The 72,089-nt window shown below is 44.8% G+C and overlaps 2 protein-coding genes across 3 annotated transcripts; both read right to left on the bottom strand.

Annotated features, from left to right (window-relative positions):
- Positions 1–14,907: 14,907 nt before the first annotated feature.
- On the bottom strand, positions 14,908–39,051 carry LOC132389030 (NACHT, LRR and PYD domains-containing protein 3-like). Of its 2 annotated transcripts, XM_059961442.1 has the most exons (11): positions 38,885–39,051; positions 36,055–36,223; positions 29,159–29,251; positions 27,425–27,579; positions 25,925–26,086; positions 25,761–25,826; positions 18,329–20,059; positions 16,403–16,489; positions 16,071–16,241; positions 15,750–15,917; positions 14,908–15,585 (listed from the first exon to the last, which is right to left on the bottom strand). In XM_059961442.1, exons 7-11 carry the CDS (start codon positions 19,996–19,998, stop codon positions 15,498–15,500), a joined length of 2,184 nt encoding a protein of 727 aa, XP_059817425.1. In that variant the 5' UTR covers positions 19,999–20,059; positions 25,761–25,826; positions 25,925–26,086; positions 27,425–27,579; positions 29,159–29,251; positions 36,055–36,223; positions 38,885–39,051; the 3' UTR covers positions 14,908–15,497. The 2 variants fall into 2 exon arrangements, with proteins under 2 accessions (XP_059817425.1, XP_059817426.1); XM_059961443.1 differs by lacking the exons at positions 25,761–25,826; positions 25,925–26,086; positions 27,425–27,579; ... (1 more) ...; positions 36,055–36,223; positions 38,885–39,051 and having other exon boundaries at positions 18,329–24,191.
- On the bottom strand, positions 27,549–65,991 carry LOC132389028 (gastrula zinc finger protein XlCGF57.1-like). The gene is made up of 7 exons (XM_059961440.1): positions 65,807–65,991; positions 64,283–64,450; positions 55,705–55,819; positions 53,123–54,485; positions 38,885–39,007; positions 29,159–29,251; positions 27,549–27,579 (listed from the first exon to the last, which is right to left on the bottom strand). The coding sequence occupies exons 4-7, from the start codon at positions 54,076–54,078 to the stop codon at positions 27,549–27,551; spliced, it is 1,203 nt and encodes a 400-aa protein (XP_059817423.1). The 5' UTR covers positions 54,079–54,485; positions 55,705–55,819; positions 64,283–64,450; positions 65,807–65,991.
- Between the last annotated feature and the right edge of the window lie 6,098 nt (positions 65,992–72,089).

Below are 72,089 nucleotides of genomic sequence, written 5' to 3'. Positions count from 1 at the left end.
GACAGGCCATTTGGGCCATCTGGTTTGTGCTGAACTAATTAAACTGCCCTTTCCCACACCCCTACCATCCAGGTACCTACACGAACCGCTTAAATGTTGAAAACATGCTCGCATGCACCACTTGTGCTGGCTGCTCATCCCACACCCGGATGACTGTCGGTGTGAAGAAGTTTCCCCTCATGTTTCCCTTAACATTTCACCTTTCACCCTTAACCCATGGCCTCTGGTTTTAGTCCCACCCATCTCAGTGGTAAAAGCCAGCTAAGGGGAGTAGGGGCCGACCGTGGATGACAAGAAATGTCAAGGACAGTATAAAAATGAAAGAGAAGATGTATAACATAGCAAAGATAGGAGAGGTGAGAGGATTGGGATACTTTTAAAGTGCAACAGAAGATAACTAAAATGGCAAGAAGGGGAGAAAATACTAAATTCTAAATTCTCCTTCTAAATTCCTTTGTATACATGCCTGGCTTTCCCGGCTCCTGTTTGATTCTTACTGAGAGAGAGAGAGAGAGAGAGAGAGAGAGGGGCGGAACTATTTGACTGTGCAGCGTGTTTACACTTGCTCGCAGCTTGTGTTTACATAGCTCACAGTTTGTTTTATTTAAGCAAGGACAGTCACAGTCAGCCAGAGAGAAAGAAAGAAGATGGAAGCTTTGAAACAAATGGCCTAGTGGCCAAGGGTCATTGATTGCACTCTCCTGTGCCCACAAGGTGGGTTGATTATTGATCCAGCGTATACCGAATGCGTGATTGTCATTTGGTTTGATCCAATGGAGTGGATCTGTTGGTTTGGGAGTATCCTGTGAGGACCACTTGTGCTAACCCTTGCCTTGGTGTGGTAATTCACTTGAAGAGGTACCCCTGTGACAAATCACTGTTGGTGTTAATTCGTATAATCCATCTGGGGATTTTGTTGGAGTATCCCGTGGCTACCACTTTTGTTAACCCTTAGCTGGATTCGAGTGTGTTATGTGGTAAACACTTGTGAGAAGGGATATTCTGTGGTAATCACTGTCGGTAATACTTTGTGTGTTGGATCTGGATTGGGAGTACCTTGCGGAATCTACCTGTGTGTTAACCCTTGCTTGGGTGGTAGTTCCTTCTGAAGACAGTACTCCTGTGATAAGCTTCTTTTGGAGATAATTCGTATGTGGATTTAGAACAACGACGGAAAGACCTACAGCGACTGTTATCCTGTTTTGCCACTGTGGAATTTGTGGAATTCAACGTAATTGCCTTCTCTTGACATTCACCTTGGATTAAAAATATCTCTCCCTCGTCATTGATTCCGTGGATGAACTGAACTTTCATACTTTACCATCTCAAGACTTTAAGCTTGGTATTCCCTGAGCTCAGTGGTTTGGGAATTATATTTACACATATGTGTACTCATAACACTTCTAGCTTTTGATTATTTTGCTTATTTTTTTATATTATAAGTAGATACGAATAAAGACAGTGGTTTTAACATCAAAACCACACTCCAGGTGTGGTCTATTGTTGCTGGTTCATTTAAACCGTTACGAAAATGTAACAGATGTCTTCGTGTTTATGTCTTTCTGGGGGGCCCCATGTTAACACCTTTCTGTCTCTCTGTCACACCTATGCCAAACAGGTAGAACCAGGTGCCTGCTGGGTTTGTGTCGAAATTCCACAGCATGGTAAAACTATGATTCCAATGTCAGTAATCCTGCTCAACCAGAGTGAGGAACTCTCAGCCTGGGCTTCCTTAAATAACAGCTGGGGAAGAGAGTGAGAAACTGTGGTCCAGTCAGAGATGACTGTGGCTGTCGGTGTTTTGAGGTATGGTATCTCAGGCCCCCACCAAACTGAGCTTCCTGTACTGGGAAAAATGCATCCTGGCCAGAACCGCAGTTGCCCAGAAGCCGAGAGGAATAACTGAGACTGAGCGATTTTGGATGATCGCTTTTCTCTCCTATGGAGTAGCCAGGAATTCATGAGAGAGAATCAATTTGGCTACAAGCACTTGAGGAGCTGGCCACAATATTGCAGGGGCCCTGACAGAATCATAGGCCCAAGTAACAGAAATATCCACTGAAATGATTGCAATCCGGCAAACAGTTGTACAGAATCGTACGGCTGTAGAGTCTATCCCAGCTGAGAAAGAGGGAACCTGTGCTATTATTGACACAGAATGCTGCACCTGTATCCCTGATGAGTCTACTAACGTTACATCCCTCCCCATGCACAATGCCGAGGAGATTGACAGCATCAAGAAAGTAGGGCAGGATTTTCACGGTTTCACCGAAGGGCCGAAATGGTGAACTTCGAAGGCCTGTTTGGTAATATGTGGGGCATGATATTGCATTATGGCCTAATAGTTGTACATATCATTGTTATAATTACTGTTGTACACTGTTTTTGCCCACTGAGAAGTCAATGCTGCACTTGGTTGCTTTCTCTGTAAAACATTACTGCTTTGTTGATCATGTAATGATCTAAAGGAGGGAATGATAAAGTATGTAAAAGGTTAACACTTCGTTAAACTATAACAGCCTGTTTTTCTGAAAGAAACTGCTGATGATCAACAGATAAACTAAGCCATGCTGCGCCATATTTCTTCTTGAGGGTGGCTGGCTAGGGTTTCAGGATGATTATCTCCTTGTGTGTTTATGCACAGAGATAGGATAGTGTCAGTCTGTTCTGTGTGTGTAAGCCATTATGACTATTTTGTAATTTGTCTTCAGGGGCTGTCATGTAGTAAATATCTTTGGCTCCAGCCTGTCTTGTGTGGGGAGTATCTCAACGGATATATCTGTGGTGTAAGGGGAATTATTGAATTGTTAGTCAGTTAGTGGATTGGGCGGGAACAGTCATCGACTGTACTTGGAATAAAGTATCCCCGGGTACTTGGAATAAAGAGTTTGTACCGTACGGTCTCTGAGAGACTTTATCCTGATTCGACTTCCGCAGAATAGGAGTGGTTTTAAAGGGCTGTACTGCTGGAATCTCATTACCAGACCTGGAGTGATTGCAACTGGGTCTGACAGAGGCATAGCTGGTTCTTCTCCGCACATTCAGTCCCACTCCAACTAAATCCTACCTTCCCTTGTACAAGTGTGTAATGTCTAAAGGACCAGTGTTTGAGTAAATGAGACTCACCAAACTTTCTCCTACCTGAATCAATGAGAACTCCGAGTCAGTTGATTCAGAGTTGTTCTCTCCAGTTTATGCTTTCAGTCCTCGGGCTGGTTCACTTGTTGCTGTTCCCTCGTCTTCAGGCGTGGTTGGCTTCCAGTTAGGTTTTTTTCTTCCAATTAACCTCTCACCACAGGTCTAACTTTAACCAGAGAGACAATAAAGCACATTAACAATAAAAACGAGAACCAAACATTTCTGCTTAATGTTACTAAGAACGAAACTCACTGAAAATTAAAAGTTGAAGTCGATATAATGATCGCAGTAAACAATCTTTTATTGTCCCTCACACATCAGAAAACGATATGGGATAAGGAGGAGCCATCATTCAGTCAGGAACAGAATTAGGTGATTTGATCCATCTGGTCTGCCCCACCATTTAACCATGGCTGATTTACATTCCAACACCATATTCCTGCCTTCCTCCTGTAATCCTGAGCTACTCGCCAATCATGAATATATTAATTTCTGTCATAAATATACCCAAATGGCATCCTCAACCAACCTCTGCGGCAAAACAAATCCACAGATCAGACAAAGTTTGGCCAAAAAATCTTTCTCATACCAGTTTTATAGGGAAACATCTTTATCCTGAGACTGTTCTGTCAGATGATAGACTCACTGTCTAATGGAAACATCCTCTCCATGTCCACTGTATCCAGGCTTTTCAGCATTCGGTAGGTTTACTTAAGCATACATCCCTCCACCACCCCACCATCCCTCTGAATTCCATTGAGCACAGGTCCAGAAACACCAAATGCTCCTCAAACATAAAGCTGATCATTCCGGAGATTATTCTTGTGAACTTCATTAGCAACAACTGTACTGAACACATTTCCAGGAATAACAGACAAATTGATAACTGGATAATGACCAGGGAATAGTTGTGCTTTATTTACTGTTCTACTATCACAGACGACTAATTTTCATTTCCAGGTTAAATCAGTTACATTTCAGGAAATATAGGCCAGGAAATGTAATTGTAACCCCCTGGGTCGACTTAGGCTCGCTCTGCTCGTTCTCGTCTAGGGGTAGCAGCCTTCGGCCCCACCAAACTGGGTAATCAGCTTGTGTGAATGCTGTTTGATGTCCCCGCTTCACGAAAGAACAAACAGGACACCATATGCGATTAAATGATTACAATTTATAAAGATTACTATAACTGATTAATAACCATGCAGTATATATGAAGGAAAAGAAAATAACGAAAAGGCGCCAAAATTAACAAAGTCCAAACCACTTTGTGCACAACCTTTGGAGCTCAATTACTGAAGTCGTCTTGCCACCATTCGCTCCCCTCCGAACTCCTCGACTCGCAGCTCAGGACCATCCGAAGTGGTCAACCAAGCACATCTAGCTTCATCTCCTCTCCTCGGGGTACCCCCTGGCCTTGGACCCCTGCTTGGGGTCCGTTCCTCGCCCCGTTTACAGCATCGCGTCCTCTCTATCTCGCCCCCTCGCGCCGACTACCTAAAAGCCCGTCAACAATAGCTTACAGACTCAGAAGAAAGAGCAGCATTAATCCCAATTAGTTTACAAAGGAATACAATTCTCGTTATCAGTAAATTTTAACCCAAACAAGCTTCCAGCAATCTCTCGCAATAAAGAAGCATTCCTACTTTTAACAAAACAAAGAAACCATTTTGATTAACATACGCAGTAACAAAGAAAAAGAAAAAAAAACCTTTACACTCTCCCCCCAGCAAATAAAAGTCATGTACTCATAACTATTAAATAACTCGCCCACTCTTCCTGCCAACACAAACCCTAGCCCAGGCACAAACAGTGACATTGCTTCCCAAACAGTAAACCTCACGCGCTGTTCCTCAGGCGCTACATAGGCCAACTTCTCTGGGAGTTTCCTAACCCTCTAAGACCTCCGTGTCCACTTATCTAAACCCTTCAGGCTCGGTCACAACTGGGGATATCTCGGGCCCGCTACCAACTCCTCTCTCAACCTCTCACTCATGCCCCCCACTGCACACTGCTAACCCTCCCCGCTACACCTGACTCAGTGGGAGAGGGACCAAAGGTCTCTTACTGAATCGAAGGAAAGTCAGCAAAAGGCAGCATGTACCACACATCCAGCACATAGAATCCTTATTCTTCCTCATTTCTGCGATCGGTAGCTGCTGTTTGATCTTCTCCAAACGGAAACACGTGGCCTGCACTGCTCCTGCAGCCTCTTCAGCCTCCTGCAATCGAGATATCAGTTTCTTCTCTGGCCCCTGCAACTCTCTCCACAGGCTCAGCAGTTCTGACTCACGCATCCCGACCATCTCAATCTGGAACGCAGTTATTCCAACAGCTTCTTCCACCCCGACCTGAAAAGCAGCAATTAAAGGTTGGTCAGCCTCCAGTTCAGTATTCACTGCACTTCTCTCAATTTAATTGATACCGCAGTCTATAAGTTCTTCCTGTTCAAGGATAATCCCTTTATATTCGTATTTTATTGGGCTTTGAAGAGTCAGGGCGATAGTTTTCAAAACGTAGCTTTGAATTGAGCAGAAAATATGTTGAATGTTTTCAATTGTCTGCCACTCGTGAACAAGGGACATTTTGACTAAAACCTGCTTTTAATTGAATTGCATTGACACCGCGTTCTCTGAGAGGCAGATCGTTAGAAACAGCCCGTACACATTGAAAACAAAACCTGACGTTAGAGATATAGCGAGGTTTTCGGAACTGGGATCGAAAGACTATGCATGCCGACAAAGATCAGTCAATACTAAAAAGATTGCCAACGTAGGCGTGTGACGCATTTTGACACACTGCTTTTGCAGTTTTCTTCTGTTCTGCCTGCCTCTCCCTTCCATTCATAATGAAAGCGGGGAGCTGATATACAGGAGCGCACAGAATATGTGAATGACATGAAATGGATTGAAAAATTGTCAGCAGAATTTCTGAAATGTAAGACAAACTTAGCTAATAAATGTTGTGTGAGGGAGAACCCCCTGTTGACAAAATGCACGCATGCTGAGCTCGTTGACTTCATTAACATTGCCTCCAACTTTCACCCAGCCCTCAAATTTACCTGGTCCATTTCCGACACCTCCCGTCCCTTTCATGATCTTTCTGTCTCCATCTCTGGAGACGGCCTATCTACTGATATCTACTATAAGCCTACAGACTCTCACAGCTATCTGGACTATTCCTCTTCCCACCCTGTCTCTTGCAAAAATGCTATCCCTTCTCACAATTCCTCTGTCTCCGCCGCATCTGCTCTCAGGATGAGGCTTTTCATTCCAGGACGATGTCTTCCTTTTTTAAATAAAGGGGCTTCCCTTCGTCCAACATCAACTCTGCTCTCAAACGCATCTCTCCCATTTCCGGCACATCTGCCCTCACCCCATCCACCCGCCATCCCACTCGGGATTGGGTTCCCCCGGTCCTTACCTACCACCCCACAAGCCTCCAGTTCCAACATATAGTTCTCCGTGACTTCCGCCACCTCCAACGGGAAGCCACTACCAAGCACATTCTTCCCTCCCCCCCCACCATTTCCGCTTTTCGCAGGGATCGCTCCCTGCGTGACTCCCTGGTCCACTCGTCGACCCCCCCCCCCTCCATCCCTTCCCACCAATCTCCCTCCTGGCACTTATCCTTGTAAACGGAACAACTGCTACACCTCCCCTTACTCATCCTCCCTCGCCTCCATTTAGGGCCCCAGACAGTCCTTCCAGGTGAGGCGGCCCTTCACTTGTGAGTCGGCTGGTGTGGTCTACTGCGTCCGGTGCTCCCGGTGTGGCCTTTTATATATTGGTGAGACCCGACGCAGACTCGAAGACCGTTTCGTGGAACACCTACGGTCTGTCCGCCAGAGAAGGCAGGATTTCCCAGTGACCACACATTTTAATTCCACGTCCCATTCCCATTCTGATATGCCTGTCCATGGCCTTCTCTACTGTTAAAATGAAGCCACACTCAGATTGGAGGAAAAACAGTCTTATATTCCGTCTGGGTACCCTCCAACCTGATGGCATTAACATTGATTTCTCTAACTTCCGTTAATGCACCTTCTCCCCTTCTTACCCCATCCCAAATTTATTTATTTATTCCAGCCCCTTTTTCTTCTCGCTCTCTGCCCCTCTCACAATCACTCCCTGCTTGTTCTCCATCTCCCTCTGGTGCTCCGCTGCCCCTTTCTTTCTCCCTAGGCCTCGACTCATGATCCTTTCCCTTCTCCAGCTCGGCATCCCTTTTCCCACTCACCTTTCCAGTTCTTAGCTTCACCCCTCCCCCCCCGTCTTCTAGCATTTCGGATTTCCCCCTGCCCCTCCTACTTTCAAATCTTACTATTGCTTCTTTCAGATTGCCCTTACGAAGGGTCTCGGCCTGAAACGTCGACTGTACTTCTTCCTGTCGATGCTGCGCGGCCTGCTGCGTTCTACCTGCTTATTGTGTGTGTTGCTTGAATTTGCAGCATCAGCAGATCTCCTCGTGTTTACAGTACTCCAAGTGGGGTCTGAACAGGGTCCTATATGGCTGCAATGTTACCTGTCGGCTGCTAAATTCAATACCACGACTGATTAAGGCTAATACACCTTACACCTTCTTAACCACTGAGTCAAACTGTGCAGCTTTGAGCGTCCTATGGACTCGGACTCGGACCCCAAGATCCCTGTGATCTTCCACACTGCCAGAAGTATTACCATTAATACTATATTCTGCCATCATATTTGACCGACCAAAGTGAACCACTTCACATTTATCTGGATTTAATTCCATCTGCTACTTCTCAGCCCAGTTTTGCATCTTATCAATGTCCTGCTATAACCTCTGGCATCCCTCCACACTGTCCACAACAACAACCTTAGTGATATCAGTAAACTTACTAACCCATCCCTCCACTTCCTCATCCAGGTCATTTATAAAAACCACGATGAGTAAGGGTCCCAGAACAGATCCCTGAGGCACACCACTGATGAACGACTTCCATGCAAAATATGACCCGTCTACAACCACACTTTGCCTTTTATGGGCAAGCCAGTTCTTGATCCACAAAGCAATATCCCCCTGGATCCCATGTCTCCTTACTTTCTAGATAAGTCTTGCATGGGGTACCTTATAAAATGCTTTGCTGAAATCCATATACACTACTTCTACTGCTCTTCTTTCATCAATATGTTTAGTCATATCCTCATAAAAATTCAATCAGGCTTCTAAGGCCCGACCTGCTTTTGACAAAGCCGTGCTGACTATTCCCGATCATATTATACCTCTCCAAATGCTCAAAAATCCTGTCTCTCAAGATCATCTCCATCAATTTACCAACCACGGAGGTAAGACTCACTGGTCTATAATTTCCAGGTCTATCTTTACTCCCTGTCTTTAATAAAGGAACAACATTCGCAACTCTCCAATCCTCAGGAACCTCTCCCGTCCCCATTGATGATACAAAGATCATCTCCAGAGGCTCAGCAATCTCCTCTCTCGCCTCTTACAGCATCCTGGGGTACTTTCCATCCGGGCCCGGCGACTTATCCAAGTTGATGTTTTCCAAAAGCTCCAGCAAATCCTCTTTCTTAATATCTACATGCTCGAGCTGTTCAGTCTGCTGCAGCTCGTCAGAATGATCACGAAGAGCCTTTTCCATATTGAATACTGAAGTAAAGTATTCATTTAGAACCTCTGCTATCTCCTCCGGTTCCATAAGCACTTCCCCACTGTCACATTTGATAGGTCCTATTCTTTCACGTCTTATCCTCGTGCTCTTCACATACTTGTAGAATGCCTTGGGGTTTTCCTTAATCCTGCCCGCCAAGGCCTTCTCATGACCCCTTCTGGCTCTCCTAATTTCCTTCTTAAGCTGCGTACTGTTAGCCTTATAATCTTCTAGAGCTCTAACATTATCTAACTCTCTGAACCTTTCATGAGCTCTTCTTTTCATCTTGACAAGGTTTATTACATTCTTTGTGCTCCACGGTTCCATAACTTCCCTGTCTCATTGTAACGTTCCTATGCAGAACTTCCCACAAATATTCCCTGAACATTTGCCACATTTCTTCCGTACTTTTCCTTGAGAACATCTGTTTCCAATTTTCCTGCCTGATAGCCTCATAATTCCCCTTAGTCCAATTGAACGCTTTTCTGACTTGTCTGTTCCAATCTCTCTCCAAAGCTATGGTAAAAGAGATAGAATTATGATCACTATCTTCAAAATTCTCTCCCACTGAGAGATCTGACAGTTGACCAGGTTTATTTCCCAAGACCAAATCAAGTACAGCCTCTCCTCTTGTAGGCTTATCTACGTATTTTGTCAAGAAACCTTCCTGAACACACTTAACAAATTCCACCCCATTAAACCCCTCACTCTAAGGAGATGCCAATCAATATTTGGGAAATTAAAATCCGACACCTCAACAACCCTGTTATCAAAACTCCTTTCCAGAATCTGTCTTCCTATCTGCTCCTTGATGTCCCTGTTAACGTTGGGTGGTCTATATAAAAACACCCAGTAGTTATTGATCCCCTTCCTGTTCCTAACTTCCACCCACAGTGACGCCGTAGACAACCCACCCCATGACGTCCTATAATTTCCTGGGCTATCACTACTCCCTTTCTTGAATAATTGAATAACATTCGCAACCCTCCAATCCTCCGAAACCTCTCACATCCTCATTGATGATGCAAAGATCATTGCCAGAGGCTCTGCAATCTCCTCCCTCGCTTCCAACAGTAGCCTGGGGTACATCCCATCATGTTCCGGAGACTTATCCAACTTGATGCTTTCCAAAAGATCCAGCACATGCTCTTTATTAATATCTACATTCTCAAGCTTTTCAGTCCACTACAAGTCATCCCTACAATCGCCAAGATCTTTTTCCGCCACGAATACTGAAGTGAATGATTCATTAAATACTTCCTCTATTTCCTCCGGTTCCATACGCACTTTTCGATTGTCACACTTGTTTGGTCCTATTCTCTCACGTCTTATCCTCTTGCTCTTCACATACTTGCAGAATGCTTTCGAGTTTTCCTTAATCCTGTCCGCCAAGGCCTTCTCATGGCCCCTTCTAGCTCTCCTGATTTCATTCTTAAGCTCCTTCCTGCCAGTCTTATAATCTTCCAGATTCATATCATTACCTCGTTTTTTGAATCTTTCGTAAGCTCTTCTTTTCTTCTTGACTAGATTTACAGCAGCCTTTGTGCACCACGGATCTTGTACCCTCCCATCCTTTCCATGTCTCATTGGAACGTACCTACTCAGAACCCCACGCAAATATCCCCTGAACATTTTCTACATTTCTTCGGTATGTTTCCCTGAGGACATCTGTTTCCAATTTATGCTTCCAAGTTCCAGCCTGATAGCCTCATAGTTCCCCTTACTCCAATTAAAGGTTTCCCTAAATTGCCTGTTCCTATCCGTCTCGAATGCGATGGTAAAAGAGATAGAATTGTGGTCACTATCTCCAAAATTCTCTCCCACTGAGAGATCTGACAGTTGACCAGGTTTATTTCCCAATAGCAGATCAAGTACAGCCTCCCCTCTTGTCGGCTTATCTACATATTGTGTCAAGAAACCTTCCTGAGCACACCTAATAAACTCTACCCCATCTATATCCTTTGCTGCAGGGAGATACCAATTAATATTTGTGAAATTAAAATCTCCCAACACGACAATTCTGTTATTATTACACCTTTCCAGGATGTGTTTCCCTATCTACTCCTCTATATACCTGTTACTATTGAGCGGCCTGTCAGGACACCCAGTAAAGTAATTGACCCCATCCTGTTCCTAATCGCCACCCACAGAGACTCCGTAGACAATCCCTTCATGACTTCTACCTTTCCTGCAGCCGTGACACTATCTCTGATGAACAGTACCACACCCCCACCTCTTTTGCCTCCCTCCCTGTCCTTCCTGAAGCATGTAAAAACTTGAAATAACTATTCCTGTCCCTGAGCCATCCAAGTCTCTGTAATGGCCACCACATCATATCTCCAAGTACTGATCCACGCTGTGAGCTCATCCGCTTTGTACATAACGATCCTTGCGTTAAAATATACATCTCAAACCTTCGGTCCCTTCTCTATCACCTACCTATCCTCCCTCACATTCTGTCTCCTATCTTTCTCTATTTGAAAGCCAGACGCCTCTTCCCCAGTTGGGCACCTGAGAACATTTTTATCACATACAAACCTTTGATTTCTGTCTACACAAGCAGTTATCGCAAGAAACTTTATCCTCCTCCACCTCACCATCTGTTCTAACACTCTGGTTCCCCTCCCCCTGCAAATCTAGTTTAAAAACCGCCAGAGCAGCACTAGCTAACCTACCCGTTCAGGTAGGTTATTCCCCTTCCAGTTCAGGTGTAAACCGTCCCGTCGGAACAGGTCCCACCTTCCCTGGAAGGAAGCCCAATTGGCCAGAATCATTAAGCCCTCCCTCCTGCTCCATCTCCTTAGCCACGTATTTAGCTGCATTATCTTCCTATTTCTAGCCTCACTAGCACGTGGCACGGGGAGCAATCCTGAGATTGCAACCCTGGAGGTCCTGTCCTTCAAATTTGTACCTAACTCCCTAAACTCTCTTTGTAGGACCTCCTCCTTCTTCCTATCCACGTCATTGGTCCCTACATGGACAATATCCGGCTGCTCACCCTCCCTCTTGAAAATACTGAGAATTCGATCCGAGATACCGTGGACCCTGACACCAGGGAGGCAACAGACCATCCGAGATTCTCGATCTCTCCCACAGAACCTCTTATCTGTCCCCCTAACTATCGTATCCCCTATCACTACTGCTCTCCTCTTTTCCCTCCTTCCTTTCTGAGCTGAGTGTCTAGTCTCGGTGCCAGAAACGCGGCCACTACAACTTGTCCCTGGTAGGTCGGCACCACCAACAGTATCCTAAAACGGTACACTTATTGTTGATGAGAACGGCCACAGGTGAGATCTGCTCTTCCTGTCTATTCCCCTTCCCTGTCCTGAGTCATCCAGCTACCTGCCTCCTGACTTTTAGAGGTGACTAGCTCTCTGAAACTCTTGTCTATTACTGTCTCTGCCTGGCAAATGATCAGAAGTTCATCCAGGTCCAGCTCCAGTTCCCTAACGTGGTTTGTCAGGAGCTGCAGCTGGATGCACCTTTTACATGTGTAGTCATCAGGGACAATTGAGCTCGCCCTGACTTCCTAAATACTGCAAACGGAGCTCTCGACTGCCCTAACTGCTGCCTCCATTACCTTCTTCTAAGCTAATTAGATTAATTAAAGGACTTTACCCAGCCTTACCTCACTGGGAGCAAGCTCGTCCTCAGTCTCTGTTCAGTCATTCCCTCTGTCACAGTGATATATACAATAGACAATAGACAATAGGTGCAGAAGTAGACCATTCGGCCCCTCGAGTCTGCACCGCCATTCTGAGATCATGGCTGATCATTCACTATTATTCACTATCGCTGTATATACATACAGCGACCAGTATCTCTCCGACTCACTCTCTGAGGAGTATATAAATAAACTGGCCAGTGTCTCTCAGTCCTGCTCTCCCAGGGACATATTTTACACTCAACACGTACAAACAAGCTGGATGAACTCAGCAGGTTGGGCAGCATCCGTTGAAATGAACAGTCAACGTTTCGGGCCGAGACCATTCATCAAGACTGAAGAACAAGGGGGCAGGGGCCCTATAAAGAATGCCGGGGAGGGTGGAAGGTGCCAGGTGAAAAGCCAATCAGAGGAAAGATCAAGAGGTGGGGGAGGGGAAGCAGGAAGGTGATAGGCAGAAGAGGTGAAGAAGGAATGTAAGGGGAAAGCACTGGGTAGTAGAAGAAGGCAGAATCATGAGAGAGGTGATAGGCAGCTAGAAGAGGAGGCAGAGTGAAAGTGGGATGGGGAAGGGAGAAGGAGGGCTCTCTGTCTACTCTCTCAGGTTCATATTCACACACTGGCCTGTGTCTCTCACTTTCACTCTCTCAGAGCTATATCTATAAACTGGCCTGTTTCTCTCAGCCCCAATCTCTCAGGGGTACTCAATAGTTTGGCGTATTTTACCCATGAACCACTGTGCCGAATCCATTACTTCTTGTAGGATTTTCGTTTCAATTCCTTTGCTGTTTCCGTAGCAAGCCGTGACGCAGCCAGTCAACACAGTCTCTACTACACACCAGATTTCTGAAAAAGTAGCTAAAGAGATCGCAGAGGCATTATTGGTGTCCTTGGTGAACTGCTTGAATCTGAAATGGTTCCTGTGGATTGGAAATTGCACATGTCACGCCACTTCTTGAGAAAGGAGGGAGGCAACAATAGGAAATTGTAGGCCAATTAGTCTTACTTCATGGTTAGGAAACTGTTGGAGGATGAGATGTCCGGATACATGAAAAATTAGGGCAAAGTCTGCATAGGTTCCTTAATGGGAAACCTGTTGCAAATTTTTGAGAATATAACAATCAGCATCAACAAAGGAGAGTCAGTGGATATGGTTTACTTGTTTTTCCAGAGGGTGTTTGACAAGGTGCTGCACATGAGGCTACTTAATGAGATAAGGGCTAGTTGATTTTCAAGGAAGATGCTACCATGGAGAGTTTACAAAACTCTGGATAGTCTGTAATGAACTCTGGTGGCCCCATCAGCGGAAAGACATTGAGGCTTTGCGGAGGATACAGCCGGCGCTAACCAGGATGCCTCCTGGATTAGAAAGCATGCACTATACTGAGAGTTTTGACAAACTGGGGTTGTCGTTTCAGGAGCGGGAGAGGCTAAGAGTAGATCTGCTGAATTTTATACAATTTATGAGAGACATAGATATACCAGACAGACAGTATTTTCCCTGAGGTTGAAATGTCAAATCACAGAGGACTCATTTTAAAGGTGAGATGGGGGTAATTCCAAAGGATATATGAGGTGCAGGGTTTACATTTTTTACAGACTGCTGGTGTGTGGGCTATATTGCGTGGGGTGGTGATAGAGGCAGATTCATTGGAAACCTTTAAGAAATGTTAAGATAGGCAAGGTTAGGGTGTTGGAAAAGGTTTCGGGGTTTATTTTATTTATACAAAAAGAGGCATATGTCTGGAAGCACTGCGGAGCGTGGTGATTGAGGCAGATACATTCAAGACATTTAAGGGACTATCAGATAGGCAAAGGGATGGCAGAAAAAAACAGGGTTTTAGGCTGTGTTTTGGTTCAGACGTGGACAGAGTTTGGGAGCGCGGGGCGGACGGGAAGAAAGGTCGGTAGCGAGAGCGAGGAAAGAGTGGGGGCGGGAACAATGAAAGTGTGGGGGGCAGGAGCGAGAAAAGCGCGGGATCAGCGTGGGTGCTGTGGGGGTTACGGGATCCAGGGTAACAAACTTTCCTCTCCCTCAGCTGTGCCTCTGCGAGAAGCTCTGGTTCGCTGTGTGTGATGGGGTTCCCGAACAAACTCAAATCAAGTCCAACACAAATCAAGTTACAGCAGCTTATTGATTTCATCATAATAATAGTCATCCATTAGTCTCATGAGACCATGGATTTGCGCCTTGGAAGGTTTCATTTCCAGGGTTTTTTGATGGGAGACCAGCAGTTGCCCAGGCTGCAAGCTGTCCCCTCTCCACGCCACCGATGTTGTCCAAGGGACGAGCACTAGGCCCCGGTGCCACAGAGCAATGTGTTTAGTGCGTTGCTCAAGGACACCAACTCGCTGCCTCAGCTCAGGCTCGAAACAGTGACCTTCAGGTTGCTAGTCCGATGCCTTGTCCACTAGGCCACGCGCCAACACACATGACAAATGTAAATGTAAATTAAACAACGTGTAACCTGCTAACTTGCGGAAATAAATAAGCTATTCCTGATTCACTCAGAGTCACACACAATTAACTGAGAGTCACACACCAGTAACAACGAGTAAACAGATTGAATCATCAGTCCCGTTTCTCACTATCACTCCGCTTCAGGAAACCGATGGTTATAAAATCACATTTCAGGACAGTGTCCGAGATCGCTGCAGTTCCAGGGTCGCTACCAAGGTACTTACTCATTTAACATCGTAATTTCGGACAGACTCCTAAATGTATTTTCCTCAGCATAGTGAGCAATAGTGTTCTCTCTCAGGATAATCCCACCCCAGACACCGGTGTCCCAGACTGAGCCCCGCCTCTTCTATCTGTGTATTTCCCCAAGGTCTCACTTAAATGAACTCTCAGACCGGGACATCCAGCAGAAATAGCGCCGCTGGTCACAAAGGGAAATTACATGCCTGCGGAAACACCTCCGACATCACAGAGTGCTTGGTTGGAAACGTGACCCGTTAGAACCATTGGGAATTAAACCCGGAGTGTTGTCATTAAAGGGGATGGTGAGGAATCGACCAAAATGTCCCCATCCCTTGAGCGGGGATGTTCACTCATTCAGATGTTCACAGGTTCACTGTCAGTCCGGGTCTGACTTCCTGCAGAGATCTCAGTTCCATTTCCCTAGTCTCACTGAAGTGATTTCTCCACAGCCTGAAACAGAGGGAAGAATACAGAGGAAATAAACAAATGATACAACAGTGAGTGTAACAGGGGATTGGGGTTAATATTTCAACAACGCTGACAAACAAATATCACCGGTGAACCCGCGGATCCACTGATATTTTATCACACTGAGCATTGACAAGAATACTCACTCAATATAGGCCAGACTTTGGACGGACAGTATCAGGCGACGGAGAGCAGGGACAGATCGGTCCGTTAGCGAGTTTAATCTCAGGTCCAGCTCCGTCAGTGATTGGTTTGTACTGAGAGCCGAGACAAGATCCTCGGCACCAGAATCCGTGAGACCAACTTTCCACAGCCTGGAGATGAGAGAGAGTGAGGGTGAAGGACACAGAGAGACAGGAGACAATACAAATCCCTAGTGTTTATCTGTAACAAAATTATTGATCATATCAATGTAAAAGGTCAGACACGCAGTGACTGTAAACAAACTCTCACAGTCTGGTACTTACCACAGTTTCTGTATTTTACACTCCGGGTTCCTCAGAGCCGCAGACACCAGTTTCACTCCTGAATCTTCCAGTTTATTAACACTCAGGTTCAGCTCTGTAAGTGTACGGTTTGCACTGAGAGTGGAGGCGAGATCCTCGGCACCAGAACCTGTGAGGCCAACATCGTTCAGCCTGGGGTTGAGAGAGAGAGAGAGAGTGAGAGTGAAGGACACACAGACAGGAGACATCAGAAATTCCAAGTGTTTATCAGTAACACAATTACTTATCAGCTTGATGTTCAATTTCTGACACCCAGTAACTGTAAACACAATCTCCAACAGTCTGGTACTTACCGCAGTTTCTGTATTTTACACTCTGGGTTCCTCAGAGCCGCAGACACCAGTTTCACTCCTGAATCTCCCAGGTCATTACTCCCAAGTCTAAACACAAAGAGAAAACTAATGAACAAATAGATTGAAACCATGGGTATGAGGGAATATCTGTCATTCGGATATTTCTGGAAAAATGAAATGCTTCAGTATATCACTGATTGGGATTCCCACCACTGTCAAATTTCACTACTGAATGTCAGTAATTTACTGTCAATGTGACTGTAATTTCCCATATTCTGTCTCGTTCCCCAACAGTTAGAATAGTGTTCCTGATGTGAGAATGTAGGAAGGGGCAGGGTTGAAGGGTGAGAGATCGTCCCACTGAAAGGAAGAATTGTGGGTGGGAAAATCTCCATGGGAGATGCGCGCAGAGACCCGCAACACAGGAAAAGTGATGGGAAAAATGATCCCCACAGGAGGAAGGGGAACAAGGAACAGGGATCCCCACAGGGCGATGGGGAATGAGGAAAAGTGATTCTGAGAGGAAGAAGGGAGATGGGGAAGAGAGATCCCACAGGATGAAGGGTGTGGGGAAGAGTGATTCCACATAGCAGGAATGGAAATGGGGTAGAAGGACTCCAGAGGAGAAAGCGGAATGCGGAAGAGAGATTCCTTTTGGAGAGATGGGGATGGGCAAGAGAGAACCTCACAGGAGGAAGGGAATGAGCAAGGGAGAACCCGACAGGGGATGGGGAAGTGATCCCGACAGGAGGAATGGAATGAGCAAGGGAGAACCCGACAGAGGAAGGGGGATGGGGAAGTGATCCCCACAGGATGAATGGAATGAGCAAGGGAGAAGCCGACAGAGGAAAGGGGGTGGGGAAGTGATCCCGACAGGAAGAAGGAGTTAGGGAATAAAGATCCCACTGGAGGAACGAGATGGGGAAGACAGATCCAAAAGAACGAATGGCGAGAGGGAATTGAGATCCCACCGGAGGAAGGGGATTCGAGAAGAGTTCCCACAAGGGTAATGGGGGTGGAGATTAGAGATATCACAAGGGGAGGAGGACGGGGAAGAGAGCTGACAACAGGAAAGGGGTGGGGAAGAGAGATCTCATAGGGGGAAGGAGGACTGGGAAGAGAGAACCCACAGCAGGAATGGGGATGTGGAAGAGAGATTCCACAGGCTGTGGGAAGAGAAGCCCCCATGGGGGAAATGGAGTGGGGAAGAGAGACCCGACAGAAGGATGGGGAGAAATGAACGCACAGTAGGAATGAGACTTCCGCAGAGAGGTCCAACAGTGGGAATGGAAGTGTGCACAGAGATCCCACAGGAGTATAGTGTTGAGAAAAGATGCTCCTACAAGAGGAGCTGATGCAGACATAGATCCATGGGAGAGGTTGGTCTAAACTGAGGTCCACAATCGGGAGAAAAGATGCCCACATAGTGCCTGGGTACTGGCGATTGAGAAAAGTCACACAGGTGGAGAGATGGAGATAGTCTGTCACAGGGAAGGGCAGAGGAGGACAAACTCACAGCCGCATTTCTAAAGCTCTCACTGGGAAAGACAGCTTACACTCTCATGTCAATGGGAAAATGATGGGAAGTTCCTACACACCCGCTTACAGTTTGTGTTGGTCTAGTTGTCATTAACATTGAGAAGGAATAATGTCAATGGACGTGTCACAGGGAGCGAGAAACATGGCCAATCCTGTGATTTACTACAACTAAACGAATGGCTGTTGTTCATGATCTGATGGGAGTCTCCAAATCCCATCAGAAAGAACCACAGAACCCTCGTCCCTGTGGAATTACTGACCGGTCCCCTGGTCATTTGTCACAATTTTTCGCAATCTGATTTACTCCGATTTTACCCAATTTCCTTCGCATTGAAACAACACAATGGAACAGTTTCACATTTCAGAGTGAGAGAGAAATCTGGTTACCTCAACTCCTGGCACTTGTGTAGCCCGGATCCCAGCCGCTGTATTCCTTCAAACTGAATACGGCAGTTCCAAAAACAGAGGTGTTTTATTGTATCACAGAATCCGATGACATGAGACAGGATCCCGCAGTCAATCGGGGACAGTGGCATTTCACTGAATGAAAGTTTTTCCACAGATCCCAGTGTGCCTCGAGCCAGTCCAGTATTCTGAGACTCAAACAGGTAGTGCAATGTGTTCAGGAGGTTCCTTGTATCATCTTCACCAGCAGAGATATTTATCTGGCGTATAACCTCCTCCTTCACCCAGTCAATCACCCGGCAGGTTGTTTGATGAGGAAATGGACCCAGAAACTCCTCCAGGCCCCGAGCTGTCTTTGGGTTGGAGAGTCCAGCAACAAAACGGAGAAATACTTCAAATCGCCCATCTGTGGTATTGTGGGCTCCAGTGAGGAATTTCAAGATATCCCCGGGATGTGGATTCAGGAATTGTGCGACTGCAGCTACAAACTCTTGGATGGTGAGGTGTGGGAATGTGTACACCACATTCCGGGCAGAATCCTCTCTCTCCAAAAGCTCCATCAGGAACCCGGACAGGAATTGGGAAGGCTGCAGATTGTAGTTGATCAAATCCCCATCTGTAAGCACAATCTTCTTCTCGGACACTCCTCTGAAGGCCATCTGACCAACCCTGAGTAACATATCACGGGGGTTCTCAATCTCACGGCTGTGGTTTTTCAGGATGTTGTAAATATAGTAGGAGTACAGTTGGGTGATGGTCTTGGGCACTCGCTGCGGGTCCCTGACATTTGGTGTGAAGAAGGGGCCCAGTGCCAGAGCAAGGATCGAGCAGTAGGAGGGGTTGTAGCTCATGCTGTACAGGATCTCGTTCTCCTTCACATGTCTGAAAACAGCTGCTGCCACCGTCTGATCTTCAAAATACCTGAAGAAATATTTCTTCCGTTCCTCACCAGAAAATCCCAGGATTTCAGCCCTGACACTGATCTCAGTCTTTTTCAATAAATGTAACGCAGTGGGGCGGGTGGTCACCAGCACTGAACACCCTGGGAGCAGCTTGCCCTGGATTAAACTGTACACAATATCAGACACCTTGCACTTGAATTCAGGATCTGTGTATGTGGACCAAGTTTCTGTATCTCTCCGACTGTCAGCAAAATCAATTGCGTCATTGAATTCATCCAAACCATCGAATATAAACAGCAATCCCTCTGGGTTCTTCCAGACCTCTCTCAGGATATTTGCAAAGTAAGGATACTGATCCAGAATGAGTTCTGTCAGGTTTATTCTGTGGTTAATGAAGTTTAAACCCCGGAATTTGAAACTGAAGACAAACTGGAATTGTTGATATATTTTCCCCGTGACCCAGTCATAAACAATCTTTTGTACCATTGTGGTTTTCCCGATCCCTGGGTCTCCAGCAACTGCTGCCGAATTCCCAGATTCAGAGTTACTCCGGGAAAAGCTGCTCTGGAACAGCTGATCAGTCCGGATTTTTTCCAGCTTACCACGGAGATGTTTTTCTCTCCACTCCTCGTGGTCTCTGCCTCTTTCCAGCAGCTCATGTTCCACCAGTCTCCGATCTCGAACAGTAGAAATGACCGTGAGCTCAGTGTATTGATCAACCAGCTGGAAAACCTTCACCTTCTCCCTCATCAGGATCGTGTTCACTCTCAAGTTTGTGCCCGCAGAGTCTCCTTGTGTTTCTGTTGAACATCTTCCATGTGAACAGACAGTGGACAAACTATTAGATGCCTCAACTCAGAACTCAGTATTTAAGCAGACAGGAGTTAGCCCAAAGCTGTTGCATTAATTGGATTCACCAATGGATGTTCATACAGTACAGTAAATTTAATTAACAGACCCCTGACTGGACAGAGAGGCCTGGTCTAAATAAACACCAGATCATCACATTTCCACATTAATTGTGTTGTGAAGTTGATTATTTCCCTCGTAGTTTACTTACCCCGACTGTCCCGTACTGGACAACCTCTCACTACAGCCAGAGATATCACTGTTCCTCTGGAAGAAACTTTTAATCCCCAGTGCTGATATGGTGCGTGAGGAGATGGAGATAAGGGTAATGGGCATTCTGTCAAAGGAGAATCACAGATCCCCCTCCCACCATTACTTTATCCAGCGTACAAAGTGTATTTGTTGATCAGCACGTGCACTGTGGGTGGGTGATTGGGGGAGAAAATGTCAAGATTGAGACAGTCAACATTTTGACACAAAACACAGACAATTCACCTCTTCCATCATTACAGACGCTGCTCAGCTCACTGTTCTTTCAGAAAATGGTTTGAGACGGCAGATCTTCAGTCTCGTGTCTCTGAAAGAGTATGTGTTGCAAATACTCAACAGATTCAAGTTTCAAGATACGGAATTGTAAAGGAGAAGGAAATAATTGTTATTCCGAATCTGATGCAGAACAAAAACTCAGATAAAGAACGCAATGAAAAACACAATAAATATAAAAGCGCTCGATACAGGAGTCACTCTGAAATCAGGTGGTTTCTACAGACAATTTTCAAACCGTGCTGGTGGTGGGGTGGGTGTTGTTGGTTGTGGAGGTTTAGCTTAGTCATTGGAGGTGTTGATCAGTCTTACTGCTTGAGGAAAATAACCGATTTTAAGTCTGGTGGTCCTGCTGTGGATGCTACGTAGCTTCCTCCCTCATGAGAGAGGGGCAAACAGCCCACAGGCAGGATAGGTGGGATCCTTCCTGAAGTTCCTGTCCCTTTTCCGGAGCCTTTCTGTATATACGCCCTGATGGAAGGTAGGCTGGGGATGCCGGTGATGCGTTGGGCAATTTTGACTACCCGTTGTAGACCCTTCCAGTCCGCCACTGTTATGCAGCATGTTGACCTGACCTCTGCAGCACAGCTGTACAAGGACGGGAGTGTGGATGTGAGTGCAGGTCAGACAACGTCTGTGGAAAGGGGAGAAAGGGGAGATGCTACTGGTCTGTGATTTTAATACAAGTTTGAAACTTATGCCGATTACAGGCCGGGTGCTGAAGAAGAGAGCAGAGAGCGAGGAATTTCGGTAGCAGGCGGTTCAGGATTTCAGCTGTCACAGGACCTGCATAGATCACAGAACAGCACAGGAATAAGCCCTTCGGCCCACAACGTTGGTGCCAGCATGATGCCACATTAAACCGTGATGTTTAAACATTCTCCTGATTTAGTTAATAGTCTGCACTATTATTCTTTTTTCCAAAATGTATTGTCATACATTTTCCAACACAGCTTTCCATGGGCCACATTTTGCCCATTCTTCCAATTTCTTTAAGTCTTGCTGCAATCGCATTGCTTCCTCAGCACTAACTACCCCTTCACCTATCTTAGTATCATCAACAAATTTTGCCACAAAGCCATCAATTCCATTATCTAAATCATTGACAAACAATGTGAAAAGTACCTCCAAATACCTCGAAACCTGAACATTAATAATTGAATTGAATTGACTTTATTTCTTACATCCTTCACATACATGAGGAGTAAAAACCTTTACATTACGTCTCCATCTGAATGTGCAATGTGCAATCATAGTAATTTAAAATAATGCACTGTTTACCAATCACTTAGGTTAGGCTAACTGGCCTACAATTTCACAAACAAGAGGAAATCTGCAGATGCTGGAAATCCAAGCAACGCACACAAAATGCCGGAGGAATTCAGCAGGCCAGGCAGCATCTTTGGAACAGTTGACGTTTCGAGCCGAGACCCTTCAGCAAGACCAGAGAAGAAAAGCTGAGGAGTAGATTTGAAAGGTGGGGGAGGGTGGAGGAGAGAGACAAATACCAGGCGATAGGTGAAGCTTGGAGGGGAAGGGATGAAACAAAGAGCTAGGAAGTTGATTCTTGACAGACAGACGGCCCTGGAAGAAAGAAAAAGGGTGGGGGGGGGGGGTGTGCACCAGAGGCAGGCGATGACCGGCAAGGAGATAACGTGAGACGTACGAGGGCATGGGGAACGGTGAAGGGGGAGAGGGACCTTTACTGGAAGTTTGAGAAATCAATATTGATGCCATCAGGTTGGAGGCTACTCAAACGGAACATAAGGTGTTGTTCCTCCAACCTGAGTGTGCCCTTATCCCGACATTGGAGGAAGCCTTGGACTGATGTACCGGAATGGGAATGGAAAGTGGAAATAAAATGGGTGGCCACAGGGAGATCCCGCTTGTTCTGGCGGACAGAGCGTAAATGCTCAGTGAAACGGTCTCTCAATCTACGTCGGGTCTAACCGAAATACAAATGGCCACACTAAGATCATCTACGCTTCCCTCTGGTGCTCTCTCCAGCCCCTTTCTCCTTTCTTACATGGCCTTCTTTCACTAACCAACTTCCTAGCTCTGATCACCACTCCCCCTGTAAGTTTCTCATATCGCCTGGATGGGAGATGCCAGAGAGTATTGGTGGATAACTGTTTGTCAGGTTGGAGGCCGGTGACTCGTGGTGTGCCTCAGGGATCTGTACTGGGTCCAATGTTGTTTGTCATATACATTAATGATCTGGATGATGGGGTGGTAAATTGGATTAGAAAGTATGCAGATGATACTAAGATAGGTGGCGTTGTGGATATGAAGTAGTTTTCAAAGCTTGCGACAAAATTTAGGCCAGTTAGAAGAGTGGGCTGAGCGATGGCAGATGGAGTTTAATGTCGATAAGTCTGAGGTGCTACATTTTGGTAGGACTAATCAAAATAGGACATACATGGTAAATAGTAGGGCGTTGAGGAATGCAGTAGAACAGAGTGATCTAGGTATAATGGTGCATAGTTGAATTGCCTTCCACATGAGAAAAGTATTGATAACTTCAGTATCACATTTTGATAGTATTGAGTCAGATATAGTTGTATCTATGAAAATCAATCGTGACTGATTTGGAAAACAAATGTAACTTAGTACCTTAGATTCTGTGTTCAGACTTCTCCAGCCAAGTTATGAGTTCATAATGTTCTGTATTATGGTTACATAGGGCTTAGAGAAATAGAGGGCTATGGGTAACCATAAATAATTTCTAAAGTAAGGACAGTTCGGATCAGCATTGTGGGCCGAAGGGCCTGTACACTGCTGTAAGTTTTCTATGTATCTATGACTCTGTCAGGCGTGTGGGGCGTCTCCAATCAATGTATTCGGCTGTGATAGGGAGCGTAGGAAAACATTGATTGTGGACATATTTACTTTAGAGAATGTGACAATGGTAGAAATGATATTCTTCAAAAATCAGGAAGTGTATCTGTGTCATAATCAGAAATGGGTGTGGGAATTTCACTGTCATGCCTGTTCCCTCGGAAAGCAACATGAGGAATAGTAACCACATAGCCATATAACAATTATAGTACGGACGCAAGTCGTCTCGGCCCTTCTGGTCTGTGCCGAATGCTTCCTGTCATCTAGTCCCACAGAACTGCATTCAGTCCAAAACCCTCCATTACTTTCCTGTTCATATACCTATCCAATTTTCTTATTTTTAAATGATAATATCGATCCTGCCTCTACCACTTTTACTGGATGCTCATTTCACACAGTTACTACTCTCTGAGTAAAGAAGTTACCCCTCGTGTTACCCCTAAACTTTTGCCTCCTAACTCTCAACTCATGTCCTCTTGTTTGAATCTCCCCAACTCTCAATGGAAAAAGCCTATCCACGTCAACTCTATCCATCCCCCTCATAATTTTAAATACCGCTGTCAAGTACCCCTCAACTTTATATGCTCCAAAGAATAAACACCTAACTCTGTAACTTAGGTTCTGAAACTCAGGTAACATTCTAGTAAATCTCCTCTATACTCTCTCTATTTTGTTGACATCTTTCCTATAATTCTGTGACCAGAACTGTACACAATACTCCAAATTTGGCCTTACCAATACAATTTTAACATTACATCCCAACTCCAATACTCAATGCTCTGATTTATAAAGGCCAGCATACCAAAAATTTTCTTCACCACCCTATCCACATTAGATTCCTCTTTCAGGGAACTATGCACAATTATACCAAGATCAGTCTGTTCTCCTGCATTCCTCAACGCCCTTCTATTTACCATGTATGCCCTATTTTGATTATTCCTACCAAAATGTAGCGCCTCGCACTTATCAGCATTAAACTCCAACTGCCATCGCTCAGCCCACTCGTCTAACTGGCCTAAATTTTGTCGCAAGCTTTGAAAACCTACTTCATTATCCACAACGCCACCTAACTTAGTATCATCTGCATACTTTCTAATCCAATTTACCACCCCATCATCAAGATCATTAATGTAAATGACAAACAACATTGAACCCAGTACAGATCCCTGAGGCACTCGACGAGTCACAGGCCTCCAACCTGACAAACAGTTATCCACCAATACTCTTCGGCATCTCCCATCCAGCCTCTGTATAATCAATTTTACTACTTCAACATTAATACCAAACGACTGAAACATCCTAACCTTCCACGTGGAACCTTGTCAAAAAGGTCTTACTGAAGTAGAAATAGACAACATCCACTGCTTTACCCTCGTCAACTTTCCTGGTAACCTCTTCGAAACATTTAATAATATTTGTCTAACATGACCTTCCACGCACAGATCCATGTTGACTGTTCCGAATCAGACCCTGTCTATCCAGATTATTATATATACCACCTCTAAGAATACTTTCCATTAATTTACCCACCACTGACTTCAAACTTACAGGCCAATAATTGCTAGGTTTACTCTTAGAAAACTTTTTAAAAATGGAATCACATGAGCAAGATGCCAATCCTCGGGCACCATCCCCAATTCTAATGACATTTGAAATATTTCTGTCAGAGCCCCTACTATTTCTACACTAACTTTACTCAAGGTCCTAGGGAATACCCTGTCAGGATCCAGAGACTTATCCACTTATATATTCTTTAAAAGTGCCTTCAATCATCATAGCTTCCATAAATACCTTAATTGTATTCCTTACCTTACACTCTTCAATAGCCTTCTCCTTAGTGAATACTGAAGAAAATAACTTGTTCAAAATCTCCCTCATCTCTTTTGGCTCCACACATAGTTGTCCACTCTGATTCTCTAAGGGACCAATTTTATCCCTCACTATCTTTTTGCTGTTAATATAAATGTAGAAACTATTTGGATTTATTTTCACCTTATTTGCCACAGCAACCTCATATCTTCTTTTAGCTTTTCTAATTTCTTTCTTAAGATTCATTTCACATTCTTTATATTCCTCGAGCAGCTCATTTACTCCATGCTGCCTATACTTTTGGATACTTACATGGTTGTAAGGAGAATGGAGGGATATGGACATGGTGTAGGAAGGAGAGATTATAGTTTGGGTTTGTTTGATTTACTTCTTGGCTGTTTTGGCACAATATTATTTGCCTAATGGCCTGTTCCTGTGTTATACTCTTCAATGTTCAATGCACAGTCACTTACCTTTCAGCTCACTGAGAATCTTTAGTAAATGTTGAGCGGGAATTGGTCGATGGGAAGAATCACAACCTGTTTGAATTTAAACAAATTGAGGAAATCATTTTTGTCAAATTGTTACATGTACCGTATTCAATCGAAATTTGAATTAATCGCTGATACTATCTCACCATGTTCCTGTATTTCTTTCAGTATTTTCTCCAACTTTGGGACACCAATCCGCATTTTCACAAAGGTTTCCCACATCACCCTCCGGGCGCGGGAGCCTTTCTCCATCACCAGGCTCAGGAGGAGTCCGCCCGCTCTCCCTTATCAGCGAGATCAGAGATTTTCTGTGAAGAGTAACGGTGAACATATTGGGGACTGACAGATTCACACAGAGAATGAGAAGTAAATGATTTGCTCTTTAACGTGATCACACTGAGCAATCACCCGGACGGGTGCTGATCCTGTCGGGACATGGACTGTACATTCTATGTGCAGAGCACACGGACGGACATTCACCGGGAACCTGGTCCACCAGTCAATGAGATCCCTGTTGGTCTGTGACCCCTTCATTGTTGCTTCAAATCCATAAATAATTCCTCACCGGATTTGACGGTGTAAAACAGAAATAATAAAATAACGATCACAGATGAAGAAAGAAGTCAGGCGGGATTTTATAATACAGTAAGCATTCACAGGGAATTTGCAGAAAAGATGATGTGATTCATCTCCTCAGTCCGCCAGTGTCCAACATGACAGCGGATTACCGGCTGACACCTGATGCCTTCCCTTTGCTTTTTCCAGTGGAGGTTTATTCAGTGATTACACATTACAACATGGCAGTATTCCCCGATTCACACTGTTTTCAGTTACAGATTATTACACCATCATCTCCACCCAGAACAGAACACGCTCGACCTCCTGTGGCATCCACTGATGATGTCCCGGTTCTCACTGTCATTCTGCAGTCACGCTGTGCAGATTTCACAAACCAAAACTTCCCATCATATTCCTATTCAATATTGCAACCTCAACCACACAACTGTTACGTGCTCAACTCAATCTGAATACTGAGCAGCTACCCACCAGTCCGCGGGGTCTTTTCACCCCTTTCTATCACTGGAAATTGTATGTACAGTATTTATTTCCCAGTTATTCCTTCACCTAATTTAAAATCCAATAAGTCAGAATTCCGACACCCATCGGTGCTTTGATGTGCGAATATTCAAACCCATTCTACTTCCCACTCATCCGACTTTCCTCTCCACTGGACTGATTCTCAGCCGTATTTCCATTTAAACTCCTTTATTGCAACCTCATACAATTGTTCCCTGCTCCCCTCGCTCTGAACATTCAGCCGCCGCCGGTGTATTTACACTTCTTACACTTCTTTCAATCATTGCTTCAGATTCACAGTTTTAAGAAAAAAATATACACACACACACACACACACACACACACACACACACACACACACACACACACACACACACACACACACACACACACACACACTCACTCACTCACGCACACACACACACACACACACACACACACACACACACACACACACACACACATATTTCTGATTTGTCTTGATGCTTTATTATTCGATTAATCAGAGCTCCAACCTGCATCAGTCCTGTGATGTGTGAAAATTCAAACCCATTCTCCCTCCCACTCACCCGATGTTCCTCTCCGCTGAACTGATTCTCGGCCGTTAATGCCAGGCTCACTCCGTGCACCCCTCCTTCCATCGCCTGCTCCACCCTGTCCCGGTAGGAGTCCGTCAACTGCAGCAGCTGGGAATCATCCCAGCTTGCCAGGAGCTCGGTGATCACTGTGAAGGAAAATTAGGAACATGAAAGGCATTACCGACCTCCTATGGGTCAGCAAATTTATCTGGAACCTAAAGATGGGGTTCCAGGTCACCAAGCACAGTACGAAATATATAAGGGGGGGGGAGGCGGGGATAGAAGGAAGGTACTGGAGGGGGAGATGGAGGAGGAGAGTGAGGGGCAGGTGAGAGAGGGAGGGGTGGGGAGAAGGAATCAGAGAGCGCGTGGGGGAAACAACAAGGAGTAGGGGAAAGTGGAGGTGTGTGGTAGGGTAACGGGGACAGGGAAGGGGAGTGGTAGGGAGGAAAGTGTTTAAGAGAAGGGGGGTCGAGGGAAAAGGGGCAGGAGGGATAGCAGGAATGGGTGGGAGGGGTTGGAAGGGGATGTGGGATGGGGATGGAGGGTGCAGTGTGGAGCGAGGGTATAGCTCCTGCGGCTGAAGGCTGCTCTTTCCTGTCCCCAGGAATATACCGTCTTTATCTGGGACCGGTCCTTGGAAAGAACTCTGCTAATTCCTGAGAATAAAGAATACTCTCCTGGTACTGCCTATCAACACCGCTTTGCTCTGGGTTACTGTCTGCCTGCCTAGTCAACCCCTTCCTCAGCAAATCTCTGGAATATCTCACAAAATACTGGAGATACTCAGCATGTCAGGCAGCATCTGTGGAGGAGAATGAACAGTAATCGTTTCGGGCCAAGGCCCTTCATCAGACTGGAAATGAGGGGACAGAAATTTTAGATATTATAGACAATAGACAATAGGTGCAGAAGTAGACCATTCGGCCCTTCGAGCCTGCACCACCATTTTGAGATCATGGCTATGAGATCAATTTTGAGATCAATTCCTATCAATACCCGGTTCCTGCCTTGTCCCCATATCCCTTGATTCCCCTATCCATAAGATACCTATCTAGCTCCTTCTTGAAAGCATCCAGAGCATTGGCCTCCCCTACCTTCCGAGGCAGTGCATTCCAGACCCCCACAACTCTCTGGGAGAAGAAGTTTTTCCTTAACTCTGTACTAAATGACCTACCCATTATTCTCAAACCATGCCCTCTGGTACGGGACTCTCCCAGCATCTGGAACATATTTCCTGCCTCTATCTTGTCCAATCCCTTAATAATCTTATATGTTTCAATCAGATCCCCTCTCAATCTCCTTAATTCCAGCGTGTCCAATCCCTGTCTCTCTAACCTCTCTGCGTAACACATTACTTTCTATTCCTTATGATCCTGACCCAAAACGTCAAATGTTTATTCCTCTCCATGGATGCTGCCTGACCTGCTGAGTTCCACCAATATTTTGTGTCTTTGTGTTGCCCAAAACTTTCAGCATCTGTAGAATGTCTTGTCTTCTGGAGTAACTCGCTATTTTACTGTGCATCACAATCTGCTCGAGGAGATGGAGCAGACGGTAACTGTACTCCTTCCACGGGTGACTGTGTTTTCCCCAGAGATGTTATCTCTGTCTCTCATCTCTCTGCTCAGTTCTCACAAACACTTTGTGAATTGCCGATGTTGAATTAAAGCCAGATGCAGAATCAGCAGAGTATTTATAAATTAAAATAATTCGCCAACATACCCGTGTCCTTTCCCGATGTTGACGTTACTGGAACTCCTCTCCTGCTCGCACATTGATCCATTTTGTGGACAGGTGTGATCAATTTTTACTGCTCTGTCACAAAAAAAGAAAAATAACAGGAGGGTCAAACATTAATTGAGGTTTAAAGGAAAAGACTGTTTTGTTTCTAAACGGAGGCAAACACTTCCAAACATCTTGGGCCTGTCCACTGAAACCTTGACATGGCCTAGTCCACATGTGCCCATCCACCCACAGTCACACAATGTCCATTTCCACACTCTCCATGGATTGTACACTGGGTCGGGATTCTCCAGGGTATCTACTTCCGATATTGCAGGCAATTCCCTTTTAGGAGCCAATCTTGTGCCCTGGACCGGGAGTGATGTGTCAATGGAATGGGAAGACAGGTTGAGCAGACAGTGCCCATTGTTTTGGTCCTCCTACCACTGGTGGCGCTGCGTTGAGTAATGGACAACTGTTACGCCAGTGTGGGTTGAAACATTTCTGCTGACGATGACACTTCTATTCCTTTCGTCACTGGATTATACAGATTTCTCAGTCACACCTGATTCTCATCGTTTCCTTTCAAGTGAACGTCGCCTGCCATTGACACCTATGGCAATATATGATTTGAGTCTATAGAGAAACACTCTGACATCTTAAACAATGAAATCTCACCCATAGCATTGTCCTACAGCATTATAGTTGGTTGTTGTTTTTTTTTTTTTCCGGCAGGACATTAAGAACATTATTAGCACTAGATTTCGGTTAAGATTTCTTTGAGCATATCACTTGACTATTATCAGATAGTTAGTTATATGACACCTTGTTAAACACAATGTCGACATGCCATACATCCAAAACAGCCAGTTGAGAAAAATGGTCAAAATAAGTAAAACCAAATGCTGGAATTATTCAACAAGACAGAGAGTATGTTAATATTTCAGGTGGAAGACCCTGTATCGGAGCTGAGCCTGAGTGTAGGAGCCATGTATCTGTTCTCTATCAGCACTGTATTCTGTGTTATGTATTTATGATGCTTTTTTGTGGTAACGAGTCGCATCAGTGACGGTGTGGTAAATGCAAAGGGAATCAGTTACACATTTGTGCTTTGTTCACTGCAGTACACAGCTGGGGACAGACGGATGCAATATATCTTGTTATTATCTACTCAAATACGATAAACTTACACTTGGGTACAGTTCAGTTTCATGGCCACACGTTTGTATGTTTGCTGATTGCTAATAAAGGACCCAATACATATCACCGACTTTTGTAACAATCAGCATGAGAGCTGAGGGTGTGTCATGCAAGTATAACAGATCTGCGGGGGGGGGGGGGGGGAAGTCGCCGGCAATGGCAAATTAGCTTGGGTAAATCTCACCGCTACATTCTCAACAGATGTTTCGCAACGTGCCGATCATTGAAATATTCTGAGATACCGAGTATTTTGCATCAGTATTCACAGTGAAAAGGATCTTGGGAAGTGTGGGGATGACTAACCGCAGACTGAAACGCACTAGTGTATGGACTATAAGAAAGAGCATGCGCTGGATCTTTTGAGAGGTATTAAGTGAGATAAGTCGCCGGGACTGAACCAGATATACTCCATGCTACTGTAGAAATCGAGTAAGGAGATTGCTGAGCCTCTGAAGATGAGCTTTGCATTGTAGCGATGTGCTACTCACAGAGCTGGGAATAATGACACTCAATCAGTAAGCTGCACTCAGAACTAGTTTATTCAAACTTCGCGGCGATGGCTTTTACTCAGTACTGTTCCCGCCCTCTCCGGGCGGATATGACGTCAGAGATGCATTACAAAAGACTCTTCCCGCGCGTGGGCTATTTGTGAGCTGGTTCGCCTGTGCAGATAGTGGGTCGCTACATAACTCCCCACCCCAGATCCGGCGATACATCCCCCAAATTCTACAGTCAGGACCAGTCTCGGTTTGGGCGGTCTGCCTCTACGCCGCGGTGCCTGAACATTGACCGGCTGCGCCAAGACCACATGGGCTGGTTTGAGCCGGTCCACCGTGAAAACCTTCTCTTTCACCCCAATGTCCAGAACGTATATGGATCCGTTGTGGTGTGGTAAACGCAAAGGGAATCAGTTACATAGTTTTGATTTGTTCCGTGCAGTACACAGCTGGGGACTGACCGATGTCATATATTTTGTTATTATCCTCTTAAATACGCTAAACTTACACTTGGGTACACTTCAGTTTTATCCCTTCAAGATTGTATGTTTGCTGATTGCTAATAACGGATCGAATACATACCACCGACATTTGTAACAACCATCATTGGAGCTGAGGGGACGCCATGCCAATATAACAAATCCGTGGGGTCGCCAGCAACGGCAACTTGGTTTGGTTAAATTTCACCACTACATTCTCAATAGACGTTTCTCAATCTGCTGATCAGTTAAAATATTCTGAGGTACTTAATGATGACTTTGCTTCAGTATTCATAAGTGAAAAGGAGCTTGGAAGTTGTGGGGATGACTTACAGCGGTCTAAAACGCTTGAGTAAATAGACTTTAAGAAAGAGGATGTGCTGGAGCTTTTTAACGTCATTAAGTTCGATAAGTTGCCTGGACTGGATGAGATATACCCCAGGCTACTCGGAAAAACGAGGGAGGAGATTGCTGAGCCTCTGTCGATGATCTTTGCATCATCAATAGGGACGGGAGAAGTACCAGAGGATTGGAAGGTTGCAAATATTGTTCCTTTGTTCAAAAAAGGGAGTAGAGATATCCCAGGAAATTATAGACCAGTGAGCCTTACTTCAGTTGTGGGCAAGTTTTGGAGAAGTTCCTGAGAGGTAGGGTCTGATTAGGGATAGTCAGCATGGCTTTGCCAAGGGCAGGTCATGCCTTAAGAACCTGATCGAATTCTTTGAAGATGTAACAAAACACATTGATGAAGGTAGAGCAGTGGAAGTACTGTATATGGATTTCAGGGTTAGCTAAGGTTCCGCATGGAAAGCTCATACAGAACATAATGAGGTATTGGATCCAAGGAGACCTTGCTTTGTGGATCCAGAACTGGCATTCCCAGAGAAGGCAGATTATAGATGGTTCGTATTCTGCATTGATGATAGTGACTAATAGTGTTCCGTTGGGATCTGTTCTGGGATTTCTTATCTTTGTGATTTTTACAAATGACCTGGATGAGGAAGGTGAAGGATGGGTTAGTAGGTTTGCTGATGACACAAAAGTTGGGAGTGTTGCGGATCATCTGCAGGATTGTCAGATGTTACAGTGCAACATCGCTAGGATACAGAACTGGGTGGAGAAGTGGCAGATGGAGTTCAATACTAATAAGCGTGAAGTGGTTCTTTTTGGTAAATGAAATTCAAAGACAGAATATAACATCAATGGTAAGACTCTTGGCAATGTGGAGGATCAGTGAGATCTTGGGGTCCGTGTCGATAGAATACTCAAAGGTGCTGCACACGTTGACAGTGTTGGTAAGAAAGTATATGGTGTGTTGACATTCATCAACTATGGAATTGAGTTCAATAGCGTGAGGTAATGTTACAGCTATACAAGAACTCGATTAGACTCCGCTTGGGAGTACAGTGTTCAGTTCTGGTTACCCCACTACAGGAGAATATATAGATGTTATAGAGAGAGCGCAGAGGAGATTTACAAGGATGTCATCTGGATTGGGGAGCTTGCCTGATGAGAATAGGTTGAGTGACCTTGGCCTTTTCTCTTTGAAGCGATGGACGATGAGAGGTGACCTGACAGAGGTGTAAAAGATGAAAGGGATTTGTTGCATCTATAGCCGAGGCTTTTTCCGAGGTTTGAAATGGCTAACAAGAGGGAGCATAGTATTAAGGTGCTTGGAAGTAGGTACAAGGGGGACGTCTGGGGTAAGTTTTCCACACAGTGAGCGGTGGGTGCGTGGAATGCACTGGCACCAACGGTGGTAGAGGTGCATCCAATGTGGTCTTTTTAGAGGAGGGCCGACTGTATATAAGACCATGATTAGACTCCACCTGGGAGTACTGTGTTCAGTTCTGGTCACCTCACTACAGGAAACAATATGGATGCTATAGAGAGTGTGCAGAGGAGATTTACAAAGATGTTGTCTGGATTGGGGAGCATTGCTGATGAGAATAGGTTGAGTGAACTTGGCTTTTTCTCCTTGAAGCGATGGACGATGAGAGGTGACCTGACAGAGGTGTAAAAGATGGGTGGCATTGGTTGTATCGATAGCCAGAGGCTTTTCCCCAGGCTTGAAATGACGAACAAGAAGGAGCCTAGAATTAAGGTGTTTGGAAGCAGGTACAAGTGGGACGTCAGGGGTAAGATCCTCACACAGTGAGCGGTGGGTGCGTGGAATGCTCTGGCAGTGATGGTGGTAGAGGCAGATACAATAGAGCATTTTAAGAGACTCATTAAATAGCTACATGGTGCTTATAAAAATAAAGGGCCGCGCAGCAAGTAAATTCTAGTAAATTTCTAGATCAGGTTATATGGCCAGCACAACATTGTGGGCTGAAGGGCCTGTTACGTGCTTTATATTTCTATATTTTATGTTCTTTACACTTGTTCTACCGAGCTGCCAAGGTGATCATCACTAATCAAATCTCACTGAGATTTCTCAGGTCCTGTTGAATTTATTGCAAGTGCTCAAGTACGGGAAGGTACAGGTACAGAGAAACACTGACGTTCAGCAGCATCACAGGCAAGTACATTCAGATAACAGATGGAACATATATTATGCAATCCTGTGTCACAAGCAATATGAAAATACAGTCTACCAATGTTTGTCTACCAATAAGGTGAATATCTGTGCTCTCCACCACACGTGTCCCTCATGTCCCTTCCCCAATGTCAATGGGCTCCTTTCCCCATCCTGCTCCTTGATCCACTACCAGGATAAACAACCACTCAGACTCCATTCTATCCAACCCGTCACACCATATTTATCCTCCCTGTTAATTCCCTCTCACTCCTCCTTTGGCCGGGATCCCTCCTTCTCCAGGGAATCAGCATCAACTGACGGGAGGAGAAGATGCTTCAGAAACACTTCCAACTTTCCTCGGAGAGAAATGGAAATAATTCAAAAGGTGGGACAATTACTTTGAGGTTTGTTCCGCTTTGATTTGGAGTTCAAGACGGAAGCGTCAGAAGTGATCAGCAAGCGTAATGCCCCCTCGTATGGCCCATCTCAGCTATTTGTGTAACCAGTGATTGTCATTGTTTTTCACAAATGGGAAGAGTGTAACTCCTCTGTTGACTGTGGGGTGGGGTGGGTGAGTCATTTAATTGTTACCTCAGCCGGTAAATTTCAACCGTCTCAGCGCCAGCGTGACGTAAGGAACTGCACACACAACGTCAGATCCCGGTGTGGGGTACACACGTGACATCAGGCATGTGGGGGCGCAGAGTGACGTCACATGTGGGTGAGAACTTGTTTTCAAAAGCTGTTCAATGGACGTTTTTCATGATTTCGGGGGAACAATGAAGGAAACATAACAGGTGTCATCCAGAGTTTCTCATGTTCGGGCAGCGGTGAGGAAGAGACTGATCCCAGATCTGTGTAAATTGAGCATCGGCTGCAGTGGAAAAAAGCCTGTACCGAGCTGGACGACTGGGGAGTACAGGTTGTCTGGTCTTGCAGTTCTGGGTTTAGTTTTGTGCCCGAGCCGAGAGTATGGGATCAATTAGCTGTGGTTCCCCAAGCTGGGAGGGAGGATGTGGGTGAAGTGGATCTGTTTACGTGTGCGGGTGTGGGGTAAATGGGGAGCAGTTGTGGGGCCATTGGCGGGGTGGAGGGAGGTCGGGGATGTGGGTTATCGGACGTTGACTCACCCAGGAAGATGGGTCCCAGGACAAATTAAATCGTAAACCACGGAGGAGTTGGTCCATTGAATCAGACAGTATCCGTGACCTTTCAGGAAGCAACAATTCTCTTTTCATATTAATTACTGTCTAATCTTCCTGTTAACATTGTGTTTGTCACAAAGCCCCAGAATCTGGTAACAGCAGAATGGCAGGAAGCAGAGGGTGATGGTGAACGGCTGTTCATTGGACTCGAGGCCAGTGTCTCGTGATGCTCCCCACGGTTATACCTATTGTTACTTGTCATCTATATCAATCATTTGGTTGGGAATATACAGGGTGTAGGTAGTAAGTTTGAACATGGAACATAGAAATATAGAGCGCATTACAGGCCATTCAGCCCACAATGTTCTGCTGACCTTGTAACCCACTCTAGGAACAGTCTAGAATTACCCAACTGTATAACATTGTTTTTCTGAGCTCCATGTACCTATCTGAGAGTCTTTTAAAAAACACTTTTGCGTCCGCCTCCACCACCGTCGGCAGCAATTCATTCCAGACCCACCACTGTGTGCGGAAAAACTCCCCTGACATCCCCCCTCTACCTGCTTCCAAGCTCCTTAAAACTGTGCCCCCTCATGTCAATCATTTCAGCCCTGGCAAAAAATCTCTGGCTATCCACATGATCAAAACATGCCATCATTTTATACAGCTCTATCAGGTCATCTCTCATTCTCCGTCACTACAAGGAGAAAAGGCCCAGCAAGTTTGCAGCGAGTAAGTTCAAAGAATTACTTTTTTTGAAAGTTATTATGTATAAACTCCCCCCTCTGTTTCCATCTCCCCACTCAGAAGTGCCCAAACGCTACTTCACAGGGTGGAAGACCTTGAAATGAGCAAACACTGAGGGAATGTGAGTGACTTTAAAGAGCTGGGATACTGACAGCACATCACCAGAGCTGGAGTGATTGCATCTGGGTCTGACAGAGGCATAACTGGTACTTCTGGGTACATTCAGTCTCACTCCAACTATTTCCTATCTTCCTTTGTACAGGTATATAATGTCTAAAGGACCAGTATCAGAGTAAATGAGACTCACCAAACTTTCTGCTGACTGAATCAATGGAATCTCTGAGTCAGATGGGTTCTCTCCAGTCGGTGCTCTCAATCCTCGGGCTGCTTCACTTGTTGCCGTTCCGTCGTCTTCAGTCGTGGTTTGCTTCCCATTGTGGGTTTTTATTCCAATAAACCTCTCACTGCAGGTCTAACTTTAACCAGAGAGATAATGAAGCACGTTAACAATACAAAGGAGAACAAAACATGACTGCTCAATGTTCCTAAAAATAAGACTCACTGAAATTTAAACATTAAGACAAATATAATGATCTGAGTGAACAAATCTGTAATTGTCCCTCACATGTTACAAAACCTGATATGGGACACAAAGGATCCATCATTCATTCATGGTAGGGCCTAAGACACAGGAACAGAATTAGGTGATTCGATCCATCTGGTCTGCCCACCACTCAACCAGGGCTGATTTTATTCCAACTCCATGTTCCTGCTTTCCTCCTGTAACCCTGCCGCTACTTGGAACTATCACAAATATATTAATATCTGCCATAAATATACCTAAATTCCAGTTTCAGCCAATCTCTGTGGCAACAAATACCACATGTAAAGGGGGTTTCTTCTTTTTCTTTGTTACTGCGTATGTTAATCAAAATGGCTTCTTTGCTTTGTTAAAAGCAGGAATGCTTCTTTGTTGCGAGAGACTGCTGGAAGCTTGTTTGGTTTAAAAGTTACTGATCACAAGAATTGTATTCCTTTGTAAGCCATTTTGATTAACATACGCATTAATAAAGAAAAAGAAGATGCCCCCTTTACACACAGATCAGTCACCCTTTACTTAAGACATTCTCCTTCTCTCAATTTTAAGGGAAAGCATCTTTATTCTGAGACTGGGCTGTCAGTTCCCAGACTCTCCATCTAATGGAAACATCCTCTCCATGTCCACTGTAACCAGGTTCTTTCAGCATTTTGGTAGGTTTCCTCAAACAAGCACCAACACAGCCCCTACTGTCCTTCTGAACTCCATTGAGCACAGACCCAGAACCAGTGACTAACAGACAGGTGACAGTGAGGGGAAGTATGCAAAATGGTTTGAACACTGAACCCCTGGGTCCAATTCTATTGCTGCAAACATTTAATGACCTCCTCTCGATGTGAGGGATGGTATAGGAACTCATTCTCACCTCAGATTAGCAGTCATTGCCTCCAAAGGAACCCCAGAAACAAACAGCAGAGACCAGACCAGAAATACTCGTTTAACACCTCATAAGCCCGAGCAGCTCGAGCCACAGATCCATTTTACCTTGATCAAAATTCGTGATAGGGTCACACGTACCACTGACCTAACCCAGAATCCTCACACTTCGTCCCCACATCGGGGATTTCCCCACAACCAGGGGTTTCCAGCAACCCGAGACTTGTGATTCATTGTGGAAGGAGGAACATTCAGCCCGATCTGCAGAAGTACTGTCCTGGTCAAATCTCAAAAATTGACAATTCCATCTTCCCGGAGTCTACATCCCAGGTTTACAGCCCAAGCACCAATTTCCCAGGACTCCCTTGCGGCCGGTACAATGCTGCAGTGTGTCCGCCATTCAGAGTTCAAAAGCTGACACTCCTGCATCAACCTATGGCAGAATGGGAACCTGATAATCCTTTGACTGGGCCAGATATTGGGCTGGAAAACCTGGGCGTGGGTCACCAGCAGGCAGGAATACGTTTCACATTGTCTCGAGCAGATAAACTGAAAGCATTTTATCATTATCCGATTGTTAAATGAGATCTTGCCCAGCACAATTGGCCGTCGCATTTCCTGTGGGCTAACAGGAATAACAGGCTTTTCAGTTCAAATTGAAATTAAATACTGGAAACTCGGTACATCAGATTGGATCTGTGGAAAGAGAAACTGTGGAAGACTCACTATCACTGCCCGATCTGTTGAACGGTTTCAGCATTTTCTCTTTTTACTTTAAACGATGCACCACTATTGACTGATTACAAGCTGTTTGTGACGGCATGAACAAAGTTGCACAAATTTAATGCCCACATTCATCAGTTTTCTCTTCATTCCAACACAGGGTTAATACAGTCGACACAGTGAATGTTCACAACATCCTCCCCACCCCACTATCAGGCTGTTCCATCTGCTCCCGAGGCCACTAACTCTCAATGAGAGGAAATGACCAGAGAGCGATTAAAATGTGCACCACTCCCTGTAGATCCTGGCTGTTCCCGGTAACAGGAAAATTGCCTCTCCAAACATGACCAAAACAGGAAATATCAGACTCAACTTTAAATACTGGGTGGTTCCGTCTGGCAAAGAATAACACAACGGCCATTTGGTAACTTTGAAACTAAAATTGTAGTGACTGTCTTTATCCTTCCTTATTTTGCATTAAATAAATCCTCTGGCAGTTCAGGTAACAAACACCGATTTCAGAAATAACTCGGTAGAAGAGAGTTTGGCGATATTTATCATCGAGGTGGTGGGATGCAAGCTGGACCGAGGTTGAACAAGATGGGCAGGGATTAAGCAGATGGAACGGGGGGGGGGGGAGCAGGGATCAAGGACGATCATTAACGGTCCTCCAGCAATGCACAGACACTGAATTAACAGTACATGCTACTATGTACTAAAATGACAAAGATAGAACAACAGGAACTTTAGCATTTACCCTTCTCCCCGAACCAACTTTTATCAACACACCATAGAAAGTATCCACACGTTCGGAGTGAAGGTCTTACAACCCGGACAGACCCCGATAGGTTTTGTCGAGGAAGCAGGGTGAGATCGCGAGTTCGGGAAAGTTAACGGGACTCACTGACCAGCATCGGTCGGGACCGGACTCAGTACTCACCGCATGGATCTTGTCGGTCTCGCTCCGCAGAGAATCATCCGTTCCACCCCCGGCTCTCCGTCCGAGGCGGCGAGCAAACTCTGCCGAGCAGGATTCCGCAGAAAATAAGCCGCACCGTACCCGCTTGAACAGAGACAAAGTAAAAGATTCACAACCCATCCCGGGGATGTGAGAGTGCGCAGTGTGCTTATTTCGTCATCAGAGAGGGGGCGGGGCCTCGGAGACAAACACGCAGATGCTGCCGATCTGCAGTAAAACATGATCACGTAACGGTGGAGGGTCTCCCACGTGACCGGTGACTGTTCCTCGCCCCTCACACACTGCCCGAAACATCGGCCTCATTTCCTACATTATTTCACATTCACAGATCTCCCATCTCAGACACACGTTTCTGCCCGATCCTCATTTCCTCGATCATGGAATTAATTTCCATCTTCTGCAGCCCCGTGTTGCCCCAATCACTCACCTCCCACCTCGTCACTATTTTCACCTTCCCACCTCCATCTCACCTGGATCCACCTCTCACTCCTCAGCTCCTGCCCCATCCCCACCCCTCACCTCTTTTCTTTGAATATTCCCCGTCCACTCTCAGTCCAGAGGGAGGGTCTCGGCCAGAAATGTTGACGGTCCATTTCCCTCTACAGATGCTGCCCGACCCACTGAGTTCCTCCGGCAGTTTGTTCTTTGGTCTGTATAACCCGTGTCAGTATGGGGAACGGGTTATGACACCGTATCCCAGGTACAATCTCAACAAAGTACAAATAATTGTCACTTTGCCCGAACGATAGGCCCCGCTTGCAGGTCAACAGTCTGCCGGTGTTTCCCCCAGTGTGGTGAATCCCTCTGCTCGACACCACCGTGGGCTCAGACATTTCCACAGATGAGCCCCTCCTGTCCCCACCGGGACAAACATCCTGTCCGCCCCCTCTCTCACCATCTTCATCCTTCCAATAAAATCCCTTCTCTCTCTCCCTCCCCGGGGAACCGGCATCAAACCGACGGGCCGAGTGATCTTCTCCTAGTTCTCAGCAATACCTGGCCGCAGTTGACGCTTCACAAAAGTCCCAACTTCCATCAGGGGGAAAGAAAATAAATCTAAAAATGGGACATTTACTTTAAGATTTGTTCCGCTCTGATTCAGAGTTTGTGCGAGAGCGGGTGATGGATTTAGAGGGGGTAAAGCCCTCTACACTGCTCCGCTTCCGCTATTGGGTGTAACCACTGATTGATATTCCTGCGCACCAATACGAAGAGCGCAGCGCCTGAGGCATTGGTTTTCAGCGGAGGGGGAGGGGATAGTCACGCGATTGGTAGCTCAGCCGTTAAACCGATAAACCTCGAGCACAGCAGCGCGTGGGTGATGTAAGACACCACGCGCGTGACGGCAGATCCCGGTGCGGGGAGCCCATGTGTGACGTCAGGCTCGTGGGGGTGTGATGTCATCTGTGGCGGAGCGCCGGTATTTAATAGCACCGTAATGGAAGTTTCTTATGATTTCAGTGGGACAACAACATTAATCACGGGTTTCATCACTGACTCCAGTGTTGTGGGATGGAAAGTCCCCTGTTATGTGTCCGGCTCTGCCGTGTTGTTGGTGGAGTGGGCAGCGTGGTGTTTGTCTCGATTCGGGTCACAACACCAGAATTGCCAGCGGGGTCCACACACAGTGTATTAGTCAACAGAAAACCTCTCGTCCCTGCAGTCTTTGTCTCCTGGTAAACTCAACACCCTGACAGTGCGGACCATAGATATCCCCTCCTCTCAGAGTCAGGGGATCATTCATACAGCTGATCGCTGAGAAGAATTATATTTATTGGTCATTAAAGTTCACCCAGATCCGTTTGGACGGATTTGATGTGGAGTTCGGGGTGTCACAGTGAAAGGGCCGGACGGCCGAACTCTACCCGTTGTCCAAACATCCTTCCAGGTGAGGCGACACAACACCTGTGAATTTTCCGGGGTCGCCTGTTGTGTCCGCTGCTCCCGATGCGGCCGCCTCTACACTGGTGACACCGGCTCCTCCGCAGTTGTGCCGGGTAGGAATATTTTTTAACGGGTGTCAATATTTTTCTTCCCTTTTGTGCGGGAGTGGTGGGTTTTTTGGGGTTGATAATCAGGATGCCGTCCTTTTTGATACGGGGGGTGGGGAGGGAGTTCCATTTTTTTTCTCTCTGACCGACTTTCATGCTTTCATTGTTTCGTGGTTCTCTGGAGAAGAAAAAACAAAGCGCTGGTTATGGAATACTGCTTTGAGAATAAACTAACCGTTGAACCATCCGCTCCGATCGGGACTTCCCAGTGCACAACATTTTCATTCTGATTTCCATTCCACCGTGTCAGCCCAACTTGTGCCTCAGGCTCCAGGATCACTAACACAGGAGGGTTCAACTGGAAACGTTGACTGTTGATTCTTTTCGATAGATGTTGCCCGACCTGCTGAGTTCCGCCAGCATTTTGTTTGTGATGCTTTGGATTTCCAGCATCTGCAGACTTTGTCACGTTTGCGATCTACCTCTTCGTTGTCCCTCCCGCCTCCGGCCACTGGGACCTCCGGCCACGGCTGGTGCAGCCCAGAAGCTCCTGCTAAACGCAAGCAGAGTGCCGATCGTAGCTATTATTCTGTCCAGGCGTCCGTGAAGAAGGGTCTGATCTCGGGTTTGTGGAAAACGGGGGCCGGTTGGTGTGGAATCACAACTTTGTGGGCCGAAGGGCCTGTATTGTGCTGTAGGTTTTCCATGTTTCTATGAAAAGTGCCGGGAACGAGCTCTGCCGGACGGCTGGAGGCTCCGGGCTCTCCGGTCCCGCAGCCCCAGTTTTAGCTTTGCGTCCGAGCCCGGGCTGTGGGATCAGTTAGTTATGGTTCCCCGGGCTGGGAGGGGTTTAGGATGAAGGGGATCTGTCTGTGTGTGTGTGGGTAGAGGTTATGAGTGGACTGTAGTCGGGGGAGGGGGAGGTGGGTAGGGTTGCTGTTGTGAGAAAGTGGGATGATCGGACGTTCCGTGACCCGGGTCAAATAAAGTTGTAAACGGGGAGGATCTGCTCCGTTGTATCGGACGCTCGAGTGTCCTTTCAGGAAGCAGCAATTCTCTCTACAAATTAATCGCTGTCTAATCTTGCTGTTAACATTGTGTTTGTTACAAAGCCCCAGTGTCTGGAAGAGCTGTCACCGTCATGGGCTGTTGGTACAGATTGTGATGGCGGTGGGGTGTCAGTGACCTCTGTATCAGAGAACAACACGGGTTTCTACATCCTCCTGTGAGATATAAATGTCCTCACAGTGGATTCGGATCAGCTGGCAAAGCTGGAGTTTGCAAAGGGAAAAGGAATAGGGAAGGGCTGAGGAGAGAGAGCTTTAATCAGCAAACCATCGTTCAGGGTGGAGGGGTACAGGGGCTGCCTGACAGATCGTTTTACAGTAATTGTATTTTTATATAATCTCACAGACGGTGACTGAGGAAGAAGCTTGTTGATGGAGGATACGGAGGTGAGCAGGTCAGACACGGTATCAGGAGAGTGACGGAGATGTGATTTCCTGTGTCACGGGTATAGACAGCCGTCTCAAGTGAGGAGTTTGTGCGGAGATGCAGCTTCCCTGGAGGAGGAGGAAAGAGGACACACCAACAGGTGGAACCAGCTGTGGGAAGACACGGTTTGTCAGGTCAGATGATGAGCTGAATGTACCATAACGTTCAGACGAAATCAGAAAACCATTCTGAGGGTATGTGAATTGTCAGAGGCAGGGGAGATGTGATCACACGTGCAGAGGGCAGGGGCTGTTTTTCCATCATACCGTCAGTGAGATGGTTCAAGTTACAATGTGCAGGGATGAAATCACGATGTTTGGGGCCGGATTTAATCACTGATTCTGCCACAGTGAGAGGGTTAGTTTTGCTGTAAGGCAGCAACAGTAATGGAAGAAGACACAGGAACTTCATCAATTGCCAGTTGTTTAGCAGAAGTGATCAATTTGTATATTACTTTGACAGAAACAGATACTCACAGTGGTGACAAAGGGGTGCAGTCTGGTTTATTTCAGGTTGGAGAGGGGTGTGGAGTTTTGAAATCAATGCCTTGCGGTGTCCCTATCGTTAATTTAGCATGTCCGGAGTGGTGGATCACAGAGCACGGAAACAGGCCTTTGGCCGGCCATACCTGTTCTGACCATCCACTCACTGTCTACACTGGTCCCATGTATCAGCACTTGGTTCACAGCCGACTGTATCTCGGCATTTTAAATGCTCATCCACTTCGTAAATGTTGTGAAGGGACCTGCCTCCACCACCACCTCGGGCAGTGAGTTCCAGATTTCAGCTACCCTCTGAGTGAAAAATCTCCGCCTCAGATCCCGCTAAACCTGCTCATCCTCTGCTTCAATCCATGCCCTCTTATCTGTGAAACCTCTGTCCCAGCATCGTGGCCTATTTGGGCATCAGTGAGGCCTTTGATAAGGTTCACATGGTAAGTTTCTGTGGAAAGTCAGATCACATGGGATCCAGGGAGAGCTGGCTCACTGGATGCACAGTTGTCTTGATGGTAGGAAGCAGAGAGTGATGGTGGGAGGCTGTTTATTGGACTCGAGGCCTGGGCTTAGTGAGGTTCCCCAGGGTTACACCACATTGCGCTCATTATTCATTGATATTTAATGATATTTGCATTTGCACAGTTTGTTGAATTCGATGCTCCACTTGATCTTTCATTGCTCCTGTTACTATTCTATAGATTTGCTAAGCGTTCCTGTAGGAAAAACAATCTCAGGGTTGTACGTGGTGACATATATGCACTCTGATAAATAACATTTACTTTGAACATCAACCATTATTGTCATCTAGATCAATAATTTGGTTAAGAATGTATAGGATATGGAGAGTAGGTTTGCAGCAAGTTCAATTACTTTTTCTGAAATATATTCAGTATAATCTCTCTGCTCTGTTTCACTCTCTGCATTTGACCACCCCCTCCCTTTACTGTCTTCCCTCTCTGCCCCGTCCTCCCTCTCACCCTGACATTGGACATTCGTTCAGGGTGAAAGTGAATTATTTTCGGGGAGTCTGAAGGGGAATTCTTCACTCAGAGGTTGGTGAGAGTGTGGAATGAGCTGCCAGTGGAAGTGGAGGATGTGGGTTTGCTTTAGACACTAAAAGGGAATTTGTGTGAGCACGTGGATGGGAGGTGTATGGAGGCTGTGGTGCAGGTAGATGGAACTGGGCAGTAACAACAAAAACAGGTCGGCATGGACTAGAAGGGCCGAGTGGCCTGTTTCAGTGCTGCTGCTCTCTGTGACTCTAATAATATCTGATTTGTAATTTCCACAGTCAGTACTTTGCTACTTATGACTGAACCCAGACATTTACCCAAACAAGAACCGAAAGACTCTTGGCTGGCTACAGAAAATGTTTACAAGCTGTGATACTTGCCAAAGGGGGTGTCACTCAGTACTGACAATGCAGGGCCCACAAACTTTTGCTTCCGGTCTTTTTCCTTGTTTATTATTTTGAGATTGTAAAAGATGGAACTAAAAGTGTAATCTTGCTTAAAATATTAAAGAAATGAGTCATCTTTAACTTTATGCTTTTTGTAATCAGGTCATCTTTTACTCCCTTAGCTATTCACAGGAATAGAAATTTTGACCGGGGTGCCCAAACTTTTGCATGCCCCTGTATATATCCTGTTCCTTCCAAATTGCTTCCAGAAATTCCAGCCATTGCTGTTCTGTTTTCGTCCCTGCCCATGTTCTTTTAAAATCAATTTTGACCAATTTTTAATCTCATGCCTCTCTAATTCTCTTTATTCCATATCTGACTTTAGCTTCTCCTTCTCTAATGTCGGGGTGAATTTTATCATATTAAGAACACTTACCCCTAAGGGTTCTTTGGACTTAAGTGACCTAATTAATTCCAGTTCATTACAATAATCCAGTATATCTGATCCCCAAGCGGGCTCAACCACGAGCTGCTCTAAAAAAAACCCATCTCGTAGGCATTCCAGGAATTCCTCCTCTTGAGACCAATAGCATCCTAATTTTCCTAATCACCTGAATGACAATCCCCCATGACTCTGGTAACATCGCCCGTATGGCACACATTTTCTATTTCCCATTGTAATTTGGGGACCTCATTCTTACTATTGTTTGGAAGTCTCTGCAAAATTCCCATCAGGGTTTTTCTTAACATTTGCTGTTCCTTAATGCTACCCACAGATTCTACACCTTCCAACCCTTTACTACCTCTTTCTAATGATATTATTTAATATTTCACCAACAGAGCCACACAACCCCACTACTCGCTTGTTCTTGGCTTGTTCTTTCAAGAAACATAAGTATCTGGGAAACAAGAGGACCTGCAGATGCTAGAAATCTGAAGAACTACACACAAAGTGCTGGAGGAGCTCAGCATGTCAGGCAGCATCTATGGATGGGAATCAACATTTCAGGTCAAGACCCTTCACCGGGACTCTTGATAGCCACGTATCTGGAATATCAACAACCAAAGAAAATAGAAAGTAGTGCGGAATAGGGAAAACCTTTGACAAAATTTAGTCCAAGGCTTTAAAAAAACTACCAAATAGAGCTCAATAATTAACAAATACAATACAGGCAATAAACATTTTCATCAATACCGACATTGAATTTTTTTAAATAAAAATATCATTGTCCCATTTCAATCAGTAAAAATTAGAATGATAAACAAGAACTTAAGAAAGCTTTAGAAAAGACCATTTGCACTCAAACCCACTTAGATTAACACTACCTTGGACAGGAGCAGGAAGAGAAATAACACACATGAAATAAAACGAAATCACACAACAGTCAGATTAAACTTCTAGTTATATGTATTTTCATCAAAAATGAACTGGATTCAGCACTCCATGTGTGTATATGCAATCGTGATAAGAAATACAGAGCAGAAAACTTAAATGAGAGGTCAACTCAGAAAAATGAATCATCACTCTGGAAGAAAACATGAACCAGTGGAATGAGCATGACCCCTCCACGGGAGACATCCCAACGATCTGAGCAGACTAGATGGTGACAAGGAAGCACCGAGCACCTGACTGAGAGTTGGAGATCTCTTCCCAGAAACAGAGGAGTTCCTTGCGGAAATACAGGACAAGGTGTTTAAGAAAAAGAAAAAAATCTGAAATACATGCAATACAAGCAAACAAGACCCTAAACGCAGAAAATGCCACGAGAATCCAGACACAATCCAACACATTCCAGGATCCTGCAGTAGTTGAACTCAATCTGATTACTTATGCAGGTAAAATCAAGTGGCAAAAATCATTCACCAAAATCTTGCTTTAAAACACAAACTGATGAATGACCACGGTAACTTCATTAAGGCACAATGACTTCAAGCCTGATTCAGTTAAGGACATAATCTCACAATTTATATGATAATCAATACATTGTTTCAGATAGGATCATCTCAAATAACCATTCAGATATAATATTACAGGATAAACAATCAGTAGGTATAACCATTCTCAACACACACATGTGCCTCGACCAATGGGGCCCCTCACCACAGGCATTTTTCGTCAGTCAGGTAACCAAGTTATTTCGTCTGCCAATTAGCTTCCACATGTTGCTACTCTGTCATCCATTGCCACGCCCCACTGTTGAGTCCTTTTTCCTCATCATACGTTCTTAGTCCATCCATCGCCCAGAGTCCCAAACTCTGCCCTGTGCAGACCCACCTCTGGTTTCTGACCCTGCTCCTTCGAACATCCAACTTATGGGTTCCCATTCCAATTTAAGTCTTTAGAGGACAGTGGCGTTTCCAACAACCCTTTAAAAGCAGGGAAAATGAGTCATAATGTGGAAATGAGTTGTGATTAAGGAGGTTAACGAACAATGTCATTCTTCATCAGCCCAGAGATTAGAACTGCAGTCATCTCGACTTCCTCAGTCTGCAGAGAATTCAAGGGAAACAACAGGGGAGGATTCAGATGGACGGATGTGGAACAGATTCACTGGCCGGGTTCAGCAGGCCTGAGTACACCAGTTGTGTTATAAATTCACTAAGTACCAAACACAGAGTTTTTTTATTAGTTTTTTTATACATTTTCTACATAGCTACAGATAAAAAAAAGCCCGGATCAAAATGAAGAACATTGATACAGTGCAAAAATAAACATACAATAATAATATGATACGAAGAAAGATAATTGAGAAAGCAGCCAAATTGAAGACATGTAAAATTAGTGTCCTCCCCAAGCCCCGCAACAAAAAAAAAAACTCCAGACCAACCACAACACAATATAGAGAATATAAATCAGGACAATCAAACCCCCGAACTGTGAATACACTTAGCAATAGAAGGTATTAATGCCTACTACCAAAAAAAAGGAGCTGAAAGCAAGGGACCGAAAAAAAAAAACCTTAGTCAAGAGGAAGGTTATGAAAGTACTCAATAAAAGGTCCCCAGACCTTATGGAACTTTAAATCCGAATTAAGGACTGAATAATGATTTTTTTCAAGGTCTAAGCAGGCCATGATATCGTTAAGCCATTGAGCATGTGTGGGCGGGGCAACATCTCTCCATCTAAGGAAGATTAAACGCCTAGCCAGGAGAGAGGCAAAAGATAATATTCGACACTGAGTCAAACTCAGACGTAAATCTGTCTCACCCCCGAAACCAAACAAAGCAATTAAAGGGTTAGGTTCTAGGTGGTGATTCTGAATATACGATAATGTTATGAAGACATCTTTCCAAAATTTCTCCAAGCTAGGACAAAGCCATTACATATGAATGAGAGAGGCCTCGCCCCTTTTGCATTTATCACAAAGCGGACTGATGTTACAGTAAAACCGAGATCATTTGGATTTAGACATATGGGCTCTATGAACAATCTTAAACTATAAAAGGCAATGGCGAGCACACAGCGAGGTTGGGTTAACCGATTTGAGAATCGAGTTCCAAGTCTCATCGGATAAAGAGGTATTTAAATCATCCTCCCATGCCATTTTAAGTTTATCCACAAGGGCACGTCGTAGGGCTGCTAATTTATCACGAATAAATGATATTAAAACTTTACCAAGTGGATTAATAGAAAGAAATAAGTCCATAACATTTTTCTCAGGCATTTCAGGGAAGTTAGGGATTAAAGGAGTAATAAAGTGTCTAATTTGGAGATATCTAAAAAAATGAGCATTAGGCAGATTAAACTTAGCAGAGAGCTGTTGAAAAGAGGCAAAGCGATTATCAATAAAAAAATCTTCAAAATGTCTAATGCCCTTCCTATACCAATCATGGAAGGCTGAGTCATATGCAGTAGGTAAAAAAAAAGGTGATTATGTAAGATAGGGCTAGAAAAGGAAATACCATGGAACCCATAAAGTTTCCTAAACTGAGCCCATATACGCAAAGTGTGTCTGACAAGAGGATTAACTATTAATCTGGACAAACTACTAGGGAGTACGGTGCCGAGAAGTGCAGAGATAGATAATTCTTTAGTGGAGCTCAACTCCATTGCCACCTATTTAGGGCACTCGGGTTGGCCATGGAAAAAAGACCAGAAGGTAGCACAACATATATTGGCTGCCCAATAATATAAACAAAAGTTAGGTAAAGCCATGCCACCATCTTCTTTAGATTTTTGGAGATAAACTTTGTTAATTCTAGAGCGCTTATTCTTCCACAGATATGACAAAATAACAGAGTCTAAGGAATCAAATAAGAATTTAGGAATAAAAATTGGGATTGATTGAAATAAATATAAAAGTTTAGGGAGAACATACATTTTAACAACATTAATACGACCTACCAAAGGCATAGATAGAGGTGACCAATGTAACAGACTCTGTTTTATAGTATATGAAAGATTGGCAAAATTTTCACGAAAGAGATCTTTAAACTTCCTTGTGAATATAATCCCAAGATAAGTAAATTGATCGTGGACTACTTTAAAGGGGAGATCACGAAATGTTAATTCTTGTGCTTTTTTATTAATTGGGGAAAGTTCGCTCTTATGTAAATTAAGTTTATATCCAGAGAACTGGCTAAACTGGTCAAGAAGTGAAAACATTGGAGGTAAGGATGTAGACCGATTTGAAAGAAAAAGTAATAAGTCATCAACATAAATAGAAACTTTATGCTCAACACCCCATCTCCAAATCCCGGTCAGTTCAGGACAATTTCGAAAAGCTATCGCCAAAGGTTCTATAGCCAAATCAAAGAGAAAGGGACTTAAAGGGCATCCATCCCTGACGGGTGCCACGTTTGAGGTTAAATAACTGGGATTTCTGAGATTTAGTTAAAACAGAGGCAGTCGGACACAAATACAGCAATTTGATCCAAGAGATAAAACTTTGACCGAAGTCAAATTTTTTCTAAAACTGCAAAATGGTAGTTCCACTCTATACGATCAAATGCTTTCTCCGCATCAAGGGAAATAACACATTCAGGAATCCCAGTTGGAGGTGAATATAAAATGTTAAATAAACGCCGAATGTTAAAAAAAAAGGAAGACGGTTTTTAATAAAACCAGTTTGATCATCAGAAACAATAGAGGGAATAAGTTTCTAATCTATGCCAAAACTTTGGCCAAGATTTTAACATCAACATTAAGCAATGAAATCGGCCTATACGAGGAACACTCTGTTGTGTCTTTAACCTTTCTAAATAAAAGAATAATAGAAGCCTCATTGAAAGAGGGTGGCAATTTGCTGTAGTTAAATGAGTCAGATAATACTGAAAGTAACTGAGGGGAGAGAAGTGAAGAGAATGATTTATAAAATTCTATGGGGAACCCATCAGGTCCTGGAGATTTCCCTGAGGACAATGCAGAAATTGCAGAAGATATTTCTTCTAATGATATAGGTGCATTAAGTTTGGCTTTAAAATCGGATGAAAGTGAAGGAATATTCAGATTATTTAAAAAATGATTGATAGAGATATTGTCATTTAATGATTCAGAGGAATAAAGTCGAGAATAGAATTTTTTAAATGCGTCATTGATTTCTAAGTGATCCGATGTAAGGTCTCCATTCTCCTTCCGGATCTTTGTAATATGTTGCTTGGCTTTGGAATGCCTCAGCTGATTGGCTAGAAATTTACCAGATTTGTCACCATGAATATAAAAACCACTCTTACTTTCAAGAAGTTGGCGTTCGACAGATTGAGTGGACAGAAGATTAAATTTAGTTTGAAGTTCTACACGTTTCTTGTATAGTTCAAGATTCTTAGTTTGCGCATGGAGTTGATTCAACTCTTTAATCTGATTAATGAGGTCTAATCAATCTGCACAGGACTTTCTATTAAGAATTGCTGTATAGGAGATTATTTGACCCCTCAGATACGCTTTCATGGCATCCCAGACAATCTGGGATGACACTTCAGGTGATGTATTGGTGTTAAAATAAAAGGTTATCTGATCTTTGATAAATTTTAGAAAATCATCATCCAATAGTAAAGTCTTATCAAACCGCCAGTGTTTATTCCTCTGAGGAAGGCCAGGAAAATTTAAGGACAGAGTAATTGGGGCATGGTCAGAAATCAGTATACTCTGATAATCACAAGAATAGACAAATGGAATGAGTTGATTGTCGAGTAAGAAGTAGTCAATTCTAGTAAAGGTATGGTGAACATGTGAAAAAAAAGAATAATCTCTCTCAGTAGGATGAAGGAAACACCATATATCAGAGATATCATAATTAGAGAGAAACGATTGAATAGCTGAGGCAGATTTAGTAGGTGGAAGACAGAGTTTAAAATAGAACTGGTTTATTTGTCTCAGATCCAGAATATTAAACTGCAGTTCCATTAAAGGTGAATGTGCAGCAGAAAAAACTCCTCCAATGCCCAGTGACCATGGTGCAGAACTGGGTGTGGTGAGCAGCAGCAATAATTGCAGAGTTCAGCACCGACAGTCACTCCCAAAATTGCATTCAGCAACGGTGATAGACTAATATCCAGCATGCAGCTCATTGAAACTTTCTCCCCAGTTTGAACCCGGTAGTGTGTCACAAGTGTAACACACTGTAAGGATTCAATTGCTGATGTAATGGCCTCTCTGTAATGTTTCACTGCTGAGGTAATGGTTTCTCTGCAGCAGCAATGTATAGGTTACAACTAGAGATGACAGGGTTTTGGAGTGCGAGGCTATCCAATGACAGAAATGTTCTTTCTTGTGAGTCTGGAAAAGAGATTTTCAGGGTCTTTTGCTGGGGAGAGATGAGAAGACGTGAATGGATTGAGTGGGCCCTTTTTCTTTTTTTTTGTTTTCTTTACTGACCCTTTATTCAAAGTAAGAATTATAAATGTTAATAGTGTAATCACATATCATGTACCATTTGTTACTTCAGGTGTCGCACAGACGCAAACCTATAAAACTACCAGCAACAATTGAACACACTTGGGAGTAGGGTTTTGCAGTGAACAAACACTATTTTAGTGGTAACTACTAATAATAGTGAACTTAAACCAGATAATCCAAGGGTTAGCAATGTTATGCATAGGTGTAAATACAGGTTTCCCCCTGTATCTAAAGCTAGAGCGTTCCTATGAAACCATTTGTAAGCCGAAATGTCATGAAGCGAAGAAGCAATCACCATTAATTTAAATGGGAAAAGATTGTGGATGTTCCCAGGCCCAAAGAATAACCCACCAAATCATACCAAATAGCACATAAAACCTAAAATAACACTAACCTATAGTAAAAGTAGGAATGATAAGTATACACACTATATAAAGTAGAAATATTGTATGTACGGTGTAGTTTCACTGAAAATCCAGAAGATAGTGAACTGAAATTGATTTGGAGAGAAAAAAAAAATCGGCACGTGCACGCATGCGTACACAACTGCCGCACAAGGCTTCACGGTCACGGTAGCCTTTCTCGGGGTAAACTCACATATAAAGCAGGCATCATCTTTATCGTAAAAGCGAAAATCCTCTTTGGTTAGAAAAAACAGGTACTAACGTAGGTCTTTCATAACAATGAGCTGTTGTAAAGCAAACGTCCGAAAAACGGGAGCCACCTGTATATAAAATCCAAAACCTAGGTGGTAAACGATATAGTCAATAGACAATAGGAAATAGGTGCAGAAGTAGACCATTCGGCCCCTCGGGTCTTCACCGCCAGTCTTACGATGATGTGGTAGATTCAATTTAGTTCACAAGATTGGAGGGGGAGGGAGGGAGGGAAGGAGAGGGCGAGGGTGAGGGAGATGTAATCCAAGTAAACAGGTGTTGTCGACCTTTTTCAATGCCCATCAAATCTTCCAAGTTAGCCAGACGTGACCAACTCAAGAGCACCTTCTTCACGAGAAAGTCTACCAACCCAGGTAAGGGTTAGACTCTCCGGTAGATCCCACAGGGTCGCTCTTACACGCACTAACAGCCACAGATCGATTCTTCTTTATCAATCCTCAAATCCCACCCTTGTGGGTACAAGAAAGTCCAACCAGCAGAAACTTTCATCACTAGCCTTTGAGCGTCTGCGTGTCCTGCGAGTAAAGCAGTTACGTGTGTTTAAATACCGTTGTGCTGAACACCAGCTGTCCATCACGTAGCTCCGCCCCCTCTCTCTGTAAGAAGTCGCTTGCTTGTTCTGTGTCGGTAAAGGATCATTCTGACCTTGCTTAACCACACAGAACATAAACATTAGCTGGTCATCATAGCAACCCAGCACTTCTGCAGAAATCCAACAGCGTGTCCAACGTCAGTCTCGGTTCTCTTTGCATTTTAAAGAGACAGTCCACAGAAAGTATAAACCCCAGGGACACATTACACAGGGGACACATCGCACAGTATCCACCCAAACGAGATTCTTCAGTTTGGCCAAACTGGACTGGGGGGGGGGGGGCTATAACCCCCTCTGTTAAGCTGCCAGAAGAACTGAGAGCTACATAAGATTAGATGATGGAGTGAATCGCTTCCTACATTCACAGCCGGTGAATGGCCTCTCCCCAGTGTGAACTCAATGATGCACACTGGTTGATTTGGCTGAGAGAATCTTTTTCCAAAGTCCGAGCAGATCAGTCTCTACCCAGTGTGAAGTCGCTGGTGTGCCTTTAGGATGGATGACTGAGTGAATCCTTTCCCACAGTTTGAGCAGGTGAATGGCCTCTCTCCAGTGTGAACTCGCTGATGTACCTTCAGGTGGGATGACGAAGAGAAACCCTTCCCACAGTCTGAGCAGGTGAACGGCTTCTCTCCAGTGTGAACTCGCTGATGTATCTTCAGATGGGATGACGAAGCGAATCCCTTCCCGCAGTCCGAGCAGGTGATTGGCCACTCTCCGGTGTGAACGCTCTGGTGTGCCTTCAGTTGAGATAACTGAGTAAAACCTTTCCCATAGTCTGAGCAGGTGAACGGCTTCTCTCCAGTGTGAACTCGCTGATGTACCTTCAGTTGAGATGACTGAGCGAATCCCTTCCCACATTTTGAGCAGGTGAATGGCCTCTCTCTGGTGTGAACTCGCTGATGTACCTTCAGTTGAGGTAATTCGGTGAATCCCTTCCCGCAGTCTGAGCAGGTGAACGGCCACTCTCTGGTGTGAACTGACCGGTGTTTCAGTAACTTATATGACGAAGTGAATCCTTTCCAACAGATTGAGCAGGTGAATGGCTTCTCCCCAGTGTGAACTCGCTGCTGGTGTCTCAGTAAGTGAGCTGATGAAGTGAATGCCTTGCCACAGTCCAAGCAGGTGAATGGCTTCTCCCCAGTGTGAACTCGCTGATGTACCTTCAGTAGAGATGATGAAGTGAATCCCTTCCCACAGTCCGAGCAGGTGAACGGCCTTTCCCCAGTGTGAACTCGCTGATGTACCTTCAGTTGAGATGACTGTGCGAATCCCTTCCCACAATCTGAGCAGGTGAACGGCCTCTCTCCAGTGTGAACTCGCTGATGTATCTTCAGTCGAGATAATTCAGTGAATCGCTTCCCACAGTCTGAGCAGGTGAACGGCCACTCTCCGGTGTGAACTGACTGGTGTCTCAGTAGCTGATATGATGAAGTGAATCCCTTCCCACAGTCTGAGCAGGTGAATGGCCTCTCCCCAGTGTGAACTGACTGGTGTCTCAGTAACTTATATGCGGAAGGGAATCCCTTCCTGCAGAGCGAGCAGTTGAATGGCCTGTCCCCAGTGTGAACTGACTGGTGTCTCAGTAACTGAGATGACTGAGTGAATCCTTTCCCACAGTCTGAGCAGGTGAACGGCCGCTCCCGAGTGTGAACTCGCTGTTGAGCCATTAGGTCAGATGACAGAGTGAATGCTTCCCCACAAATTCTTCAGATGACCAGTCTTTGCCCAATGTGATCTGACTGGTGTGTCCACAGGTGGGAAGACCCACTGAATCCCTGCTCACTCACAGGACAGGTGAATGGCCTTGTCCCAGTGTGAACTTGCTGATGTACCTTCAGTTGAGATGACTGAGTGAATCCATTCCCACCGTCTGAGCAGATGAATGGGCTCCCCCCATGTAAACTAATGGGCATGCCAATTGGTCAGATGATCAAGTGAATCCCTCTCGACAGTCTGAGCAGGAAGGATGATCGGCTGAATCCCTTGCTCCTGTTCTTAAATATCTGGACAGAGACAGCAAAACTGGCGTGTTGTGTTCGAGATTCCCTTAGGCAAATTCCTTGTCATTTTTAACCTGTAAAAAGATTTACAAAATCCATCAATGGGTGTAGGACATTTCTAATGAGATCGCTTGAGTTGTCAAGGTGTGACCTGGCATCACACTGTTACAGTGAAGTTCAACCCAAGTTGGAGACAGAAATCATCTCCTGACGCTTTTCCTGTCTCTATAAGAATGGGGCATTTCTGCCGTCTCCAATCTGTGACCTGGCTCAGTCTGACTCTCTCAATTGGTATTATTCCCTGTTCCTCCTGAGCTGCATGGGTTCCTCCCCCACAGTAACTGAAACAATCTCACACAAGTAGCCTGCAATCCGTTCCATGCACCCACAACTCTCAGTGTAAATAAAGTTACCCCTGACATCCCCTCCATATCAACTTTCAAGCACCTTGAAACTATACCCCTTCACATTAGCCATTTCAGCCCTGGGGTAAAAACCTCTAGCTATCCACACGATCAGTGTCCCTCATCATCTTATACATCTGAAAAAGGCTCTAAACATAAACAAAGATATTATACATTTCTTTGAGGATTTGTTGGGAATAGACAACATTATGACAGTATAGATAGGGTACAGGTAAGCAGCTTTTTCCACTGAGGATGGGTGTGATGACAACCATAGGTCATGGGTAAGCGGGGAAGTGAAAATTTAATGGGAACATTTGGAAAAGCTCTTTACTGAAATGGTCGTGAGAGCGTGCAGTGAGATGCCAGGACAAGTGGTGAATATGAGCTCGGTTTCACCATTTAAAAGAAGTTTGGATGGGAGCCTGGACAGTAGGGGTATGGAGGGCGATGGTCCCAGTGCAGGTAGTTGCATTAGACAGTTTAAATGTTTGTTTGGCATTGACTGGATTGAGTACCAATGCTGAGTTCCTCTGGCATTTTGTGTGTGTTGCTTGGGATTTCCAGCATCTGCAGATTTCCTCTTCTTTGTGATTGGAGGTAGAACAAAAGTGATTTTCTCAACTGGTGATGTAAAAGATTTTGTGCCCTTCCTCCGAGTTCCTAATCCTTGCATTTAGATAGCTGGAGCTCAGCTCTGTCTGAGAGATCCATCGGTTCCCATTCCCTCATCAGCCGGAAGCTCCCCTGGGACCGTGTACGGATCGTGGGGCTGAGAGAGAGGGAAGAGAGCAGGACTGACCCGGGATTGCGGACTATGATGTCTGGATTTCACAGGAATTATCCTGAAGCCAGTGTTTAAGATAAAATCACGGACAATCGCTCTTACCTACATCCGACATTTTCAATGCCTTCAGTGTGCTGCGTGCATACGTGATACTTGGGGATGTCCTCAGCCTGACGCCTGCGCATTTCATCGACAGCGAAATTTTTAACTCATGGCCCTATGGGTAATCAGAGTGCCATTAAAAATTTGTGCAGGCACCGGTTCAAGGTCCATACCTTATTTTTTTTCGTGTGTATCGAAAAATCTGTAGCTGTTTTAACGCAGAAAGCAGCTCCCATAAGCAATATACTCAATATCAACGCGCATCTAATGCCAAAGTAAAATGCGGTTATAAAACACAGGAGATTCTGCAGTTGCTGGGAATACAGAGATACATACACACAAAATGCTGGAGGAACTCTGCAGTTCAAGCAGCAACTAAGCAGCGGAGTACACAGTCTAGGCGTGCTGAAGAGGCTCGGTCTAAACGTTGTCTTTTCATGCCTCTTCACAATTGCTGCCTGACTGTTGATTTCCACCAGTATTTTGCAGAAATTAACCACCTTTTTTTTTCGATCAACCAGTTTCCAAATGCTTCTAATCTTTCTTGTGTAGCCACATCCTGCTGGTCTGATTCCTCCTCCTCGTAAACTCTAGACCCCATCTCTCTTTGCAGCCCCAAAGCCTGACTCAATCTGGCAAATCTTTGGTTTTTGACTCTGCACCATCGAAGATTCACTCACTTGTCTGGTGTCAGACTTTGGAGGTGCATTGTGTTACGAAACTGCAGGTTCGTTTACTGCGAGTGTCGCTTTAAGTGCCTGAGTGAGAAGGGTCTTTGACGTAAAACACAAAGGAGGAGGGGGAAGGGAGGGGGAGGGAAAGACGGGGAGGGGGAGAGGGGTAGGGGATGGGGAGGGGCGAGAATGTCAAAACCACAGTGAGCTCATCATCTTACTCAGACTGGAGAAAATCATTCAGGTGTATAAGATGATGAGAGGCATTGGTCGTGTGGATAGCCAGAGGCTTTTTCCCAGTGCAGAAATGGCTAACACGAGGGGAAATAGGTTTAAGCTGCCTGGAAGTAGTTGCAGAGGAGATATCAGAGCAAAGATTTTTTTAAGCAAAGAGTGGTAGTGGTGTGTGTGTGGAATGCACTGACAGTGGTAGAGGCAGATACAATAGGGTCTTTTAAGAGACTCTCAGAAAGGTACATGGAGCTTAGGAAAATAGATTTCGATGATTCTATGAAATTCAAGGGAAATCTCCTATCCCACAGAGTGGTGACTAGTTGCAACCTGTCATCTCAAGGAGAGTGAGAGGGGAACGGCAGGGGTAGATTTTGATATACGGATATGGAACAGAAACATGGGCATGAACCAGATGGGCCGAGTGGCCTTTCCAGTGTACATTGTGAGTGTGGTACAAACAGTAAGTACCTGAGACATGGGATTTGATACAAAACTGTTTTATCTTTCACAGATCCACAGTATTAAACACCAGTCTAGTTTAACACTAACATCAGCAGAACAGACTCCTCCAATGCTCAGTGACCAGGGTTCAGTCCTGGGTGCGATGAGCAGCCGCAAAAACTGCAGAATTAGACAGTAACAGTTCCTCATGAACCTGCAGCTGCCTTCAGTTACTGTGATGGTTAAACTTTTAACACAGAGGTGATTTGAACTTCCTCCCTGATGTAGGAGGGTTCAGACCGAAGATGTAGGGGAGAAGGAAAACAAAAAGGTAATAAAGTTGCGTGCACCATTAGGGATAAACAGAGAGGAAGAGGTGGAGAGATTCTTAAATGCATCTATTTTAATGCTAGGAGCATTGTTAGATAGGTGGATGAGGTTAGAGCATGGATTGAGACATGGAAATATGATGTTGTAGCTATTAGTGAAACATGGTTGCAGGACAGGTGTGATTGGCAACTAAATATTCCTAGATTTCATTGTTTAAGGTGTGATAGAATCGGAGGGGCAAGAGGATGAGGCATTGCATTGCTTGTCCGAGAAAATATTACATTGGTGTTTTGACAGGACAGATTAGAGGGCTCGTCTAGGGAGACTACTTGGGTGGAATTGAGGAATGGGAAAGGTGTAGTAACACTTATAAGAGTGTATTATAGACCACATAATGGGGAGCGAGAATTGGAGGAGCAAATTTGTAAGGAGATAGCAGATATTTGTAGTAAGCACAAGGTTGTGATTGTGGCAGATTTTAATTTTCCACACACAGACTGGAAGTCCATTCTGTAAAAGGGATGGATGGTTTGGAGTTTGTAAAATGTGTGCAGGATAGGTTTTTGCAGCAATACATGGAGGTACCAATTAGAGAAATGGCAGTGTTGGATCTCCTGCTGGGAAAGAGATAGGTCAGGTGACAGAGGTATGTGTTGGGGAGCACTTCGGGTCCAGTGATCACAATACCATTAGATTCAATATAATTATGGAAAAGGATAGGACTGGACCCAGGGTTGAGATTTTTGATTGGAGAAAGGCTGACTTTGATGAAATGTGAAAAGATTTAGGAGTGGATTGGGACAATTTGTTTATGGGAAGGATACAACAAAGAAATGGAGTTCATTTAAAGGTGAAATTTTGAGGGTACAGGATCTTTATGTTCCTATTAGGTTGAAAGGAAAGGTTAAAAGTTCTAGAGAGCCATGGTTTCAAGAGATATTGGAAACATGGTTCGGAAAAAGAGATCTATAATAAATATAGGCAGCATGGAGCAAATGAGGTGCTCGAGGAATATAAAGAATGTAAAAAGAATCTTAAGAAAGTAATTAGAAAAGCTAAAAGAGGATATGAGGTTGCTTTGGCAAGTAAGGTGAAAATGAATCCAAAGGGTTTCTACAGTTATATTAATAGCAAAACGATAGTGAGGGATAAAATTGGTCCCTTAGAGAATCAGAGTGGACAGCTATGGGGGAGATTTTGAAAAATTATTTTCATTGGTATTCACAAAGGAGAAGGATATTGAATTATGTAAGGTAAGAGAAACAAGTAGGGTAGATACGGAAACTCTGATGATTAAAGAAAAGGAAGTAAGGAGCTTTTAAGGAATATAAAAGTGGACAACCCTCCGGTTCCTGACAGGATATTCTCTAGAACCTTGAGGGAATTTAGTGTAGAAACAGCAGGAGCTCTGTCGGAAATATTTCAAATATCATTAAAAACATGGATGGTGCCAGAAGATTGGCAAATTGCTCATGTTCCATTGTTTAAAAAGGGGTCTCACAGTAAACCTAGCAATGATGGGCCTGTAAGTTTGACATCAGTGATGGATAAATTAATGGAAAATATTCTTGGATATGGTATATAATTATCTGATTAGACAGGGTTTGATTAGGAACAGTCAACATGGATTTGTGCGTGGAAGATCATGTTTGACAAACCGTATTGAACTTTTTGAAGTGGTTACTAGGAAAGTTGATGAGGGTAAAGCAGTGGATGTTGTCTATATGGACTTCAGTAAGGCCTTTGACAAGATTCCACATGGAAGGATAGTTACAAAGGTTCAATCGTCAGGTATTAATATTGAAGTAGTAAAATGGATTCAACAGTGGCTGGGTGGGAGATGCCAGAGAGTAGTGGTGGATAACTGTTTGTCAGGCTAGAGGCCGGTGACTAGCGGTGTGCCTCAGGGATTAGTACTGGGTCCAATGTTGTTTGTCATATACATTAATGATCTGGATGATGGAGCGGTACATTGGATTGGAAAGTATGCAGATAATACTAAGATAGGTGGCATTGTGGATAATGAAGTAGGTTTGCAAAGCTTGCAGAGAGATTTAAGCCAGTTAGAAGAGTGGACAGAAAGATCGCAGATGGAGGTTAATGCTAATAAGTGTGAGGAGCTACATTTTGGACTAAAATAGGACTTACATGGTAAATGGTAGGGCATTGAAGAATGCAGTAGACAGAGTGATCTATGGGACATAGATAATAGAATAATGGTGAATAGTCCCCTGAAGGTGGCATCTCATGTGGATAGGGTTGTAAAGAAAGCTTTTGGTATGCTGGCCTTTATAAATCAGAGCACTGAGTATAGGAGTTGGGATGTAATGTTAAAATTATACAAGGCATTGTTCAGGCTGAATTTGGAGTATTGTGTGCAGTTCTGTTCACCAAATTATAAGAAAGATGTCAATATAATTGAGAGAGTACGGAGAAAATTTTCTAGAATGTTACCTGGGTTTCAACACCTAAGTTATAGGTAAAGGTTGAACAAGTTAGGTCTTTATTCTTTGGAGTGTAGAAGGTTCAGGGGGGACTCGATAGAGGAATTTAAAATTATGATGGGGATAGATTGAGTTGACGTGGATAGGCTTTTTCCATTGAGAGTAGGGGAGATGCAAACAAAAGGACATGAGTTGAGAGTTAGGGGGAAAAAGTTTAGGGGTAACATGAGTGGGAACTTCTTTACTCAGAGAGTGGTAGCTGTGTGGAGGAGCTTCTAGTAAAAGTGGTAGAAGCAGGTTCGATATTTTTTATGGGGTGAGTGCAGTTCGGTGGGATTAGGTGAGAGTAAGGTTTCAGCACGGACGAGAAGGGCCGAGAAGGCCTGTTTCCGTGCTGTAATTGTTATGTGGTTATATAATAACCATCCAGAAATTATACTACAGGATAAACAAGCAGGACTAACTCCCTCAAAAGATATAACCATTCCCAACACCCAGATCTCCCTCGACCAATGGAGCACCTCACCACAGGTATTGTTTCTGTCATCAGTCAGACAACCCAATTATTTTCTGTCAATCAGCTTTGAAATGTTCCTACTCTGTTATGCAGTTCCTCTCCCTGCTGCTGATTCCCTTCTCACGATACATTCTTACCCCAACCATCTTCCAGAGCCCCAAACTCTACCGTGTGCAGACCTGCCTCTGGTTTCTGACCATGATTCTTTGAACATCCAACTGATGGTTTCCGATTCTACTTCCAGTCTTTAAAGAACACTGGTGTTTTCAACAACCCTTTGTTATCAGGAGAAATGACCCATAAGATGGAAATGAGTCGTGATTACGGAGGTTAACTACCAATGTCACTCTTCCTCATCCAGAGATTTGAAGGGCGAAGAACATCTCAGGTAGAACTGCAGTCAGCTCAACTTCTTCAGTCTGCTGGAAATTCAAGGGAAACCTCTTCACCCACAGAGTAGTGACTGTTTGGAACCCATCACCACAGGGAGAGTGAGAGGTGAATAACAGGGGATGATTTAAAAGGACTGTTGTGGAATTGAATCTCAGCAAAGTCCAGGCAGCCTGAGTTGACTCTCTACTGAGCACTACGTGTGTTATAAATTCACTAAGTACCAGAGACAGAGTTTAAAATAGAACTGATTTATTTGTGTCTAGAGTCTCCCCGGTGTGAACTGAGTAGTGTGCTCGCAGGTGGGATGACTGAGTGAATCCTTTCCCACAGTCTGAGCAGGTGAATGGCCTCTCCCCGGTGTGAACTCACTGATGTACCTTAAGTTGAGATGATGAAGTGAATCCTTTCCCACAGTCTGAGCAGGTGAATGGCCTCTCACCTGTGTGTACTAACTGATGTCTCAATAGGTGAGATGACAAAGCGAATCCCTTCCCACATTCAGAGCAGGTGAATGGCCTCTCACCAGTGTGTACTAACTGATGTCTCAATAGGTGAGATGACAACGTGAATCCCTTCCCACAGTCTGAGCAGGTGAACGGCCTCTCCAGAGTGTGAACTTGCTGATGTGCTGTCAGAGTTTAGAGGCGCGTTGCAACAACCCAACTGTCTGAGGCACAGTCCTTTGAAATTAGTGAAAATGACCCAAAACGTTCAAAAGAGCAGGGAAAAAGGAGTTAACCACCTCAGTCTGGAGTTCTGAAGAACGTTAAAACCACAGTTCTTCAGCATGGAGAAAATCATGCAGGAAATTCATGGAGGTGTATTTGATGACGACAGGCATTTCACGTGTGGATAGCCAAAGGCTTTTTCTCAGGGCTGGAACGGCTAACACGAGGGGCATAGGTTTAAATTGCTTGAGCGTTGGTACAGAGGAGATGTCAGAGCTAAGTTTTTTAAACAAAGTGGTGTGTGTTTGGAATGCACTGCCAGCAACGGTGGTAGAGGCAGATACAATAGGATCTTTTAAGGGACTCTTAGATGGAGCTCAGGAAAATAGGTGGCTATGCGGTAGGGTAATTCTGGACAGTTTCTAGAGTAAGTTACATGGTCGGCACAACATTATGGGCCAACGCGTCTATAATGCTCTGTAGATTTCTATAATTCTATGAAATTCAAGGGAAATCTCTTATCACACGGAGAGGTGACTAGTTGCAACCTGTCATCATAGGGAGGTTGAGAGGGAAATGGCAGAGATAGATTTTGATAAACTGATATGGAACAGAAACATGGACAGGAACCAGATGGACTGAGTGGCCTTACATAGTGAGGGTGATAGAGACAGTAAATACCTGAGACACGGGATAAATGATTCAGAATTGATTTATCATTCACAGATCCACAATGTAAAACTTCTGCCTAGTTTAAGGCTAACATCAGCAGAACAGACTCCTCCAATGCTCAGTGACCAGGGTTCAGTCCTGGGTGCGATGAGCAGCCGCAAGAACTGCAGAATCTGACAGTAACAGTCCCTCATGAACCTGCAGCTGCCTTCAGTCACTGTGATGGCGAAACTTTTAACACAGAGATGATTTGAACTTCCTCCCTGATGTAGGAGCGCTCAGACCGAAGATGTAGGGGAGAAGGAAAAAAAAGAGATAATAAAGTTGCTTTAGGAGAAACAGAGAGAAAGAGGTGGAAAGTTTCTGGAATGCACCTATTTTAATGCCATGAGCATTGTAAGAAAGGTGGATGAGCTTAGAGCATGGAATGATAACTGGAAATATGATGTTGTATCCATTAGTGAAACAGGGTTGCAGGAGGGCTGTGATTGGCAACTAAATATCCCTGGATTTCGTTGCTTCCGGTGTGATAGAATCGGAGGGGCAAGAGGCGGAGGTATTGCAATGCTTGTCCGAGAAAATATTACAGCGGTGCTTTGACAGGATAGATTACAGGGCTCAGTTAGGGACCCTATTTGGGTGGAACTGAGGATTGGGAAAGGTATAGTAACACGTATAGGGGCGTATTGTAAACCACCTAATTGGGAGCGAGAATTGGAGGAGCAAATTTGTAAGGAGATAGCAGGTATTTGTAGCAAGCACAAGGTTGTGATTGTGGGAGATTCTAATTTTCCACACATAGAAACATACAAAAAAGGTGCAGGAGTAGGCCATTTGGCCCTTCGAGCCTACACCGCCATTCAGTATGATCATGGCTGATCATCCAACTCAGAACCCTGTACCTGCTTTCTCTCCATACCCCTGATGCCTTTAGCCACAAGGGCCATATCTAACACCCTCTTAAATATAGCCAATGAACTGGCCTCAACTGTTTCCTGTGGCAGAGAATTCCACGGATTCTCCACTCTCTGTGTGAAGAAGTTTTTCCTCATCTCGGTCCTAAAAGTCTTCCCCTTTATCCTTAAACTGTGACCCCTCGTTCTGGACTCCTCCAACATTGGAAACAATCTTCCTGCATCTAGCCTGTCCAATCCCTTTAGAATTTTATATGTTTCAATAAGATCCCCCCTTAATCTTCTAAATTCCAGTGAGTATAAGCCTAGTCGACCCAGTCTTTCTTCATATGAAAGTCCTGCCATCCCAGGAATCAATCTGGTGAACCTTCTGGAATCTGGTGAAGCACAAGGATCAGTGCTGGGTCTATTGTTATTTGTCATCTATATCAATGATCTGGATAATAATTTGGTAAATTGGATCAGCAAATTTGTTGATGATACAAAGATTGGAGGTGTAGTGCACAGTGAGGAAGGTTTTCAAAGCTTGCAGAGGGATCTGAACCAGTTGGAAAAATGGCAGATAGAGTTTAATACAGACAAGTGTGAGGTATTGCACTTTGGAAGGAAAAACCACGGTAGAACATACAAGATAAATGGCAGGGCACTGAGGAGTGCACTAGAACAGAGGGATCTAGGAATACTGATACAAAATTCCCTAAAAGTGGCATCACATGTAGATAGGGTAGTAAAGAGAGCTTTTGGTACATTGGCCTTTATAAATCAAAGTACTGAGTATATGAGTTGGAATGTAATGGTGAGGTTGTATATTGCATTAGTGAGGCGGAATTTGGAGTATTGTGTGCAGTTTCGGTCACCAAATTACAGGAAGAATATTAATAAGGTCGAAAGAGTGCAGAGAAGATTTACAAGGGTGTTGCTGGGACTTGAGAAACTGAGTTACAGAGAAAGGTTGAATAGGTTAGGACTTTATTCCCTGGAGCGTAGGAGAATGAGGGGTGATTTGATAGAGGTGTATAAAATTAGGATGGGTATAGATAGAGTGAATGCAAGCAGGCTTTTTCCACTGAGGCTAGGGGAGAAAAAAACCCAGAGGACATGGGTTAAGGGTGAAGGGCAAAAGGTTTAAAGGTAATATTGGTTCAGTGGGCTTCTTCACAACTGGGTCTGACTGGTACTGGCATAACTGGTTTTTCTGGGCACATTCTGTTTCACTCCCAACTATTTTGTACTTTCCTTTGCACAGGTATGTATTGTCTAAAGGACCAGTGTTTGAGTAAATGAGACTCACCAACTTTCTCCTGACTGAATCACTGGAATCTCCGAGTCAGATGGGTTCTCTCCAGTCGGTGCTCTCAATCCTCGGGCTGGTTCACTTGCTGCTGTTCCCTCGACTTCAGTCGCGCTCTGCTTCCAGTTGTGTGCTTTTCTTCCAATAAATGTCTCACTGCAGGTCTAACTTTAACATGAAAGATAATGAAGCACATTAACAATGAAAAGGAGGACCAATCATATCTGCTTAATGTTACTAGAATCAAAACTCACTGAAATTTAAACATTGAAGGCAAATATAATGGTCTCAGTGAACAATCTTTTATTGTCCCTCACATGAAATAGACAATATGGGATAAGAAGGAGCCATCATTCAGTCATGGTAAGACATAAGACACAGGAACAGAATTAGGTGATTCAATCCATCTGGTCTGTCCCACCATTCAACCATGGCTGATTTTTATTCCAACACCATATCCCTGTCTTCCTCCTGTAACCCTGAAGCTACTCAGCAATAATCAATATATTAATCTGTCACAAATATACACAAATGGCAGCCTCAAACAAATTCTGTGGTAACAAATTCCACATATCAGACATCTTTTAGCCAAAATTTTTTTTTATCTCAGTTTTAAAGGAAGCATCTTTATTCTGAGACTGTGCTGTCTAATGGAAACCTCCTCTCCATGTCCACTATATCCAGACTTTTCAGCATTCGGTAGGTTTACTTAACCATGCATCCCTCCACCACTCCCACCGTCCCTCTGAACTCCATCGAGCACAGGTCCAGAACCATCAAATGCTCCTCATACATAACACCGATCATTCCTGAGATTATTCATGTGAACCTCATTAGCAAGAACTGCACCGGACACATTTCCAGGAATAACAGACAAACTGGTTCCAGGATAATTTACAAGGAAAAGTTGTGTTTCCTTTACTGTTATACTATCACTCCATTTCCAGGTTAAAACAGGGCCATTTCAGGAAATTTGTATTACAGATCCTGTCTTGTCTATACTGGACCGACCGCCGTCGATGGACCATAAACTTACAGTAGTAACGTGTGGCTCAGCTCTACTGCTTGGAGCTGAGGCTCAAACCATTCTCCCCCCGAGACTTCCCAGTCCATCGGTAAAGCAGGCAGTGAAATCAAAGATCCCCACAACCTCGGACGTTCTTCTTTCTCACCCACCCCAGTCCGGGAGAAGTCACAACAGCCATAAAGCTCCAGGACAAACGCGAGGAGCCTCAGGAAGAGAGACGAGTTCGGGGAAGTTATGGGACTCAGTGGCAAAAATCACACCACGTGATCTGGCATCTACACACAGCCTCACGTGACCTGTCGGCGGGTCTTCCATTTCAATTCTGCGGAAACAGACAGCCTGGGCTCCTGGTTTGGATCGTTCAATGCAGATTAAGTGAAGTCGACACATTTCTGACGAGCTGAGATAGTTGGGGAAACAAATGAATTCCTGGCCCTCAGTTCGGGGCTCACGGCCAACATCGGATCTCCCCGCTCGGGATCGGTCTCAATACTCACCGATGGGAAAGTGATATCTTCGGCCCGCAGACAGTGATCCCGACGCAAGAGACGAAGGTCTTTCCCGAACACACCGCCGACCCACTTCAGCTCTGAGCGGAGAGGATAACACCGTCCACCCGGAGACTGTGAACATGCGCGGAGAGATTGTTACATCATCGGGAGGCGGGGCCTCGGTAACAGACGCGCAGATGCTGCCCATCTGCAGTTAAATGGGAGGGGCAAACGGGATCACGTGTCAGGATTGGCGACACCTCCCCCCCCCACCCCTCCCGCTGGCAGAGACTCCAGCTACTCATTAGTCTGTGGAAAGAAGCAAACTTGCCGCTCACATCTCCTCTCACCTTAAATGTATTAGACATTTCAACCCCCAGGAAAAATATATCGTCTGTCCACTCTATCTATTCCTCTCGTAATCTTGTAAACGTCCATCCAGTCTCACCCCAGACTGCGCCGCTCTGGAGAAAACAACACAAGTTTGTCCAACCTCTCGTTATAGCTCATGCCCTCTAATCCAGGCAGTGTCCTGGTAAACCTCGTCCCCGCCCTGTCCAAAGCCCCAACATCCTTCCGAGAATGGGGGCGACCAGAAATGTATGACACACTCCAGATGTGGTCTAACTAGTTTCATAAAACTGTGTTACGAGCTGCAACGTTTTAGAAACGAACCAGCAGCAATAGAGTTCACACTGGAGTCTGGTTTTGATGGTTAAGACACGCTGTTTATTATTATCTACTTATAATATAGTAATTTAACGAAATAAAGGAAAGTTAACAGTGTTAAGTGTATATGTGTGTAAATGTAATTCCCAGACTATCGAGCCTGAGGGAACAAAGCCCAGAGTCTTGAGATGGTAAAGTAGGAAAATTCAGTAATCCACGGAATAAATGATAGGGCAGAGATATTGATAATCCAGGGTGAAACGTAGAAAAAAGGCCGTTACTTCAAAACAATCCCCGTCGAATTTCTTATCCGTTGAATCCGTCCATATACGAGTTATTAGCGAAAGTGACCTGTCACAGGAATACCGTCTTCCACGGGTTACCACACAACATACCCTGGCAGGGGTTAACACAAGATATTCCAAAATCCACTCCTCTGGATTATACGAAGTGACAGCCACAAACATTCGTTGTGGTTCCGTGTACCGATGATCAACCCACTCTTGTGGGCATAGGAGAATTCCAAGCCTCAGCTGCGACTAACTGAAGCCATCAGCTTTTCCAGTCTCTCTCTCTCTCTTTAGACTGGCCGACTGCCTGTCTGCAGATCGCTCTCTCTCTTATGGTTCTGTCCACAGTCAGCGCTTAGCCTGTGACTGACGTCATAGCCCCGCCTCCTCACGCCGGGGCTCTTAAAGAAACAGTCACAGTACGACCGCAGGCTCGGAACAGCCGCAACACAACTTCCCGACTTTTGAACTGAATGATTCAACTAATAAAGACAACCACGCCATTTGCCTTCTTAACCACCCGATCAATCTGTGTAGTCTCTTTCAGGGAGCGATAAACTTGGAGTCTAAGATCCCTCTGATCATCAACACTGTTCAGGGTTTTGCAGTGTACTGTCTCATACATTCGACCTACCGAGCTGCCAAGATGATCATCACTAATCAAATCTCACTGAGATTTCTCAGGTCCAGTTGAATTTATTGCCAAGTGTACAAGTACGGGAAGGTACAGGGACAGAGAAACACTGACTTGTGGCAGCATCACAGGCAAGTACATTCAGATTATACACGGAACACAAATTATCCGATTTTCCGTCAGTAACAATTTGTAAAAATGTTTCATGTCATTAACGTTATATAAAATACATTGTGTCATGATCAATAGTAAAATGTACATTTTGTGTCAATAACAGTCTTGGAAATGTTGAATTTGGTCCCTGTCTCCATTCATCCTGTAATCCACAACCAGCTCCTGGGTTTTTGTCACAATGAGGGAGAGATTGTTTTCTTGACACCACTGTGTCGGGTGATGACTTCTTCTCTGTCGGCTGCCTCGTTATTATTTGAGATTAGGCCAGTCAGTGTAGTGTAGTCAGCAAATTTAATTAGCAGATTGGAGCTGCGGGTGGCAACTCAAGTCATGGGTGCACAGAGAGTAAGGGAGGGGGCAAGGAGACAATCCTGTGGGGTATGTGTGCTGAGGGTCAGAGAGACAGAGGTGAGGGAGTCCACTCTTACCACCTGCCGTCGATCTGACAGCAAGTCCAGGATCCAGCTACACAAGGCAGGGTGAAGGCCGAGGTCTCTGAGCTTCTTGTCGATACTTCACGCCTTCGTGTGGCTACTGCTCTGCCCATGACTGCAGCGAACTTCAGAGAACTTTGGAGAGCAGAGAACATCAGAGAAACAAGCCTCCCCTCCATGGACTCTTCCTACACTTCCGCTGCCTCGGAAAGGCAGTCCATGTACTCAAAGATCTTCAAACCTGGACATTCTCGCTGCAAACCCGCTCCCCCATCGGGGAAGAGATACAAAAGCCTTAAAGCGCGAACCACCCGGCTCAAGGACGGTTTCCTGTCTGCAGTTATAAGCCGAATGGATGATAAAATGGACTCAGCCCCACAATGTAACTCGACGTGACCCTGCACCATATGTCTATCTACACTGCACTTTCTCTGCAGCCATAATGCTTTGTTACAGAGATTGTTTTGTAATTTTCATTTGTCATTTTTCGAATCTTTTTTATTGGTCCATAATTTTCTACAGCTGTAAAATGATTCAGAACTTCAATAGATTAAAATGTATTTTAAAGCAGGTAGTCACACCAAAAAAAAACAAGAAGTAGGCAGATGGGTGACGGTCCTGAGAGGCAGGGGGAGCAGGCAGAGAGAGCAGAGCACCCCTGCGGCCATTCCCATTAACAATAAGTATACCGTACTGGATACTGTTGATGGGGATGACCTACCAGGAATGAGTTGTAGTGGTCCTGCCTCTGGCACAGAGGTTGAACCCTCAACTAGAAAGGCGAGGAGGGAAGAGAAGAGAACGATAGTTTTAGGGGATTCCATAGTCAGGGGGGCAGATAGGAGATTTTGTGGGGCAGATCAGGAGTCTCGGATGGTATGTTGTCTCCCTGGTGCCAGGGTCCGGGACATCTCAGATCGGGTGCAGGCTATTCTTGAGAACGAGGGCATGAACCCAGATGTAGGGGTCCATGTAGGGACCAACGATGTAGGTAAGGTGAGTGAGGGGGTCCTGCTTAGAGAGTTCAGGGAGTTAGGAGTGAAGCTGAAAGGCAGGACCTCCAGGGTGACAATCTCGGGATTGCTACCTGTTCCACGTGCGAGTGAGGCGAAGAATAGAATGATTATGCACATTAATACGAGGCTGAGAGCATGGTGCAGGAAGGAAGGGTTCAGGTTTTTGGATAATTGTTCTTTGTTCCAGGGACATTGGGATCTGTTTCGAAGGGACGGTCTACATCTGAACGGGAGGGGTACTAACATTCTTGCAGGAATGTTTGCCAGTGCTGCTCGGGGGCGGGGGGTGGGGGGTTAAACTAGTTGTGCAGGGGGCAGGGATCCTGATCCAGAGGGTTGGTCAGAAGGAGCATGGGGTTAAACGTGTAGAAGGTTTGGGTGATCTTGAGAAGGTCATCAAAATTCAGGGTGCAATTAGCCCGATGGAAGTTCAAGGAGCTGGGTTAGGCACGGTAGACAGTGTTTTAAGCAAAGAGAGGAGGAATGGGCTAAGAATTCTATACTTGAATGTGCGTAGTGTCAGAAATAAGACAGATGAGCTTGAAGCTCAGATGAAATGGGGAACTAAGATATTGTTGGGATAACGGAGACATGGCTGCAAGGGGATCAGGCCTGGGAATTGAGTGTACCAGGGTATACGTGCTATCGTAGAGACAGAAATATGGGAAGAGGGGGTGGGGTGGCCCCGTTGGTGAGGAATGAGATTCAGCAAGAGGTGACTTGGGAACAGGGGAAATAGAGTCTGTGTGGATTGAGCTGAGGAACAGTAAGGGTAAAAAAGACCCTAATGGGTGTTGTGTACAGGCCCCCAAACAGTAGCGTTTATATTGGGTACAAGTTGATTAGGGAGTTAACATTGGCATGTGCTAAAGGTAATGCAGTCGTTATGGGAGATTTCAACATGCAGGTGAACTGGGAGAATCAGGTAGGTGCTGGACCCCAGGATAGGGAGTTTGTGGAGTGTCTAAGGGATGTATTTGTGGAACAGCTTGTGCTTGAGCCAACCAGGAACGAGGCTATTTTGGACTTGGTGACGTGTAATGAACAGGAATTGATAAGTGATCTTGAAGTAAAGGAGCCATTAGGAAGTAGTGATCATAACATGATAAGTTTTTATCTACAATTTGCGAGGGATAAGGGCAGATCAGAGGTGTCAGTGTTGCAATTAAATAAAGGGGACTACGGAGCCATGAGGGAAGAGCTGGCCAAAGTTAAATGGGCGGATGCCCTGGCAGGAAAGACAGTGGATCAGCAGTGGCAGATATTCTTGGGCATAATACAAAAGATGCAAAAGCAGTTCATTCCAATGAGAAGGAAGGATTCAAAGAGGGGGAAGGGGCCACAGTGGTTGACAAAGGAAGTCAGAGATTGTATAGCATTAAAGAAAAAGAAGTATGACAGGGCTAAGATGAGTGGGAATACAGATGATTGGGAAAGTTTTAAGGAACAGCAGATCTTAACTAAAAAAGCAATACGGAGAGAAAAAATCAGGTATGAGCTCAGTCTAGCCAGAAATATACAAGGGGATAGCAAAAGCTTTTTTAGCTATGTGAAGAGAAAGAAGATAGTTAAGAACAATGTTGGCCCCTTGAAGAATGAATTGGGAGAAATTGTTATGGGAAACAGGGAAATGGCAACAGAATTTAATGCGTACTTTAGATCTCTCTTCACCAGGGAGGACACAAGCAATCTCCCAGATGTATGGATGGGCCAGGGTCATAAGATATCAGAGGAATTGAGACAGATTGACATTAGGAAAGAAACTGTGATGAGTAGACTGGTAGGACCGAAGGCTAATAAATCCCCGGGTCCAGATGGTCTGCATCCGAGGGTTCTAAAAGAGGTGGCTCAGGAAATTGCGGATGCATTGGTAATCATTTTCCAATGTTCCTTAATTTCAGGATCAGTTCCTGAAGATTGGAGAGTGGCTAATGTTGTCCCACTTTTCAAGATGGGAGGGACGGAGAAAACGGAGAACTATCGCCCTGTTAGCCTAACGTCAGTCGTGGGGAAGATGCTTGAGTCCATTATTAAGGACGAAACAGTGGCACATCTAGATGGCAGAAATAGGATTAGGCCGAGCCAGCATGGATTTACCAAGGGCAACTCATGCTTGACTAATCTGTTGCAGTTTTTTGAGGGTGTAACAAGGATGTTAGACGAGGGTAAGCCAGTGGATGTTGTGTACCTAGATTTTCAGAAGACATTCAATAAGGTGCCACATAGGAGATTGGTGTGTAAAATCAGAGCTCATGGCATTGGGGGCAGGGTTTCAACATGGATAGAAAACTGGTTGGCAGATAGAAAGCAAAGGGTAGCAGTGAATGAGTGTTTCTCGGACTGGCTCGAGTGACTAGCAGGGTACCACAGGGCTCTGTATTGGGACCACAGCTCTTTACGATTTATGTCAACGATTTAGATGAGGGCATTGAAAACTATATCAGCAAGCTTGCTGACGATACTAAACTGGGTGGCAGTGTGACATGCGAAGAGGACGTTAGGAGAATACAGGGAGACTTGGATAGGCTGAGTGAGTGGGCAGATACTTAGCAGATGTCATTCAATGTGAATAAATGTGAAGTTATCCACTTTGGAAGCAGGACCAAGAGGGCAGAGTATTGTCTGAACGGTGTAGAGTTAGGTAAGGGAGAAATGCAAAGAGACCTAGGAGTCCTAGTTCACCAGTCAATGAAGGTGAATGAGCAAGTGCAACAGGCAGTGAAGAGGGCAAATGGCCTTTGTTACAAGGGGAATTGCATACAAGAGCAAGGATGTCCTTTTGCATTTGTACAGGGCCCTGGTGAGACCACACCTGGAATATTGTGTACAGTTTTGGTCTCCAGGTTTAAGGAAGGATATTCTGGCAGTTGAGGAAGTGCAGCGTAGATTCACTAGGTTGATTCCTGGGATGGCAGGGCTGTCTTATGCAGAGAGATTGGAGAGATTGGGCTTGTACACGCTGGAATTGAGGAGATTGAGAGAGGATCTGATTGAAACGTTTAAGAGAATTAAAGGATTTGATAGGATTGAGGCAGGAAATATGTTCCAGATGTTGGGAGAGTCCAGTACCAG

The sequence above is a fragment of the Hypanus sabinus genome, unplaced genomic scaffold (genome assembly GCF_030144855.1).
Source record: "Hypanus sabinus isolate sHypSab1 unplaced genomic scaffold, sHypSab1.hap1 scaffold_464, whole genome shotgun sequence".
Taxonomy (NCBI): domain Eukaryota; kingdom Metazoa; phylum Chordata; class Chondrichthyes; order Myliobatiformes; family Dasyatidae; genus Hypanus; species Hypanus sabinus.
This window is presented reverse-complemented; position numbering and strand designations above follow the sequence as displayed.

What these genes read in the sequence shown, in the direction of transcription:
- LOC132389030 (XM_059961442.1), bottom strand. Translation starts at nt 19,998, where the DNA reads ATGAGGGAGAAGGTGAAGGTTTTCCAGCTGGTTGATCAATACACTGAG. An exon ending in CACAAGTGCCAGGAGTTGAG is followed by an intron (nt 16,490 to 18,328) that starts GTAACCAGATTT and finishes CTTTGTGTTTAG; the next exon opens with ACTTGGGAGTAATGACCTGG. An exon ending in TGTAAAATACAGAAACTGTG is followed by an intron (nt 15,918 to 16,070) that starts GTAAGTACCAGA and finishes TCTCATCTCCAG; the next exon opens with GCTGTGGAAAGTTGGTCTCA.
- LOC132389028 (XM_059961440.1), bottom strand. Translation starts at nt 54,078, where the DNA reads ATGGCTCAACAGCGAGTTCACACTCGGGAGCGGCCGTTCACCTGCTCA. An exon ending in CAGAGCGTTCACACCGGAGA is followed by an intron (nt 39,008 to 53,122) that starts GTGGCCAATCAC and finishes TCTCTGTTCAAG; the next exon opens with CGGGTACGGTGCGGCTTATT. An exon ending in AACATCGGGAAAGGACACGG is followed by an intron (nt 27,580 to 29,158) that starts GTATGTTGGCGA and finishes TTTCCTTCACAG; the next exon opens with TGATCACCGAGCTCCTGGCA.